A 72089-nucleotide genomic window follows, 5' to 3' on the forward strand; every position below is an offset into this window, starting at 1 on the left:
CTGATGTGGAGCTAATGTCTCATGATGACCTGCCATATTTTGATTTAGCAAGCCATGGTGCGTGGCTAGAGTCACAAAGGCACTGGCTTTTTCAGGCTAATTCCAACACCACATTGGGCTTCTCGCTGATCTCGCAGCAGATAAACGGGGATAAAACAACCGGTAGAATTAAAGCAGCTAAAACTGATGGGATTATCTAGGAGGTAAAGAACTCTAAGCAGAGAAGAGGGGCAGAGAAGGAGCATCTGGGAGTACATTTTCTGCAGCATTGCCTTCTTAAATAGACCATGCCCTGAACTCCTGAAGCAATTGGTGTGCATAGCAGTTGGTTATACAGCCAAAGGCCAGAGTGGAAGGAAGCTGGAGATTAGAACTGATGGGGAAACAATATCAACAGAAATTGGAAGCAGGGACGTGATGGAATTCATGAAGGCTACTGGGCATGGTTCAGAAGTTCTACTGAGTTCAGTGGGTCTTACTTCAATGGGAATTAAGTCCAGGGTTCTTGAACTATTATGCAGGTCACATAAATATGTGGATCTTTAGGGTGGCCAGAATCAAAAGAGGACAGGGCTCCTGCACTTTTGATAATTACGTGGAAATGAAACATACAGGGCAATGCTATACAGTAAGTCAGAAACGTACGTGAGGGTTACACTCTAGGGATCACACCTAAAGCCCAAATTGTGTATGGTCAGAACACATTGGGTTCAACAATGGGTGGGACTGCCCAAGTTATTTCCCCCTGATGTCTTTCCCCTTTCAATTTTTGAAAATATTGGAAAGCCCATAAAGCTGAATGCACACAAGTTAAATGTGTGCAAATTGCGGATTTACTGTACAGGTCTACTCAGAAGTAAGGCTCCACCTGCACTATAGACTTAAAGCAACATCACACCACTTTAAACCATCATAGCTTCTACCAAAGAATCCTTAGTTTGTGAAGGGTGTTAAGAGTAGTTCTGAAAAGACCCTTTTCCCCTGACATATTTCCGGACAGAAATTGAAATATTCATTGCTATATGTTGTGTAAAAAAAGCTCAACAACTTTGGGTTTTTCTAAAACAAAACACTCAACCATTTCTGTGGTTTCCATTTCCTACCTCACAGAGCTATAATAATTCCTGACTCTCAAAAAAGTTCTTCCTGCTGTTTAGTTGGAACCTCATTTCTTGTAACTTGAATCCACTGGTTTCAGGTCCCAGCCTCCGGAGCAGAAGAAAAGAAGTTTGACCATCCTTCATGTGAAGATGGTTATCCTATCTCCTCTCAGACTCCTCTTTTCCAGGCCAAACTCCCTCAACCATTCCTCGTAAGACTTGCTTTCCAGACCCTTTATCATCTTGGTCTCTCTCAGTAAAGAGCTGGTGTTGGTTGTTTGGCTGGAGGGAGGGAAGACTTGATCTTCTCTGGCTCAGGTTAAAACTTGGTCATACAAGAATGCGGGATGGAGGGAAAGACTGTAATCCTTGTTTCTTAAGCAAGCATTATGGATCACCAAGGTCATATCCCAAGCCAAGGAATTATGGCACTTGACATATCTACCGTATTTTTCGGCCCATAGGGCGCACCTAGTTTTTTTGGGGGGGGAATTAAAGAAAAAAAATTATTTTCCCCCCAGGTGCAGTGCTGGGACGGGGGAAGCCCGAGCTTCCCCTAACCCCAGCCCCCAGAACAGGCAGCTCTCCACAAGCTGTGGGAGAGCTGCACGAAGCCCGAAGCCTGCGACTTCGCGCAGCTCTCCCACGGCTTGCGGATAGCTTCCTGAAGCCTGGAGAACGAGAGGGGTCTGTGCACACCGACCCCTCTCGCTCTCCAGGCTTCAGCGAAAGCCTGCATTCGCCCCATAGGACACACACACATTTCCCCTTCATTTTTGGAGGGGGAAAAGTGCATCCTATAGGGCGGAAAATACGGGAATTATTAAGCAGACTACAAATATTTATTTTTGTACCTCTGATTTCCTTTTCGCTGCCCTTTCCTGTCCTGCGGTGTATTCCTTTAAAATGTTGTTTACAGAGCTACCTGCTTTATTGAAGATTAAAAATGCAAAATGTAGCCTGAAGTGCTTGGGTTCCCAATCCCTTTCTGAGCTACAAGTTGGGACCATCCAGCATCTAGTCACCTTTTGCAACACTTTGGTATTTATAAACTATTCATACGGATATCCCACAGTTACATCTCCGCCCTATCGTGTTCTCTGAATATACTGCTCTGCCTTGAGCCTGAAATGCAGCAACTATGTCTTCTCTTCTCTTTTCTTTTGTCATTTGTTTTAAAATGTTTAAAACTCCCAGAAAGACACTTCCGGACCTGCAGCTCCGTACTGCAGATCATAAAACCAACACAAATAATTTAGCTTGAATTTGTAAGTCTGTACCTGCTAGCGATCCATATTTCATGGCAATGTACATTTTTTATGAAATAAAGAACAGCATTCCATTCCAGAACAGAACGAAATGAAGAGAGACTATAAATGAAGAGAGTACGTTTCTGAGCACAATTCAAAGCCCTAAATGGCCTCGGCCCAGTATAACTGAAGAAGCGTCTCCACCCACATTGTTCATCCCAGACACTGAGGCCCAGCTCTGAGGGCCTTCTGGCGGTTCCCTCCCTGTGAGAAGTGAGGTTACAGGGAACGAGGCAGAGGGCCTTCTCGGTGGTGGCGCCTGCCCTGTGGAACGCCCTCCCATCAGATGTCAAGGAAATAAACAACTACCTGGCTTTTAGAAGACATCTGAAGGCAGCCCTGTTTAGGGAAGTTTTTAATGTTTGATGTTTTAGTTTGTTTTTAATATTCTGTTGGGAGCCACCCAGAGTGGCTGGGGAATGGGCGGGGTATAAATAATAAATTATTACTATTATTTTCTCTCTTTTTTAAGTGCAGCTCCTGACTTTTCCTATTCAAAGTTCTTTGACTTCTGTTATGGATGAACCTTTCCCATACAGACCAGGTGAAAGGTACCAGCATCCTACTTGTGTCCACTCTGAAGAAGCTCAGGTATGGCTTGTTCTGGCTTTGTTCTTTGGCTTGTCCTGCCAAAGGTGTTAAAAGCTTCCCATCTGGATTCTGCCTCCATAGGAAGGCTGTAGCTCCTTGGCGGAGCTTCTGTTTTGCGTGCAGAACTTCTCCAGTTCAATTCCTGGTATCTCCAAGCAGAGCTGCTGAGAGATACATGATGTTGGGTTGATCTAACACATATTCCAGTCTGAGGCCCACATCTGCTTCTGGGCAACCTACCAGAGACCGCATTCCAGCAACAGGCAGGACAAGAGACAAAAAAACAACAGACATGGTCAGAGGCAAGAGCTGGCAGAGAGCAATGAATGTGAATTTTACCCTTGTACAGTAGGACAGTTTCTCTATCCTCCATCTAGGCAACCATAAGGCATTGTCCGATCTCAAGGACATAGTCCAGCCAGACAAAAACACTCAAAGAAAGTGCAAAGTGCATGACCCCTTCCATAGCTGTCAACTTACAGGTTTGAAAATAAGGGACCAGCAGCCTCGAAAATAAGGGATCAGCAGCCAAAATAAGGGATCAACAATTATTTTGATAAAATACATATTTTGTTGCGTGCAAATGGCTTTAGATACCTATTAGGTCCATAAATTACCATATAGCATATATTCAACACACAAAAACAACAACAATTTGTTGTTGACAAAGCACAGCTGGACATAGAAAGGGCCCCATTACCTTCAGTAGCTTATTTAAGGGACATCATCAATAAGGGACAGCAGCGGGACATGGAGCTGGGATAAGGGACTGTCCCGCCAAATAAGGGACGCTTGACAGCTATGACCCCTTCCCATGATTCCTCCCCTTCAAACTACTGGCAGCTGTGTACTGTAGTGTTTTTAAGGTACTGCTTGCATAATATGGCACCGAACTATATATTTGTGGGGAAAACTAAGAAATAAAGAGTATATGTTTTACGAAGAGAGAGTGCAAAGAAGCAGGATCAGTGAGGGATGTGACCTGCTTGGGGGAGAGTCAGGAGGACCAGACAGAGATCTATAGAGGAACCCTTTGGTCTGAGATTCCTCCTCTATCAATGCAGTCTAGAGGCTTTCTTCTGCAAGCCAGCTCTGTGTGCATTTATCTATATGCAGTGTATATTTCCAGAATGGCAATTAGAAAACCCCTTCTTCTGTGTGTGTGTGTGTGTGTGTGTGCGCGCGCACACACACACACCATATATATCATATGGTTACCGAATGACAATTGGAGGACTTGTTCCTCATTTGTAAGCCTCTTTCATCCAGATAATTGTATACATCGCCTAGGAAAGGATTTGCTATCTCCCTGCAGAAAGGCACACAAGTGAATCCCTTTCGCCTTCTTCTTCTCCTTTTTTTCCTGGATCACAGCCACTGCTGCTGATTCCTTTCGAGAACAGGCATACGATTCAGAAAGGAAGGACCCCAGTCTGTGAATATAAGTGGTGTTTTGTTTACTCCTCTCCACGTCCTCTCTCCCCGCCTCCCCCAATTTTCATACTCAGTTCAAAAGAGGATATTATCACTGTTAGAGAGTCTGCGCAAATGAGATTTGGAAGGGAATTAAATTGGCCACACGCAACAACAAAAGAAAAAGAAAAATGGAAAGTAGGCGCTTGCCTCTTACTTAAACTACCTTTTGCATTTGGGACAGGGGGACTTTGGCAAGGCAATATAAGGTGGCAACTGAGCTGCAGATGTCATTGGCAGACCCCTCCAGGGGAGGAGGGGGAAACCTTCTCCTTTCATAAGAGTTGCACAAATGTGCAGTCAGCCATCTCCTAAAAGGAATAAGGGCGGAATTATCCAAGAAGTTGGCAGACTGCCATGTTGTTAGAAGGATTAATATACTGTATGCAAAGATACTGTATTCGTATTTTGATTCCAAAACAACTTCCTTTTTTAAAAAAAATAAAAATAAAATATTATTATTTTTAATGGCAGCCGAAGTCGGACCTCATTAGAAGAAAAAGGTTGGCATTTCACCCTTCGGAAGAAAGACAAATTGTGGAAGCCGTCCCTAGAAGAAAGACAAATTGCGGGAGCTGTCCAAAGTGTCAGCTAATGGGGCCCCTTCTGCAAGGAGGATATGGTTAGTGTAAACTTTTTAATTGGCTACACCAAGGCAAGATCAAACCCTCTAAACGTTTTTGCTCCTCGTGATCGATGAGCTCGTGGAACCGCCACCAGAAGGCTTATTCTGCAGGCGGGACAGGGGGCAGGGGAAACAAATAGCTTGATTTGCCTCCATGTTGATTTGACATTTGAGCGGCAAGAGTCGTTTTCCGCAGTCGCCTCACACAGCCCAGACTTCAGACAAATCCCCCTTGATTTGCTGAGCTACCCGATCCTTGTCAGGATTCTTTCTCCTACAGCGCCCTCTGCTGAAAGGAAAGTGGCATGGAAAGGCCAGTAAAATAAAATAACCCCAGCTATTCTCCCTCAGAGCCTAATAAAGATATTGGATTTGAAATTAGGGCTTTAACTGTATTGATTAGGATTCGTATTAGATCACTTCGGTCAAGTTCAGGCAGGCAATCCTGCTGCCAACTGGCCTTTCATGTCAAAATTCAGCCAAGGACTTTGACTATCACGGCCATGATGTGTTTTAACATTGCATTTTTTTATATTCTTGTTACCTGCCCTGGGATCTTAGAATGAAGGGTGGGTAAGAAATCAACTTTTTGTCATTATTATTAATTTAATGATCAGACTTAACTCCACCATACCTAGTTAGAAAAAAAGACACGTATTCACTACCATTATATTTTATTCTGTTTCCGTAATTTTAACTTATGCAGTCAAAACACAATTTTGTCTTTTCTCTTGTTTTTGTCGACTTCCCGCCCCTTTCTCCATGGAGTTGTTGTTTCTCTCCTTCTGCTACATCCAATCTTCTATCAAATCATAACTACAGTACAATATTATTATCAAATTAATTCTGTTGCCCATAGCTCAAATCCTACTCATGAGTTAATCATACTATAATATTTCTTTAAATAGTCCAGAAAAGGCACCCATTCTTCCATAATACACTCTTCGTTAGATTCTCTTAATTTTGCTGTTGATTTCGCCAATTCTGCATAGTCCATCATCTTGACTTATCCATTCTTCCTTCATTGGAACGTCTCCTTCCTCCCATTTCTGCACATATAGAATCCTAGCTGCTGTTGTTACATACATAAACAGCTTTAAAATTTGGGGTGGGGATTCCTACCCCTATAATCCCCTAACAAAAACATTTCGAGCTTTTTATATACAGTGGTACCAACTTAATTCGTTCCGGAGGTCTGTTCTTAACCTGAAACTGTTCTTAACCTGAAGCACCACTTTACATAGCTGTCAACGTTTCCCCTTTTTAAAGGGAAATTCCCTTATTCTGAATAGGATCCCTCGCAAGTAAAGGGAAAAGTTGACAGCTATGCACTTTAGCTAATGGGGCCTCCTGCTGCCGCTGTGCCACCGCTGCATGATTTCTGTTCTCATCCTGAAGCAAAGTTCTTAACCAGAGGTACTATTTCTGGGTTAGCGGAGTCTGTAACCTGAAGCGTATGTAACCTGAAGCGTATGTAACCCAAGGTACCACTGTATATACAATCACTTTAAACATCTTTTTTTATCTCATTGTGTATCATTTCCCAAAATGCCCTTGCTTTCTTGCAAGTCCACCACATGTGAAAAAAGGGAAAGGAATTAGAGAACCTGTTTGCACTTCCGACAATACTACAAATCATAAATAGCAAACTGATGAGAAAAATACCCCCAAAAGGTTGCTGGCAGAGCCATCTTTAGCATATGCGCCACAGGGGTGCAAAGATCTGCCCAATGCCCCAAATTGCCCCACACTCCTTGGCCATCATCCTGAGCTCCTGCGGTGGGGAAGAGGCTGCCTCGTGGCTCGCCAGGCACCGAAAGGAGCTGCAGGAGGACTGCAGAGAGGTGGAGGAGGACGAAGGGGGAAGGTGAGGGCAGCAAATCTCTAGGGTGCCACCACATCGGCTATGAGATCTTTGCCGACTTCACAGAGAGTTGCTGCCCAGCAGAGGCAGAGATGCTCCTTCCCCTTGCTGCTACTGCTGCTGCCACCACTGCTTTCCTTCACCTTCCCTGTCATCCTGGTCCTCTTCTCTGCAGTCCTCCTGCAGCTCCTCTCAGTGCTTGGCTGGCCACAAGGCAGCTGGCACCCCCCAGAATTTGGTGCCTGGGTGCCCCGCACCCCTTGCACCCCCAGGTAAAGACAGCCCTGGTTGCTGGGTCAATGGCCATTGTCTGGTGGACCACCCAGTGTTTTCCTGGTTTCTTGCTGTTGTTTAGTCGTTTAGTCATGTCCTACTCTTTGTGACCCCATGGATCAGAGCACTCCAGGCACTCCTGTCTTCTACTGCCTCCCACAGTTTGGTCAAACTCATGCTAGTAGCTTCAAGAACACTGTCCAACCATCTCGTCCTCTGTCGCCCCCTTCTCCTTGTGCCCTCCATCTTTCCCAACATCAGGGTCTTTTCCAGGGAGTCTTCTCTTCTCATGAGGTGGCCAAAGTATTGGAACCTCAGCTTCAGGATCTGTCCTTCCAGTGAGCACTCAGGGCTGATTTCCTTCACAATCGATAGGTTTGATCTTCTTGCAGTCTATGGAGTCTCCTCCAGCACCAGAATTCAAAAGCATCAATTCTTTGGTCATCAGCCTTCTTTATAGTCCAGCTCTCACTTCCATACATCACTACTGGGAAAACCATAGCTTTTCCTGGTTTCTAGGTTCTTGCAAAGGATACTGTTGAATACCTGTACCTTGAACAACTCCAAGAAGACTCCATGTTCTGCAGCAAGAATGCAGACACAAGATCAGCTAGCACCGATGAGTCGTGCCTTAACCATGAAAAGATAGAGAATATGCACTTACTCTAACTTTTTAAAGCACATCAGTGGATGGAAATCCTTGGCACAGGGGAGATTAAACAGATTGTGCCAGAAGACTGCAGCTAAGAAGACTTCTCTCCACTGTGCCCATCCACCTATGGGTCAAGTTTGGTAGCCCCATCACAAGCCACTTGAGGAAATGGAGTCTTCATAAATCAAATTATTTTTTTTAGCAAAGAAGAATGCACAGAAGAACAGAAGTAGAATGTAGGAAAGGGCTGTCAGTCGTGGAGCTAATTGGAATTGATGTCTAAATGGTGTGCTGTTAGTCAGTTTAAAAACTCTATTGGAGTAGCTCTTGTTTCAGGCTTCGGCATCAGTTGTGTCTCAATTAATTTGAGTCACAGGAAGTAACAATGGAGGCCGGCAGCCAAGCCAATTATTTACAGCAGGCAGACAAAGATCTTCTGTGCAAAGGCATGCAGGGAAACAGAAATTTACAGTAGGTGAGTCATGAGCCTTTTCCTGTGAAATGTAGATTTACTGTGCAGAACCTTTAAAAGGGCCATGCATGGCGGTGCATGCTGATCTAAGGCCAAAAATACATACTGGATGAGGTCATTTCAAGGCTGTTAGCTTACTATGGAGTATTGCACATGAAAGATATTCCATTTGCCTGCTAATGCAACACACATGTTAGTTAATGTCTCTCATCTTTATAGTTTTCAGGATTATGTAAGACACACAGCAAATATTCTTGGTGGGGGCTCAGTTCTACCACCAGATAGCTTGGTATGGTTGCTGCTCATGACCAGGAAAGTTAGTGGTGGGTGAAACCAACCACAGATCTCTTGCCATTCAAATCTGTCTCTGGAAACTGTTGAAAGAAAGAAAGAAAGAAAGAAAGAAAGAAAGAAAGAAAGAGCCGACTGGTTATAGATGATATAGATATAGATATAGATATAGATATAGATATAGATATAGATATAGATATAGATATAGATATAGATACAGATACAGATACAGATACAGATACAGATACAGATACAGATACAGATGACATAGATATATAGATATCCCTCCTAGACCAGTGGCTTCCAAGTGTCAGGCTGCTGCCACCAACTCCCGGCTGCTTGCCCAGGAATGTACAAAGACAAGGGAATGCTTCTTACCGTCCTATTTTTATTCAGTATTTACAGAGAGAGGCTATAGAACTCAGCCCCTTGGATAATGACATTGCCCCAAGTAAATCTCCACACACACCCCATCTCGCCTACTTCCTCATTCGTCATCCCTATGGGTGCTGCTATGTGCCCTTCTCCCATACCTTAAACAGCCTTCTCCCATACCTTAAAGACCCATTCCAATGCAAGGCTACCTACAAGCACAGATAGCTGAATACTCAACTCGGTGTAATACAGTCATACCTCGGGTTACAGATGCTTCGGGTTGCGCGATTTCAGGTTGCACACCACGCCGAACCCGGAAGCACCAGAACTGGTTACTTCTGGGTTTCGGTGCTTTGTGCATGCGCAGAACCGCTAAATCGCGCTTTGGGCATGCGCAGAAGCGCTGGATCATGACTCACGCGTGCGCAGACGCAGCGCTGCGGGTTGTGAACGCTGTGGGTTGTGAATGTGCTTCCTGCATGGATCACGTTCACAACCCGAGCGTCCACTGTAAATGCATTTTTCAAAATCACCTCCCTATCTTTCGGAGTATCTGCAGACTCAACCTATCACCAGCCATTTCCAAATCCTGAGGTCCTGAAGGGACGTCGTTGGGTCCCATGCCTCGGGCACTTTATTCCCTCAGATTTCACCAGTAGTGCTTACGGCGCTGGGACTGTTGTGCGTGCCATGTTTGGCATGGGAAGAAGGTGGAATGGGAGTGGAACTGGACAGAATGGGGGCAGGGCCAGGGAGGAATGGGGCAGGTGGGCTTCCACATGCTCTACCAATGCGCTATGGCCCAGAAAAGAACCCGTACATAAATGGGGGTGGGGTGGGTTGCCTGTACAATAGAACAATTTACATCAATTGTCCCACCCATTTCTGCCTGTAGCTTCACCCACTAATGCCGTGCAGTCCTCAAAAGGGTGCCCAGAAATGAATGTAGTCGCCAGGGTGCAAAAGGTTTCTCATCCCTGCTCAGGTCAATGCCACGTAAGCGGAGCACATGTGGCAAGAGAAAGGTGAGGCCCGCCAGCGTCAGAAGAACCAATGAGAGGAACCCAGTGACCACAATATGCTCCTCTCCAGCAACCCTCACCCTCATACTTCCACACTGAGTCGTGGTTTGGTTTAAAATTGCACAAGAGCTGTGTTGTGTTTAATAGGGCTTTTTGCTGTGTTAATATCCATAACAGCCTCTGTGTGAAGCAGCTCTTGCTTGTTATATTCCATTCAAAGAAGGAAGTAGGATGCCACACAGTCACGAATCTTAACGATCTTTATTTTCTGCCCTCTCTTTAGATTCAAAATATGCTACTTTTGTCCAGCAGGGGGCACTATGCTACCTATTTTACTGCTGCTTGTATCGCACATAGCAACTTTTGTCATGACGTTTGGGGAAAGAACTATGTGTTTTTTAAGTTTCCTGATAGACAATATTGATAATCAGTATGACTCTTTTTTTTAACTACATACATGAAGCTATGTGCCAAATTTGTTCCCAGCTCAGAGGTAAGAGGCCATAACAATTCCAAAGTCTGTTGTGTTCATTATTCCAAATGTCTATACCACGCCTGGTTGTTTTAAGAATGTGCCAGTGTGATTTAAATTGTATGTTGTATTTTTATGCAGTGAACTGACCTGAGATCTACAGATGGAGGGCTGTAAATATAATGAATAATAATAATAACAACAACAACAACAACAACAACAACAACAACAACAACAATAATAATAGCTTCACAACCTGGTCCGAAGTTTGGCCCTGCTGTTAGCCAAAGTGAAGCCACTACCTCTGGCAGAAATAGCGATGAGGCAGAAAATTGATTCCGTTCGCATTTACATGCAAACTTGCCTAACTTTCAGTGTTCGAAACAAGATGAGGACTGAAGCAAAGCTGCAAGTTGCACTTCTCCAGGCAAGTACCATTTACAAAAATGCATACGCTGAAGTAAGGTGACACTAGTAAAAAAAAAAAAGGACATGCAGAAATGCATTGTATTGTGGGCATCTGCTTTGCATATTAAACAAAATTGCATTCAAATATGTATATTAGGAGAATTTTGCAGTAAAATGCTGGTGGGTTTTCATGAGGACTTCTTTTAAAAATGCAAACTGTGCCAGAATGTGTAGAAGACCTAAACTTAAGAGTAGAAAAATGAGAAACTGAGATGAACCAAAATGGACAGACTCCCCGCCAATTACCTCTGTTGTCCCTAATCTGGTCTGCTGCCTCAGGTGTGGCAGACAATGCTGTCCTGTCACCAAAGGTGAAGCAAGATTCAACTGCCAATTCACTTGACTTCTGCATGATGCCTTCCTTCACCTCAAGCGTCAAAATATTATTGGCCTGCCCTAAAATCTCACTTTAAGTATTCTGCAAGGGGAATGGATTTTATATGGAACTATACAAGTTCTATAGGTATAGATATTGGTATAAGGCATTTTGTTTTGGTCAGTACTCCCAAACCTCAGTGTAACTCCACCCCCTCCCACAAACAAACAAACACCCCTAATTCCACACATTCCAGTGCCCTTTCTTTCTTTCCTTTTGCTCCTCACTAACCAAACACCCAGACGTCTCCTCTCCCACTTATTTCCTTACCCCCCTGAGCTCTGTGCCTGATCAGGAGTCATCAGCTCTCACGGAACTGGCATCCAGTAAAGTGTGCAGATGTTCCCGTCGGGATGATTTGCATGAGAACAAAACTTCAAATGTCGCATGGAAAAACCACGCAAAAGTCACAATTCAAAGCCTCACTGCCTCATCTGAGAAATACATGAGGCAACGTCGTCCAGGAGTGCGGCTGTTTTTATCCCATTGGCATTTGTGTTTGGCAATGCTTTGTTTAATGATTTTATTCAATGTTCCTAACAAAATAAAATAAAAGCACATCATAAATCGGAGGGTGTTTTTTTGTTTTGTTTTTAAAGCTTTGGAATACTTTTTTTTAAGCCTCATGGTTCTGGTCTGAATTTCAAGAAAACATTGCTGAAGATCTTAACATAGGGTTACCAGACATCCCCAGTTCCCAGGGACAATCCCCGGATTTGCAAATCTGACCCCAGATTTGCAAATCTGTCCCCGGGAAACGTGGCAGTAGCAGCCTCAGCAGCCCCGAGGCCGGCCTGGTAGCACAGTTGGCTCTGGCTGGCTTCAGGAGCTGCTTGCTGCCCCCGCCACTGCTGAAGGGGAACCAGGGACGTCCGGTGGTACAGATCTCCTGCCCCCTTCCCCCTTTGTTTTGACAGATCGGGGGAGGCTCGGGAGTCACGGGCGGGCAGGCGCCGCCCAGGAGGGGCAGAAGGCGCATGGTTTCTCTGCCAGGCAAGGTGCAAAGCCCTTCTTTTGCACCCTGTGAAACATAAATGTGCAGAGTTTATTTAAAAAACAACAACTGGGCAACAGCCGCCCACCTCTGACTCCCAAGCCTCTCCTGATCAGTCAAAACAAAGGAGGAAGGGGGCAGGAGATCGGGGGAGCACCGTTGCCCAGTTTTTTTAAAAAAACTGCGCATTTATGTTTCACAGGGTTCGAAAGAAGGGCTTTGCGCCTTTATACAATATGCATATGTACTTGGGCCCAGGGTCTTTTGCCTCACCATCTCCACTACTGATTCCCTGTTGCTAAGTTAAAGGTAAAGGGACCCCTGACCATTAGGTCCAGTCGTGGCCGTCTCTGGGGTTGCGGTGCTCATCTCGCTTTACTGGCCGAGGGAGCCGCCATACAGCTTCCGGGTCATGTGGCCAGCATGGCTAAGCCACTTCTGGTGAACCAGAGCAGCGCACGGAAACGCCGTTTACCTTTCCGCCGGAGCAGTACCTATTTATCTACTTGCACTTTGACGTGCTTTCGAACTGCTAGGTTGGCAGCAGCTGGGATCGAGCAACGGGAGCTCACCCTGTCGCAGGGATTCGAACCACCGACCTTCTGATCGGCAAGTCCTAGGTTCTGTGGTTTAACCCACAGCACCACCCACATCCCACCCACGTCCCTGTTGCTACTCAGCTTCAAAACAAAAAAAGGGGGGGTCCCCAGATTTATTGAAAAAAATCTGGTAACCATATCTTAACAGTGATCTCAGTTCTCCAAGTGGCAGGACTTACCGCCGCCAAAATGGCACCCCCACACACCTGCATGGGGAAACGTCAAGGGTTGCCGAAGTAAAACAACAACAACAACAATTAGAGAGAGAACACCTATGGGAGCAAAAACCAAAAAAGGAATAAAAAGCAGCCTGTCTTACCATGCTCAGTAAGGCATGGAAAGCTGTGGTTCATTACAGGGAAAATAGAACGGAGTATCTTGAATGATGAACTGAGGAACTCCTCGCTGAACCATGAGGCAAGGTGAGGTGACTGCCTCAGGTGGCAGGATCCACAGGGGCAGAAGACTAGGCCTTCAAGGAATGCATCGCCTGCTTCAGTGGTGGTAGCGACAGTTGAAGTGCTTTACTTGGAGGCCAGATTTAAAAATTAACCGCCACAGTGGCCTGTTGGCAAATAGGAAGCACTGCTGGTCTTCTTCCACACTTGCTCTCGATGTAGATTTTTATACTCCCCCCCCCCTTTGTTCCTGATACAGATCTTCACTCAATCCTTCTTCTCTGGCTTGGTGAGGCACCATTTTGTTGTTTACCTCAAGTGTCAAAAATGCCTGTTATCATAGTCATTTCTCTTGTAACTTCACATGGACTTGAAGGTTGTCCTCAGATAATAAACTGGGCTCAGAACTTGTAGGAAAGTTGTGACACTGTGTACAAAACTGCAATCTGAGTAAGATCCTCAGAGTTAGCTGAAATAGCTAACTAATAACATTTATTGAGGCATAAGCTTTCCTGGACTAGAGTTTAGTTAATCAAATGCATGAAGTATTATCCGTGCTTGACAGGAGTTTTTCTCTCAGGATCCCAGTTCCATTCCTATCAAAACTGAGCAAACAGGAACAATAACAATTGATAGCTTATATGCAGAAGTTGGCAGACATCCTGAAGGAATTACTTTAAAGGTATTTCAAGAAAACTAGGCATTGAAATATTTCAGCATACAATTTTTTTAAAAAAATAAATATTCCAGCTCAATGAATAAAATGTTTGCACAACTCTACTCTGCTTCATCTGGCTTGCTTGGCAGTAAACTGATGGGAATCACATCAATGCAAACATGAAAGAGAATATACCACTTCTTACTTTGCTGCAAATAAAGAAAATTGACAGTTTTAATATCAAGCAGGCAACATTATAATGTCTGCACCCATGGGGGGAAACTACTTTCCCCTCTGTCAGAAAAAAGCAGAGTCCAAGAGTACATGATTATACCTGTGCAAGAAAGTGGAAAAATTTCAGGATATGATAACAGAATTGTAATTGGTCATTAGGTTTTTATGAATAGGTGGCAATCAAATGACATGCCCTAAAGTAATCATCCTGTACAAGATAGCAAACCTAACTTAGCTGCCCAAATTGAGGTTAGAAGAACACATGGATTTCCACAGACCTGGATTGGCATCTACTTATATGTGCTTTATGTATACACATCCTCTCTCTGTGTCTCTGTCTGCCTCTCTCATTCTGTGAGAGGTGCTCCCTTAACCAATTGGGATGAGGATGACTTTGAAGCTATCAAAAAAGAACTGTCAAGATAGCACTCATTGCAGTATTGTTTGTGCTTCTATAATTCATACAGGTTCGTAGCTTTGATTGGAATTTTGATGGAACAGGTGCCCTGATTATTGTCATCTGGACAAACAAATTTCAGGTGGCTAGCTGAGTTCTGGGCAAGCTTCCATCCATGTTTACCATTTTGTTTTTGTTGCTGTTTGCTCAATTGCCTTCATAGCATAGTTTTTCTGTCTTTTCATAGACCCAGTGAAATTATCCTGTTTTGCTCTCCATATTTCCTCAGGTCATTTAACATGCTTGGCTATATTTCCTTTTGTGTTGCTGCATGAAAGATTGATGTGAGGAAGGGCGGGGGGGAGCATGTAACAGACAAGTCGTTGCCAGATAAAAGATTTTGGCAGAGAAAAAGTCAACTGACATATCTTAGCCATCTTTAAAACATTCTTGAGATTCCGGATCAAATTTGTTTTTTTGTTTTTTTTCTTTTTAGAGTGAGGGGTTGTTTCTTATTTTTGCATCCCAACATTTGATTTATTGATAATACATGGATGTACAATGGTTTAGTTGAGTCCGGTTGCAGCATTATAAACTACAGCAAAAGAATTAAAAAGCAAAATATTCAGGGGGCTGAATTGAAAGAGCATAGGAATATATGAAAACATGAAGCTTCCTTATATCACACCAGGCAATTGCTCCACTATGTCTCTTAAGCCTTCCCAAATTAGTCTATTTTATTGTCTCTGTTCTTAATTCTGGATAGGGTTTAGGCTTTAACACTGATTTATTATCTCTATAGGGTTTTATGTTCTGTTTCTGTACACCATGTATTCTCTGAATGTAAGGATGTTTATAAATTCTGAACCAAATAGACAAAATATTGTCTACACTAACTGGCATTGGCTTCCCAGGATTTCAGTATCAATTGCTGCACCAGCAGGGTTCCACTAGTACAATGGGACTTCTGTTTCCTCTCCGCCCTTCATACACCTTCCAAGTCTGCACTGGTCCCCAGCCCTCCAGAGATGACTTTGTGCAAAGGTTCTGGAGGTGACAGAAGGCTGTTGAACCAGTGGAATTACAGCATCTTTCTTAGCCTGAAGATGCCAAGCTTGGAACCGGGGACTCTCCACATGCAAAGCAGAGGCTTTACCACTGAGCTACGGCTCTTCTTCATGTTCTCTAATTTTTTGAGACAGCAAAGGGAGATGGGGAAACAAGGATTTCAATGTGGGGCTCATCTTTTTCTCCACTTACCTACCCTTTGTCACCAAGAATGACAGGCCCAGGGAGACAAAAAGAAAGCAATGGGGTGTGTTCTGTTACAAAAACAATAAAGTTAGTTTTCCTTCAGATTATTTATTTAAAAAAAACAAACCAAGGGCACAAACCCTTTTTTGACAAATGCTACCCTCTCACAACCCCTTTGAGAGTACTGGATAATGTCTTTCTGATCCCCAAAATTGGCAGTCTCCCTCCCAGGCTTGTGTGTATAGGTTGCTGTTTTAATAATGCTTTACGCAGACTTTCCAACCTGATGTCCTCCAGATGTTTTGGACTATGACACCCATCATCCCTGATTATTGGCCATAATGGCTGAGGCTGATGGGAGTTGTAGTCCAAAACGTCCTCACGGCATTAAGTTGAGGAAGGTTGCTTTAATAGAATCATTCTATAAAGAGGGTCTCTTAGTAAAGTGAGACTGACTTATAGCATGGGATGGCTAACCTGTAGCCCCCCAGATGTACTACAGTGTGTATCACCCCTAACCACTGAACATGTTGTTTGGGAGTGATGGGAGTTGGAGTCCAGCAACACAGGTTTTGAAGCAAGATTCGTTTTAACATTTTCTCTTGAAGACTCCCCGCCCCCCCCCCAAAAAAAAGCTGATCTCACAAATCCAGTTTAAAAGCTTCAAAAGTAAATGCATGGGACACTTTGGCCTCTGTCCATGGTGCTGATTAGCTGTGTGCTTTGTATATCTCCAGCATATAAGAAGCAGAAAAGACGAATAGTGTTGTTTGCACCTACTGGAAAACAAATTAGGTATATTACATAAACATATTACATCCAATTGCACAGGCACTTCTGGGGAACCTCAGCTGCATATCTTTTATCTGAATTAAGCCATAATATGAATATGGTATTTTTAAAAATTACAAAAGGAATTGAAATGGTTGAGTAGCTTTGGGAAGATTAGTCCTTGGGTGTTTGTAGTAGTCACATTTCAGATATATTGTAGCTGCAATCCTATACCTATTTACCATTTTATTTAGTGGGACTACTTCTAAGTAGGCATGTAGAGGATTGTGCTGTAAATAGGCAGAATCCAGACTAAGTTAATTGCACCCAAGTCCTGCCAAAATCAATGCAAAATGTTAGTTATGGTTTAACTCATCTCACTGGTGTTAATGGGAACTAAGTGTGAACAAATTGGACTGGACCCAGCCCAATGTATCCAGTCTTCACTTGCATCTTGGTCACTGCACTTCTTTTCTCCTCTTTTGTGATTTCATTGTTGTGTGCCTATCGTATCCCTTTTTGTAACATAAACTTGTGGTATCTTGAAAGGCCAGATATTGTAATCTGATGTACAAGCTTTTGTTTTTAACAGAAAAGGCAAGAATAAAGCAAAAAAGGGAAATTCACAAAATCAGTACAGTTTTCCTCAAAGGTCTAGGGTAGGTCTAGACCCATGGACTAGATCCCAAAGCAATGTTATCTACACCCTGTCAACACTACTAAATACTAATCAAGGTGTGGTTGAAAAAACTGCTGATGGAAAAGGACATTGTTTTCAAAGTTGTTCAAGACAGGCATAGTCCACACATGCTCCAGACATCCAATATTTGCAAATAGCTTTTCCATCAGCAGTGTTGATCTCAAACCATCTGACAGTAGCCCATCATCAAAATGTATAAATAAAATATCCATATCAACATAATATCAAGAAAACAAAAACAAGTCATGTGACTGCAATTTGTTTTAATATTGAATTTTAAGTTGTTGTACCCCACCATGACACCTGATGGTGAAAGGTGGGTTAAAAATGGAATTCATTCGTTCATAACAACAAGTTCAATAAATACATGAAAAATAATTGAACAATATAAAGATTATAAATACAAAAAAAGGTAGAGTGTTAATACATGTAAATGTAGAGGGGCAAGACTAACATTCACAGAATGAGGAGTGACTACCGTATTATAGATCTAGAGCACATGTGACCTAGATGCAGAAAACAAAATGGTAGTGCAATTGGCTACCTAAACGACCCTGGCCAATTACACTGAGTGCTTTCAGGAAAGGGCAAAAGAAAAAAAATTCATGGGGTATGAAACTAAAATAGATTATTGGGGGGGGCTAATCCTGCTTCTAAATGGATGAGCAGTGCAGAGACCAAGTTGAAGAAAGGGTTTCTTCTGGGACAGGAGTGGAGAAACTGTGGTCCTCCTGGTATAGCTGGATCTCAGCTCCCATCATCCATGACACTTGACCACACTGGCTGGAGCTGATGGGATCTGAAGGGCAACAACAACAGCTGGGTAACCAAAGGTTCCCTAACCCTATGGAGCATGAGTAACAGAAAGGAGAGGGCCCTTGTGAGACTCTGGTTGTGAGGGGTTTCTGTCAGTAAAAACTGATAGAATTAGCCCCCATGCTGAATATAGGCAGCCCTGGCATGAGTAAAGAATGGAAAAAGAAGCATGATTTGACTTTGACTTTGTGAGGCTTCCTTGAACATTAGCTGAAAGGATTTCAGGTTCTTGTAGGTTTTATGTCGTCTATTTGAATCGCACAAGGCCTCTCATGTTTTCTCATTAGGTCTAACAACTGTGTCGCTTGCCTAGCTCCAGTGTATACATAATAAATTATGAACCACTTTTGAAATATGGTTTTGTAAAAAGCTTTCTAGGCTGGGGGGTGGAAGAGAGGAAGCATAGAGTCTCTGTGTAATTTGTTTAAAGTTATAAAAGCAGAGGCTGCGACAACCTCCTAATAAATCTGTAGAAGCACCACTGTACTAAAAAGCAGCTTTGTGAAAATAGACTAATTTATGGCCTTTCTGTCTCACTTCTTTATGGGCACTTCCGTCTACAGCGTCAAAAATGAATACAAGTGGAGAAGACCTAGAAAAGCTGAGTGAACCAGGTCCAAATTAAATATTGAAGATCCATATTATGAATCCACATGTTTCTCCTCCCTGTAGAAACTAAATAAGCAAATCTGTTCTCTCTATACAGTGGGGCCTTGGTTTACGAAACTTAATCCATTCTGGAAGTCCGTTCTTAAACCAAAGCGTTCTTAAACCAAGGCATGCTTTCCCAATACAGCGGGGGACTCAATTTATAAATGGAACACACTCAACAGGCAGCGAAACATGTTCTTATTCCAAGGCAAAGTTCACAAACCAAAACACCTACTTCCGGGTTTCCAGCGTTCTTAATCCAAGTTGTTCATAAACTAAGCTGTTCTTAAACCAAGGTACCACTGTATATGGTTCTTTATTCTCCTCTGTCCAGCACACAGGTATATGTATGCAAGCCCTCTGAAGTATTATCCAGATATGCTTTGGGCATGGTCAGCGAACAGTACTGGATAACAGGTATGAAAAAAAATATAAAGATGTGCCAAACAAAGTTTGGGCTGTTGGCCTTAGGCTTTCTGTGAAGTGAGGAGTGGCATGTCCGTGAGGTAACTGGGCTCCCATGATGAGGCCCTGTGCATCACAGCTGTCATGTAAGGAGATGAGGCCTTTGAGCAAGGCAAACATCATACGCTAAAATGGTAAAATGGCTGCGCCATCCATTTGTCCCACAATGATGATGATCAAATGGTGAGGGGAGAGGGAAGGCCATCATAAAATCCTTCACAAACCCTCCTTGCAATTTTAGCCCAAACATATCTTTCTGTTAGCATCAATTTAGGGCCAGTCACAAAAGGTGAAGGGAAGGGGCTGGTCCCCTTCTAATTCCAGTTCTGTCCTTCCTTCAGCTGGCTGGGTGGACTGTTTGCTTAACACTACAAGGAGCCTCTCATCTCGCCCTACTCCAATTGGACTGAATGTGGAAAGGATAACGTTTCCACTCCACAACCCAAGATGGCCAAGCACAACTCTTTTTAATCTCTCATTTAGGACAAAACAAAATGGCTATAGCTCCTCTCACCATTTGCAATGCTTTCTCCTGCTCCTTCCCTCATCCGCTGCATAGCACACCCTGAAATCTGTAGACCATAGCAGGTGAGGAAAGGATCCAATGACAGGACCACGGAGTGAATAGGGAAGAAGAGCTGCAGTAGAGCTCATCTACTACTTTAGTGAACGAGTAAACAGTGAAAGGGTGTGTCCAGGATCCAGATTGTGAGATGTCAACCCTAGAACAGGGGTTTCACCCTTCAGATAAGTGACAGGTGAACCTGTAGCAGAGGTTAGGAGACTTGGCTAATTATTGTTAGTACCCTAGCTCCTTCTTAACTATGCTTTTGGGGAGTTTGTGGCTTAGTTCTAAAGTGTGCAGAGCATACTAACAAAGATCAGTCTCTCTGCACAGCCAATCACCATGGCTAAAGTAAGGCATCTCAGTCTTATTATTGTATTTGTTATCAAGTATAGCCTACTTTTCCTCCAGAAGGAGATCAGAGCAACATACGCTAAAAATACTAAAACAATATAAAACAAGGAATGGCAAACTATATGTAATCAAATTGAAAACAGGGCTTTCGGTTAGCATGGACTTTCCCATTAAAGCCAGGTTTACGAACTTTTTGGGTGGCAGATGCTTAATTTAAGAAATGCTTTACAGCAGAATTATCAGAAAGCATACATACATACAGAACTAAGGCCGCAGACTAAAACTGCGGCTTCCAGGATGTCATTCATCTTGAGTGTCCCAGTACAATTTCTTTAAGCAACTACAGAGTCCCCAAAGAAATTATCCGGCCATTGATTAGACAAACCACCTGCCTGGAATTGAGGGGGGAGGGGAAGAGGAAGGCATGGAAATGGAAAATCTTTCTGAAAGAAATCAGCAGTCACTGATTGCTTTGAGGGAAGATGTGGATGGGCTCGTGTGCTCTTGGAGTCCCAGGGAGTCTATATATCATAGTGATGAGGTTCTTGGTCATAAACTCACAGAGAGCAAATGAGACAGTTTAGTTGCTTCTTTCATTTGGGTAATAGTCTTCTACTCCATATGAAAGCACACTAGAGTACTTTGCTTAAGCCTGTTTTGTGTAGGATAACTTATCAGAATACTTGCAAGGGAGGGGGTGAACCCAAAACACCTGCCACATACCTTCATTGTGTATATTTTCACTCTTTTTCCATGTTACATAGACTTATTTTAAAATGAAAAATGTTGGTCTACTCCCCTGGAAAGATATCTGTTCCATCACTTAAGGGTGCATAACAGCCTGCACCATAAAGGAATTGAAGTTTGCAAGGGATGTTCTTCCAAGGGCACTTATTCAGATGTCAGTTCTGTTCAAAGAAGTCAATAAGCTGAATGTGCTGAATGTCTCACCTGAAAGATCCTATTTAAAAAGCCACATAGACTTTTGTTAATATGGCAGGTAAGGAACAGGGCGACATACAGGATTTTGCAGAATTTGTCATTTGAATTTTTAAGCTAGTTTTGTAAGCCGCTGTGAGAACGCCTGTGTGCAATACAAGTGCACAATTTTAATAAGGGAAAACAAATGTCTGTGAAATGTAAACCAAGAAGCTGTAATCAAGAAGCTATATATACTTTTGTCATTTCATATCTATACAGCCAGTCCTGTGCATGCAAACTTGAACAGGTTTCACTGATTTCAGTGGAAACTTATATCCACAAAAATGCCCTTAGGATTTCAGGCTAGTATGGCAATAAAGAAAACAAGTGCAATACAACTTCTTGCAGTATTATTCTTGTTTGTCCTGTTTATCTCGAGCCAAGTGCCTGGATAATGTGCCCTTGCACCTGAAAACTGCCATTGTCCAGGCAGCCTGGATCCGAGCCCTCTTAAGAGCTGACTAGGTACAATTCAACCGCGTGAGACATGGGCTTCCTCTGCCCATCCTCCACACAATCTTCATGATTGCCCACCCCTCCCACTGTAGACCTTCCTCTTCCTGCCTATAGCCTGATCAGCCGTGTCCCTTGCACAAGCAAGGACTGCAGGCAGGAAAATGAAGGGTTAGAAATCAGAAGCCTGAGCCATGGACAGATATTCATATATAAGGATCTAACTTTTGGGAAATAACTGGTGGATGCCAGTTAATTCTGAAATCCCACTTGTGTGGGAAACTACAAAAGTAAAAAAAAAGAAAAGCTGACTGCCTGAATTAAATAATGTGGGGATCGACTCACTCTTTAGCCAAAAGAGACCCCAGTAGAGTTTAAAACAGAAATACGTGCAACGTTTGCAAAGTGTGGGAAATATAGGTTGTTAGACCTGTAAATATCCCAGTGTTAAGCACTGATAATGTGCTTCCCCACCTCTACCCATCTCAAAGTGAATAGACTACAACCTTAAGTAAGTTTAAATGCTTTACTTACAGTAATCAGTGGTCTCACCCATGCATCATTGAATGCTACAGCAGAAACAACATTGGTAAGGTATTCTTGGTTATGAAATACAGAAGTTTGGAGCCTCAGCCTCAGGCATCTGCTAAGTTACATGGTTCAAAGAGGGAGGGGGGAGAGAGAGAGGAACAGGAAACAACTTTTGCTTCCTCCCTCCCCAAAGGTGAGAAGTCACAACCAATCTGAGTCTTCTCTACCAATACAGAACTTTGTGATCCTTAACCCCTTTCTTACTGCTGAATATGTACTGTTATGTTTGGCTGTGTTAATCTCCCACACTAACAACCCAGAGAAAGATGCCCAAACAATCTGGGATAGTAGAAGCACTCATTTTATGATGGGGTCACTAATACTTAGCTCCATCTGGAGCTATTTACTATCTTAAAGCAGGGATGGGGAACCTGTGTCCCTCCAGATGTTGTTAGACTGCCAAATCTCATTTAACCAACTTTCATTTCAGAAGATGACCATGGGCAAATGGCCCACAATGGTCCCCACATGGAAGCTGGTGAACAGTGCTCACCTGCATCACCAATAAGTACAAAATTTAAAAGGGCTCTTTAACCTCATACATATTTACTCAAAACTAAGTCCTGCTATGCTCAACGGGACTTGCTCCCAGGTTCTGCACCTACACTCCTGCACAGCTGCTATCTCGTACACTGGGAGTAAATATTCAAGCTTTGACTGGGTCTTCTTGGTAAATGAAATAGATTCTTTGAGAATGAAAGGAAATTATAGGAGATGGTTTGCCACAGATTTTGCAATTTTATGGCAAAACACTGTGACAGCCAAGTTACTGGGACAATAAAGAATCCCCACAGTGATGTTAAAATTCCTGAATTCAGCAAAAGTAATATGAACACTCTTTCCTTTTTGTGGAGGCAAATCAGGATAAAAATCTAATAAACCTAATCATTTTACTTAAGCCGCTTGAATGTTTTCGAACAATGTTACAAACACACAAATACACACACACAGAGAGAGAGAGAGAGAGAGAGAGAGAGAGAGAGAGAGAGGAACTGCTGACAAAGTCTCCCTTTCCTGATTGCTCAGTCTTGGACCCTAAAACTCACCCCTTGGCATTTTGTCTCATGTTCCAGTCCCACACTCATTGTCTTTTTCCACTCTTCTCTTCATTCTCTCCCCCACGTAGCAGATCACGCTCTGTTGAGTCATCTCTGCCCCACAGCCCCCATTTGCCCTGTGACGTGTTTGTCCCAGCTCTGACGGATGCAGTCTCTGCACCCCACTCCTTTATAACGGAATCGCCTCTTTTAATCCAATAACCACACACAGGCCCCCAAATGAGCATAGGTTCAATAAGAGCGGGAGAAGAAGGGAAACAGCATCTGTGGCAGTGGGCTGGGTAGTGGGTTAATCCAGGCCAAGGGCCTTCTGTTTTGCTGTTCCTGATCACCTCCTGAAAGAATTGCTTCTCCCTTGAGAGTGGAGCCCTAGGTAATTCTCCCACTGAGAATGGCTGATGCTCTGGCTGCCTCCATAGCTGTAGTCTCACAGAACCATTGGGAACAGGGTGAAATAGAAGGGAAGGCACCAGTTCCCCAAAAGTGAGGAAATTCAGCCTCTTAGGGAAAGGAAGATGTCTGGCTTCCCTTCTGTGCTACACAGGACCCTGGATGTGTACAGACTAGCCTGAAATTCTCGTAGGACTGGAGCTCTTTGCAATTGTGCCTGTCCCTTTAAAGAAAGGGAAAGCTGCTTCTCACACTCTGCCTCTGTGGGTGAACACAAGGTGCTGGGACTGAGCTGCTTGATGCCAGATCAAGGGAAAGTAGAGGCAGAGCTCAGAGGAAGAAGGGAGAAGAGGATATCTGCTGGAAAAAGAGGTGAATTGGGGGTGAGGATAAGTGAAACAAAAGAGGGGGAGTTGGGAGGAGGTGATAGTTGTGCCGGGAACAATGCCTGTTTTTGCAAGGGTTGTGAGTAATCCAATAAATCTAACTTGTTACTGACGCTAGTCTGGGAGTTTAGAAATTGGCTGTGTAAACTCAAATGTCACCTCCGGCAACCTGCTTTTGCTCAAACTTTAGAAGCTGATCAACAATTTCTAAGGAAATAGTCACTAATGATGGGGTGGAGGGAAAGGAATTACCAAGCCCTGCTTGTATGCCCCTGCTTATGTCAGCTAATTGGATCATACTTTACTCTGATTCTTACGGAGACTTAAATATTTATGTCACACAGAAAACCTTTCATGGACATTCTTGTTTTGATCAAAAACACACTTTTCGATTCCATGTTAAATGTAGGTTAGCTGTGAAAGCAAAAGTAAATTCTGAAGGAATGGGGGGAGACAGACTAAGGTACATTAACTGTTGATAATAGTTCTACTCTTTTCTGTCATTTGTTCATGTGAGCTATTGATTTTGTTGGATTCTATTCACACTTTAAATCTTCTAGTGATGAGTTTCTTTTAACGGCAAACTTGAGGCAGACCTTTTCAAGGGACAGAAATGTCATTCTTATGAAAATGAGAGCTACGCTTGCAAAAGTGGCAGAAATGACTTCATTTCTGACCTTCATTCTTTGAGCAATATTTTAATTGTTTTGTGATACTGGTTTTTGGTTAAGGAAGCGTTGGCTCTTTTTTAACCAAAAAAGTAAATGTGCCTACCACTGTATACTATTTTAAGCTGCTTTTTTCATATTCTTGAGGTTTATGGAGAATTCTTTGATTTTGAACTGACATTTCGGTTTTATCATCTATAAGAAAGATTTAAATAAAGTGACTTTGTTTCAACCAAGTTTCTAGCCGACACTTTGATTTTTAGATTGAAATATTTGTTTGGAGATGTTACAATGTTTAGGAAATGTGTGTGGATTATCTGAAACATAAAACAGGTTACATCTGAAGTAGCATAATCATATCAGGATGAACTGTAGGATAAGACAATCATGTTATTTTCTGATATGGACTCAGGGTTGTTGGGGTTTTTTTGCCATGTACACCTGATATGCATAATATGTTATTACCTTTTATCTAGCTCTCATGTTAATGAAATAGCAACCCAGAGAAGTGTCAAGAGGCTTCAACATGGCTTTTCATGTGGCGGGACTGATTGCTATCATTGTGTTCTACCTGGCTATCCTCTTTGTTGGAATATGGGCTGCATGGAAAACCAAAAACAGCGGTGGTGATGTAGATCGTAGGGAAGCTATTATAGTTGGCGGAAGAGATATTGGCTTGCTGGTTGGTGCATTTACCATGACGGGTATGTTCCTCTCTTTCTACCTGTTATTCAAGTGTCTACATCCTTCCTCTGACATGAATTTAAATGTAAAGGCACAACTTCACAGTGCTGCTTAGCTGCCAGTAAAATTGCATGCCACATAAATAGTTCTGACAGGAAGGCTTCAACCAGTTGCTTCTGAGTAGTCACACTGAGAACTGTACTCTTGTGTGTTTTCTTTTCACCTCTGGAAAATGCACCCCACTGGGCTTACTGAATAATGCAGTATGAACAGGTCGATATAACCATGATTTATAGAATATTCCCCCCTTGTTGTTTGTTATAAAAACTAGCTAATGAATGAGTCGCATCTCCTGTTACCTTCACAATATCCAACAGGAGCCAGAGCAGTTTATCAATGCAGCATGCATCATATGTATATAGCTTCTGAATATTGCAAGGAATAGGACAATCATGTTGCATATAGGGAAGGATCAAAATATCATGCGACAGATGCCATTGTAGGTGCACCAAGTTAAATCTAAACCAAACGTAGCCATCAACTACAGTAGCGCTTCACAAAGAATTTCACTGGGCCAGCCTTATTATAATTTAACCACATACTGTAATTTGGGATTTCACATGCTGATCTTCAAAGCAACTTAGGCAACATATTTTCAGTTAAGCCAATGTAGCTAAGTAGTTCTTGCAGTTCAATCTGGTACATGTTTCCTCAGAAGTAAGTCTGACTCTGTGTCATGGGACTTAGTCCCAAGTGAGTCACACCATAGGATTGCAGCCTTCATGTTGCATAGAAGAAAAAGATGGGTCAATATACACGTCTACTTTCCTATACACAATGTCAGGCCACGTTGACTCCATGATGACATCATCAGAGAGGGCAAAGGAGCCGAACGGTGAGTCATCATGCACCAAAATGTTTAAAATGTTTGTGGCTGGGCCTTCAGTTACAAGAATTGCCAAGAATTGCCAAAGATTGGTGCAAAATGGCATGAGATCTGAAATGTCCCCACTCTACTTGTTATAAAGGGCTTTGCTTCAGAAACAAGATAATTCATTCAAAAGAAAAACCATTTCAGTTCCAAATTTGATTATTCTTTCGGTGTTTTCTTCCCTTCTTTGTTCAGTCAATTTCAGGTTTATGATTAAACTTGTCCAGCACTAATTTGCAAATAAGTGCATAACTTTGTTGAACGAATGAGTTCCTGTTGATTTCGTTGGAATTTTCATTCAAATACAGGCTAGGCTGGGGTTCAGATTGTAACTGGGGAGGGGAAATAGTATATCAGTTAAAGCAAGAAAAAGTCTGCCTTCTTCCACCATTTTGATTAAAGAATTGGAGCCTTTATTCTCCTTTTACTTCAGGGTGTAATTATTGCTCATGATTTGAAAGGCTGCCTATTGTGAACAAAAATTCCAGAGTAGCGGCCACATTAGTCTGTGGAAGCAAAAACAACGAGTCTTGAAGGCTAATCAATTTATTGTGGCATTAGCATTGATGAAGTGGAGAGTCACAAGACTCTTTGTCTAAAAGGTTAGATTCTGGAGTCATGCACCCGGGGTCCTCAGCCTTTTTAGGTCAAGGGACACATTTTAAAATCTAGGAAACAGTTGTGAACACCACAAAATACCCATTTCACAGAAGAAAAAGTGGTGATACTTTGAACAACAACACCTCAAATAGGCAAAGCATACACACACATGCCTCACAAATGAAAGAAACACAGACCAGAAAAACAGACCATGCTTCCACAACTAAAAACCTCCCCTGGATAACTTAAATTTTTTAAAATTTGGGAGGGAATAGGACCTTGGTGTATGCCATGGGAATTTCTAAGGTTTCCAGGGTGTCTACAGCTGCCACATTAGAGAACCCACTCATACACCATGTAAAGAAAAGAGAACATTTGGTAGGGTTATAATTCCCAATTCTGCTAGCATTTATACTTTTGCAGTGTAAGTAATTATGCACTGATTTTTAGTGTGCAAATTGTAAAATACCGGCCAGGGGGATGTTTGCTGATCTTTGTTTTGTCAGCCAGGAATAAAAGGTTCTAACATTTCAAAGGAAACTAGATGCAGTTCTGTCAACAGAACTGATTGCCAGCCGTGAAAACGATGAGAATTTTGCAGGCAGTTTCGTCAGGAGAAACACCAGCTGTCTACTGTGATTAGTGATGTTAATAAATATTTAGAAAGTGGCAAAATGTGTTCAATGATACCTATAAGACAAATAAGACTGCAAAACATCTAAATTCTAGAAAAGAATTCAAAGCTAAATGTGTCTGTTCACAAAATGCAAACAAATCCTACTGGCAGGACTAAGAAGAAACAACACATTTAAACAGATTTAGATGCAAGGAATAACAAAACACATTTAACTAGCACTGCATATATAATCGTTTTTCCTAGTATTAAAAAATCTCATCTCCAAAATAAACGAACTTCCTGAGTTTGGAATTGATTGCATTCCAATAATATACAGATGCATACTTTTGTCTACAATTCAGCTACACATTCTGTCTATGCACCCAAGATAGTCATCAAGCTTGTTCTTAGATTGTTGTATTCTATTTGCCCCACAAGCCAGAAGCTGATCCACAATAGACCCCATGGACTCTAATCAATAACAATACAATCCTATGTGTTTACTCTGAAGTAAGTTTCACAGGGTTATATCCAACTAATATATTCAGAGTAGACCTTTGAGATGAATGCACCTAAATTAGTCATGTCCTTTAATGTCAGTGGGTAGGGCTCTGCGGAGGAGACTGGCATTGGGGACAACTCTCTGTGTTAAACGGGACTTAAAGAGGCAAAAGATTGCAGTCTGTTTCCTTCTCTCCTTAATTACATACCCTTTTGCATAGTTACATGTATTCTTCCCTTTAGTTGACTGAATTTGTAACTTTATTTCAACATAAGATTCCCTAGTTTTAAAATATCCTGAATTAAGATTACCAGGGGTGGGGAAAGACCGCCTTGATATTAAAATCAAAACTCTGCCATTTGTCGCCCTAGGAAAAGCTCTTAAAACCAGATGAAAGACAGCTCCAGATTCAGATACCTTTTTCTATTTGCTACGTTTATATCCCAAACACCAACTGTGGGTGTAAGAAATGGGCTCTTAAAGAAGGCTGGGGGGGTTGGGGGGGACATTAAAAAAAACTGTTTTGTTTTATATTTGCTGAACTGGGCTTCTTGTGAGGAAGAGTGAGGTAGAATTGTAAATAACTACTACAACAATATACAATGACTCTCTATATGGCATAATGATAACAGCTGCATGCCTCTGGCAATATCTATCTGTAACCGTGTTGCATAGGAGACAGACTGTGGCTTGTAGAAAACCTGGGCTCTAGAGTCTCTGAGGCAAGCATGCAGTTCAGCCCTGCTTAAGGGAGATGGAATAATCTTAGTGCATGGATTGTGGGAGGGATGAGTAAATTTGTCTGAAAGTGACTTGGGAGTCCTTCACACTGACAGGAATGTTTTGGCAAAGTATTGAAATTGGCTGTAAAGCGGGTCTGGTATTTGATAATCCTACTGTTGAATAGATAACAATAAAGTTGTGGGGTGAATTCTGAGGTTAGTCATACTCAGAGTGAAGACACTGAAATCAATCTACTCATGTAACAAATCCACTAATTTGAAGCGGTCTAATCTGAGTATTACTTAATAAGGCATCACCCTAAGTGATGGTGTTCTTTAGTGGATTTAAAAAAAAACAACCCCAAACACCTCAGATGTGAAGTGAATACTGATAAAATGAAATCAACCTGAAGAGTCAGCAGTTCTGAGCTTCGGTAATAGGCAAAATCACTCAGCAGATCATGTCTGTGCTTCACATAATAAAGAAGATTAAGAACCTCCCCATATATCTATCACACATACAAAAGATTTTTAGCGGCATTGACCATCTGTGCCATCCCATTGCATTTTCTTGACAGGCAACCATGCTAAGTACACAACAAGCTTCTCTGCCATGACCACAAGCAGAGCAGATAGCAACATGAGTTTTGCTATTATTTTCCCCTTGCAACTCTTCCATTGTGGGGAGATTGGTAGCATGTACGGAATTAGTATTGGGATACATGCTTCACACAACCTCTGCTTATGTCTGTTATCCATCACTAAACCACCAGAAACATGGTACTGGATGAATGCTTTATTGTATCCCTTTCAGTCTGTGGAGATTTTATCCTGCAGTGAGTCAGGAACTAGGTGGTGGTGTGCAGTCTGATGATAGACCAGCAATTGCCTTCAGCGAGATCACAGGAAGAATATCACATTATATTATGATGTTATACTACGTCAAGCTTTGCTTCTAGCTTACATCACTCTACACTCTGCTCTCAACTCTGGCTTTGTCTTTCTAACTACCCACAAGTTGGGGGAGGGCACCCCACCCATTTGCCATCTCACACAGATCCACTTCCTTTGTTCCCCCTAATGGCCCATCACCAAGGCAATCACCTCATCAGGAAGCTAGCCTGGCTATTCCAAGAACTAGAAGGAGACCCAGGCAATGGATCTCAGCATACAGTCTACTCCTCCCCCACCAAACTCATAACAATAACATATCTGTTCTGTCTGTGAGCTGCCTAAGAGCACTCAACACACACACACCCCATTTGATGGAGACGCCACTGAGAATCAACTCATTAGCTGCTCAGGAGAGAGCTACATCACAGATGCTACCATTTCCTCTGTGTGTGCAAGCAAAACATATGAATAAAGCCAAAGCTTAATTCAGCCATGCATCTGAAATAAAATAGCAAATGACGTCTGGATTAACACATGGGTGGGTGTACTAGATTATTACAGTTTACTTCTCTCTCTCTCTTAGTTATCTCTAGTTCTGTAGAGTAGCTACTGCTGCAGTCCCAAGCCACTTACCTGCGAGTAAGCCTTGCTGAATTCAATAGAACTGATGTCTTAGTAGATGTGGCTGAGTCTGTGCTGTAAATCTACTATACAGTCTTTAGCCGAGATGCGATTTTTCTTCCTCTCTACGATTCTGTGTTTGATGCACAAATAAAGGGTGTTGTTTCTCTTTTTCCTAAGACATGCTTTAACGCTTATCTCCATTTCTTCAGCCACCTGGGTTGGAGGTGGTTACATAAACGGGACAGCGGAGGCTGTGTATGTTCCAGGCTATGGACTGGCCTGGGCCCAGGCACCCATCGGATATGCACTTAGCCTTGTCGTAGGTAAGCTGGAGTTATGACCCAAGCCAATGTCAAGTTTAATTGAAACAGTATAGTTAAAGCTTAAGCTAAGATGAATTGTTTCACTGAGCCCACCAGCTAGAAGACCGACTGTCTCCTTGTTCCTCTTTTCATTAAGACATATTTCTGGGAAATGGGCAGGAGGGACTCGGCACTTGAGACATGACATGGGACTTATGTTTAACTGGCCTGCAGTAAGAGATGGGGCCTCTCCAGACATCAGTTTACTTGTGCATTCTTGATGATTTCCTGCTCGTGATGATATTGGGACAGTAAGACTCATTCCCACTTTTAACACTGTTTGGGGCAGCCACACTTCTTCAACCTGAATCAGTGCATAATCTCATAACTTCCTGTTGAAATCCTGTAACTTGTCATGCCACAAATGTTTTGGTTTATTTTTGACCGGTTTTTGTTGCACTATAATAATAATAATAATAATAAATTTTATTTATATCCCGCCCTCCCCAGCCGAAGCCGGGCTCAGGGCGGCTAACAACAATAAAACAGTACAAAGGTACAACATAAACAACATTCTAAAATCATTCATTATAAAAATTAATTAATTCAAGCCACTAGCAACCATTGGGCCAGAGCTCTGCGAAGATTGCCGAGGGAGGGAGTCAGGCTGTGCCCTGGCCAAAGGCCTGGTGGAACAGCTCTGTCTTGCAGGCCCTGCGGAAGGATGTCAAGTCCCGCAGGGCCCTGGTCTCTTGTGACAGAGTGTTCCACCAGATCGGAGCCACAGCCGAAAAAGCCCTGGCTCTAGTTGAGGCCAGCCTAACTTCTCTGTGGCCTGGGACCTTCAAGATGTTTTTATTTGAAGACCGTAGGTTTCTCTGTGGGGCATACCAGGAGAGGCGGTCCCGTAGGTACGAGGGTCCTAGGCCATATAGGGCTTTAAAGGTTAAAACCAGCACCTTAAACCTGATCCTGTACTCCACCGGGAGCCAGTGCAGCTGGTATAGCACTGGGTGAATGTGATCTCGCAGCGAAGACCTCGTAAGGAGTCTCGCTGCAGCATTCTGCACCCGCTGGAGTTTCTGGGTCAGTCTCAAGGGCAGCCCCACGTAGAGCGAGTTACAATAATCCAGTCTGGAGGTGACCGTCGCGTGGATCACAGTGGCTAGGTCAGGGCGAGAGAGGTAAGGAGCCAACTGCTTAGCTTGGCGGAGATGGAAAAATGCCGCCTTTGTTATAGCTGCAATCTGCGCCTCCATGGAAAGGGAGGTGTCGAAGATTACACCCAAACTCTTAACGGACGGTGCTGGCACTAATTGCGCCCCCGCAAGAGATGGGAGTTGCCCCCCCAATCCCATATCGCCCCGTCCCAGCCACAGGACCTCTGTCTTCGAAGGATTTAACTTCAACCGGCTCCCACGTAACCATCCAGCCACAGCTTCCAAACATCTGGTCAGTGTGTCTGGGGCCGAGTCAGGATGGCCATCCATCAACAGATAGAGTTGGGTGTCATCGGCATACTGATGACAACCCAGCCCAAAACTCCGAACAAGCTGGGCGAGGGGGCGCATAAAGATGTTGAAAAGCATTGGGGAGAGTATCGCGCCCTGAGGTACTCCACACACCAAGGAGTGGCGCAATATGACAGCAATAATGTGATAACAAGACCCTTGCAATGTGTTCTTAAACAAGACTGCTGTTATATTGCAGGTATATTCTGCAACTTTGTTCTTGTCTTCTTTAAGAAGACATTGCAGGGGTCTTGGAGAGGAAGGGAGCTTTAATACAACTGTCATAGGTATTCTCTGCAATGTGTACTTTTTTTCACTACACCTTTGTGATGATGAGTAAGGCTGCCAGCAACAAAAGCCAATCCCATGACCAGATTGCCATTTCTTTGGCAGTAATTAGTAATGGTGCATTGGACAGTTTATGATGGGTAGAGGGAAAGCCCTAGTCTGTGCTTAGACACCAGTTATGTTACTCACAAGCTTAGTAATGTAACAGCATATTAAAACTGCTAAGCACCATCATCATTATTTGGTTGCCTCCACCAAACTAAGGAATTCATGAGAATCCAAAATCTTTTCAGTGCTTTCAGCACTTCACAAAGTTAACATTTTTGCTTGCATCCTGAGACAGAATGCAATTGGGCATAATCTGAATTTGAATGGTGCAATGATTTACTTCATTCAGGTCTGTATCAATGGCCCTTAAGGAAGGAACTGTTCCAGAGTCTTGAATATGGGAGGGATTTTCCTTCTTCTCATCTAGATGAAAAGTAATTTGCCATCAATACATTCACTTCCCCCTGTGTGAACACGATGTTTTCTCTCAGAGACAAGAACAGGAATCATCTGCCTATGTATGGTTGTGAAACATGCCCATATGTTCAAGGTGGTACTTACAATCAAAAGCTCATGGTCCCCTTTGCTGAATCACCGCCACTTACCAGAATGGGGCTGGGGGTGGGGCAAGGCAGTGGGGAGATCAGTGTGGGGCAAATGCACTGGCTTGGCTCCACCAGTCCATTTGCACCCCACTGACCTTCCTGCCAGTTCACTCCTTTCTCTCTCCTCCCAGCAGTGACTCAGCTGTCAGGAGGTCAGGTGAGCACTGCAACCCCAAGGCACCACTACTGGTCCGCTGAATATCTGAGGTCTTCTATTAAATGGAAAAAATATATTAAAATAGTGCAGAACCACAGATTTTGATTGATTACTGGAGATGGGGCTTACATGGAACCACGCAAACATGAGATCACTTGCTATTATTCATGTCTATTGTCTTTCTCATGTTTGTTGCTTCAGGTGGTTTGTTTTTTGCAAAGCCCATGCGTTCCAAAGGCTATGTGACAATGCTGGACCCCTTTCAGCAAATTTATGGAAAACGAATGGGAGGGCTTATCTTCATACCTGCCGTAATGGGAGAAATGTTCTGGGCTGCAGCCATCTTTTCCGCATTAGGTAAGGAATACTATGTCATAGCATGGAGCCGAGAAATCCAACCAGTGGCTCAAGGACAACTATTGAAAAGCCATCAATACAAATGCTAACAATCCATGTGGTATAGAGCAGTGGTCTTCAGCTTTTTGTCTCTAGATGTTGTTGGAATACAACTCCCTCATCCCTGATGTTTGGCTAAGCTGGCTGGGCAGAATGGGAGCTGAAGTATAGTAATATCTGGAACTCAAGCCTGAAGTACACTGGCATAGAGAAATGTATAGCTAAACCCAAATGCTCACCATAAAATCATGTGACCCTAGTCATGTGGTGATACTTACCGTATTTATCAGAAAACTGACTGCAAACAAGAACCATTATTATTTATAGTAACATTTGAGAAGATTCATCATGAAAGGCTTTAGCTACCCAACTTGTTTCAATATTAAAGAGATTACATTGCAATTGAAAATGCTCTTGTTGATTTTAAGCAATTCAGCCTTTGTAGTGAAGAGCTCAAAACACAGCAATGATATCTTTCATTACTAGTGTTTGGCTATTGTACTTTGATTACCATAGAAGATTTCATGGGAATTTATTTTTTTTCATAATTCTGCTGCATGCAATGAACTGGGACTGATCAAATAATGCAGAATACATACAGTGGTACCTCGGGTTACAGACACTTTGGGTTACAGACTCCACTAACCCGGAAATAGTACCTCAGGTTAAGAACTTTACGTCAGGATGAGAACAGAAATCGTGTGGCAGCAGGTTAAGAACGGTTTCAGGTTAAGAACGGACCTCCGGAACGAATTAAGTTCATAACCAGAGGTACCACTGTATATCTTTTAATCTGAAGTAATGATGTGCAATGCAATCCTATACAGATCTACTCCAAAATAAGACCCAATGAGTTAAGTAGAACTTACTACCAGGTAAGTATGTGTAGGATTGCAGCCTTAAAAATCTAGGATCCAGTTTGGTTGGTGGAGCAGCTAGTGGCATGTCCCACATATGAAAGAGTTAACATGGGATATGACTACTACATACCTAAAGCATTGTCTGTGCACACATAAACCTGTGTATGTGCTATGTCTGCCTTTCATATTTTGTATAAAGAGTGTGGGAGAGTGTGTTTTTATCATGTGTGTTTGCACTTCTCTAACATGTGAAAAAGATCTTTTTCAACCGGTAGTAATGAAACTGCATGATGCTTTCCATTGAAACTTCATGTACAAAATTATTGTCTAGAGTTTTTAGTATGAAATCACTGAATTTCAGTCCCTGGTGGAATTTTGTATCTGAATGTTTTTCATTCTGTTGCAAGAACCAAGTTTGATAGCTCTTCTAGCATGGGGGGGGAAACCCTTCAGATGGATTACTGTAAGTGACCTTTGCAACTTTTGCTACTTTAAAAAGCACACACACACAAACCCCCATCAACTGCACATATAAAGTTGTTTGGTGTTGCACTCTTTTAAAAATAAAATAATCAGCCTTCTTTCCAACTGTGCTCTGATTAGCTGGAAATCAATGGGGAACTTTTTAACCATAATTTTATTGCAAGTGCTCAAGAGTCTGAGAATAACTGCATGCTGAGGTGATGGAAGCTGAGTGGCTTAAACAACTTTCAGGGAATTTAAAACGTGTTCTTTTTATTTTAAAAAAACACACAGCTCAAACTTAATAAAGGTTTTCTGTGGCTTCACAATGAGAAAGCGAGCACTGCGAATGCCTTTCAACCTGGTAGGCTCATAAAAGGGCAGCTTGCAGACTAGGAGCTAGGTGGAATTTATCAGTTATGAGCGCTAAGGCAACACAATGCATGGCTGAAATCAACTCTGAGATAGGACCTTGGAGAGCAACATACTCAAGTATAAGCTTGTTGGTCCTTCCAATCCACTTAGTGCATGAATGCTCAGAAAGACTATTGCAGATTTAAAACCACAGATAAAACTGACAGATCACCTCAAATGCAACATTTTAAGCGGAGTCAGGTAACCCCACTATTCAGCGGCAAGCCATCAAATGCATAACAATTAAGTGCAGTGAAATTGAGCCATAGCATGAATGACTGTATAGTGCCAAAGAAAGTGAACAGCAAGTTGTCATCTGAAGCCTCTCCATCAAAGAGAGGCTATAGGAAGTGTAGCTGCCATATAACATTATTGAATGTCATAGGAAAAGATCTCTTCTGGGTGGCTAGATTTTTTAAAAAATTCTAAATCTAGTTATCAGATCACAACTCAATAGATCCTGTGGGTGGGTGGGTGGGTGGGTAGGTTCTATTTCTGATGGAATGATCTCCCCTCCCACCCCAAATGCACTGCTCTGAGAGCTGACCACACACACACACACACACACACACACACACCTGATGGGGGTGAGGAAAAGGGGGGGAAGCAGAGGGACTAACTCCCTCTAGCACAACTATTTAGTTTAATCTGGCCCAGACTTTTGACTTACAACCCCAAAGCAGATCAGAGCCTACCCCTCTAGGTATGCCTTTAGCATTTTATCTCAGAGACTGGCGCTGCCTTTAAAGTTTGAGTAAAATATGTCAGCATACGTTGAACACTTTTGCCTCATAATGACTTTGTGCAAGTTTGGAGAGTTTCGTTGTCACAGAGCTCAGGGTTCGCCAGATCTTCCTTCTTCCTTTTTTTCTGTGTTTTCTTCTCACAACTCTACAGGCAGGTATCCCTTTTTCAAACAAGATAGTTTGTGGTGATAGTGCCTGGTGCAGTTCTCCTGCTTGGCCTACAGAATTTCCACGCCAGCGCTGAATGCTTCTAATCATGGCCAGTGGAGACTTTGACAGTGGTAGTTTTGAGAAAATACCACGTGGATATATTTTCAAGAAGCAACCACTTTTTTTTTTATTAAGAAATCATGTACCCCAGACCTCTGAAAAGACATAGTTGCAGAATGAACAAAATTGCAGAATGCACAAAAAGTATACATTTCCTACAAAAGATTAGACTATTTCTGAATCTGTCTTAAAAGATTCCAGCAAGCAATAGTGTTGTTTTGGAAACTGGGGGAAACTGAAACACATTAGAAAAGGGCGTGCATTTCTAAAATAGGTTTGTTTCCCTCCCTTAACCCCAACCTCTGCTGCAGGTGCCACCATAAGTGTGATCATAGATGTCAATATCAATATATCAGTTGCTATTTCTGCCCTAATTGCAACTCTGTACACACTGGTGGGTGGACTTTACTCAGTAGCCTATACTGATGTGCTTCAGCTCTTCTGCATTTTCTTTGGACTGGTAAGTTTCTGTATAATATTTATGTGTCTGAAACGATGGTTGTCTTGCAAGTGCTTTATTTAAGCCTGAATTGTGAGAGATGTGCTGCACAACTCTGTGGGTGGGTGGGTGGAAGGAGGGAATAATGTTCTCATCCGTCAAACTGTACAGGTGTAATCACGATTATAGTATCTGTAGTATGTGCAGAAGGAACATGCCTTGTTCCTATGCAACATTTACAGTTTTAACTGACTCCTATTGGTTAAGAAAGAACCAGAACCAAAGATGCTTTGTGCCCACCTCTTTACAACAACAGGATAACCTTACCCCAATAGCAAAGCTTCCAGTTTGAATACTAGCACTGTTCCCACAATGTTTCTTAAACTTGGGCCCTCAGCTGTTATTGAACTACAACTCCCACCATCCCTGACCACTGGTCTTCCAAGCTAGGAATGATGGGAGTTGTAGTCCAACAACAGCTGGAGTCTCAAGTTTGAGAAACACCGGACTCTTTGTGATTCCCCTGTGAGCCTTAAGGCTGGACTTGTGTGTGGTGCAGCCCATGAAAAGTAGTGGTAGACACAATTGTCCTTTGACAAGAGTGATTACTAGACCACTGCTCTGTTCCTACACAGAGCCAGTGTGGTGTAGTGGTTAAGAGCGGTAGTCTCGTAATCTGGGGAACCGGGTTCGCGTCTCCGCTCCTCCACATGCAGCTGCTGGGTGACCTTGGGCTAGTCACACTTCTTTGAAGTCTCTCAGCCCCACTCACCTCACAGAGTGTTTGTTGTGGGGGAGGAAGGGAAAGGAGAATGTTAGCAGCTTTGAGACTCCTGAAGGGGAGTGAAAGGCGGGATATCAAATCCAAACTCTTCTGCTTCTACACTGGATCCCTATTATGCTTCAGCCTCAAATCAAGAGACTGGCTTTGACCTTATATATTTTTGACCATTTATATTTTACAGACATTATATCCAAAATTAACCAGAGCAACATCTTAACTTTGTGTTTAATGCATGTGGGAAGGGTGCACAGAGAAATAATAATAATAATAATAATAATAATAATAATAATAATAATAATAATAAATTTTATTTATATCCCGCCCTCCCCAGCCGAAGCCAGGCTCAGGGCGGCTAACAACAATAAAACAGTACAAAAGTACAACATAAACAACATTCTAAAATCATTCATTGTAAAAATTAATTAATTCAAGCCACTAGCAACCATTGGGCCAGAGCTCTGCGAAGATTGCTGAGGGAGGGAGTCAGGCTGTGCCCTGGCCAAAGGCCTGGTGGAACAGCTCTGTCTTGCAGGCCCTGCGGAAAGATGTCAAGTCCTGCAGGGCCCTTGTCTCTTGTGACAGAGCGTTCCACCAGATCGGAGCCACAGCCGAAAAAGCCCTGGCTCTAGTTGAGGCCAGCCTAACTTCTCTGTGGCCTGGGACCTTCAGGATGTTTTTATTTGAAGACCGTAGGTTTCTCTGTGGGGTATACCAGGAGAGGCGGTCCCGTAGGTACGAGGTTCCTAGGCCATATAGGGCTTTAAAGGTTAAAACCAGCACCTTAAACCTGATCCTGTACTCCACCGGGAGCCAGTGCAGCTGTCAACATTCACCCGTTGGAAACTTAGCAGAATCAGAACCCAAGTATCTTCCAGAGATATCGCATTGCCATTTGATTTTGGCTTGATGTTTTTTCAAAGGGGAAAATTATTGTTTTTATTTTGTTGGGTCTATCATTTTTAAAGTTTGTTTAGTTCATTTATAACTTGTGTATGTGTTTTGGTTGTAAAATACTGCATAGTATGTCTTCACTTCAGAAAAGAATATCCTACACAATACATTCACAGGTCTTTATCAATCTCATTCAACGTAGGACAGGTATTATACCTGCCCTATAAGCTCAGCTTAGAAAATATCCTGTCTGCAATATACTCATTTTATGTTTCCGTTTGAATCTGTTGTTACCTATGTTCTGTGCCAAATTTTATTTCTGGTTGAAAGAAATCCTGGTACTCAGAAAAAGTAATGCCTGTATTTTCTTAGTTAACTGTTAAAAAGGAAAAGGAAAAAGAGGGAGAGATTAATTAGTCAAATATTGCTGCTATTTCTTCATTATTTCTTTAGTTCCCAATTTTGAATGATAGCTTCTCTTTTATTTTAGTGGATCAGTGTTCCATTTGCCATGTCCCATCCTGCAGTGACAGATATTGGATACACAGCTGTACACACTGTCTTTCAAGAGCCTTGGCTTGGAAGCATTAAAAAACCTGACATCTACAAGTGGATTGACAATTTCCTCTTATTGGTGAGCACTCCTGTGACAAACCATGGCCTGCCACTCACAGTCTTACTCTACAAACTCTACAGTTGCAAACCAACTAAGCAAGAGATGCTCAATAACTGCTTTTTAATTATCTAACCATATGTTGAAGCAAACCACACCCCACTTAACAATAATCATGCATTAATGTAGCAGCTTTGAAAAAGTAGACAGACACCTCTGTTGCAGGTGACTTAGGAAACTCTTATTATGATTGGACTGGCTGGATACTGAGGTACATTAGATGACTGAATCTGTAATTAAAGGGAGTTGGAAGGTGGGATACCAATAGTCAGGAGGAGGAAAATGGTGGCACTTGATAGATTTTTTTAGAAGAAGAAGAAGAAGATTGGGTTAGAGAATAAGTTAAAGAAGCTTAACAGTGATTAATGCAAAATGATTTCCAGTTCCAGTTTCCATAGCATCTTGTATGAAGGAGGCACGCAGGATTATTATTATTATTATTATTATTATTATTATTATTATTATTATTATTATTTTATTTATACCCCGCCCTCCCCAGCCCTCCCCAGGGCAGCTAACAACCAATAATAAAAACAAATTGATTAAAATACAATTTAAAAAACAAGATTAAAATACAACATTAAAATATTAGGATGCAGCCTCTTCACAGGAGGAGAAAGGAAATAGTAAGAGGGGGAGGAATCAAACTGATTCTAAGCCAAAGGCCAGGCAGAACAACTCTGTCTTACAGGCCCTGCGGAAAGAAGTCAGATCCTGCAGGGCCCTGGTCTCATGAGGCAGAGCGTTCCACCAAGCTGGAGCCAGAGTTGGAAAAGCCCTGGCTCTGGTTGAAGCTAATCTAACTTCCTCTGAAAAATATATGTGATGAACAAACAACAAACTCTGTGAAAGGTTGAGGAGTATTGTAAAAAAGAAAATAAGATTGGGAAGGTATACAAAGAGGCAGTATTAAATCTAGGAAATGAGTAACTAAAATTTAATTACGGATGATTGGCAGATAAGCTGAAGGAAGTCCATAATATATAATTTGTGATAAACTTTTGGTATACATCATATGTATAATGTAGAAAACTAATAAAAACTTTTATTTAAAAAAAGAAGCTAATCTAACTTCCTTAGGGCCCGGGACCTCTAGGGTGTTGCTATTTATGGACCTTAAGGTCCTCCTTGGGACATACTGAGAGAGGCGGTCCCGTAGGTACGAGAGTCCTAGGCCGTGAAGGGCTTTAAAGGTCAAAACCAGCACCTTAAATCTGACCCTGTACTCCACCGGGAGCCAGTGCAGCTAGAAAAGCACTGGGTGAATATGCTCCCATGGCAGAGACCCCGTGAGGAGCCTCGCTGCAGCATTCAGCACCCGCTGGAGGATAGAATGGAAAAAGAATGAGGGAGCAAGGAAAGTAGACTGGTAGATAATTTGAACAAGACTGGAAATGAGCAGGGTTTGGGGGGGTGCTGTGTTCGAGAAGAGAGTTTCTACACACCATAACAGGGTACACTATGTTTCTTGAGGCTTGCCACATCTCCCTTTTACAAGGGATCTCCTCTCTGGGATTACGCTTTGTTCAGAAAGAAGAGAGCACAAGTGTTCCTGATGTTAAAAGACTGAGGAGGTGACCTTTCCTGCTGTGATTTTAGCAAGTGTGGGGTGCTGAAAATTTGCATCAATGTTCTCCTCTGATACTGCTCTCTCGACACTTGGGCCAAGGAGCAATGGTACCTGAGTAAATCTAGCTTCATGGGAGCAAACACCTTCTTGCCTCAATCCCACATGTTGCCATCAGAAGAAAACCCTTCCAATATTTGTTTTTAAATACATTTTCAAGCTGAAGGTGCAGCTATTTCATGATTACAGGTTTAAATACTGAGTGAAATCATTCTGAAATAGTAAAATAGCCGCTTGGCATGTATTCAAATGAACTCAAATTATCTTCTGTTAGCCCAGAAATGATGGAGGGTTTCCTTATTTTTCCTTGCAGACGTTAGGAGGAATCCCGTGGCAAGCATATTTCCAGCGAGTTCTCTCTTCCTCTTCTGCTACATACGCACAAGTGTTATCCTTTCTGGCAGCTTTTGGATGTCTTGTGATGGCAGTGCCTGCCGTACTCATTGGTGCCATTGGCGCATCAACAGGTACACTGAGTGTCCAGATTGCCGTTACTTACAGCAGTGGGTACAAAGGGAATGACCTTACTGCAGGGATGGCGAAGAAATCCAATTCAGTTCTCATTGAAAAGGAAATCTGTAGAATTTGAACTTTCTGAAGCAGTATGCAAAATGAAACATAACTATCCATAGAAATTTGCACGTATCCCAATTTTGCAATACAGTATTCGGACAATGATCAGGACCACAGTGAGTGGTGAAAGGGATTAGCACTCTCCCTTCTGTTGAAGATGTTTTTTTGACCCACCAGGGAAGCTGGTACTGGCATCAATAGCAGCTTCCTTTCTGGCACAAACAGCAGCTTTGTAGGTGAGGGGGGAATTTCCATCGGGACCATGACACGGAGGGGAAGGTCCTCTGCGCTGCAGTCTGGATTTGATTCCCCTTGAAGTTCCTTTTTTAAAGCACAGAGAGATGCATAGAACATTTATATTATCACACGTTAAATGTGTGGATGTCCCCAAGCTGAGCCACCTACCAAGCAAAGGCTGAATCGAGGTTTTCTAAGGGTCAAATTGTTTATTAAATGTGACCATACATGTAGCAACTAGTTTGAGCCTTAGAAAATCTGTATTCAGCACTTACTCACACTTGGGGTGGGGATATGGGGATTGTTTGTTATATGTATTTTTAGAAACTGGAAAATAAAGTAGTAAAATATATATATATATATATATATGGGTGATCTTAGGAAGTTTTTCTTCTCCCCATCCCATCCCAAAATCAGATACATGATAGATGATAGATAGATAGATAGATAGATAGATAGATAGATAGATAGATGATAGATAGATAGACAGATAGATGATAGATTATAAATATAGATAGATATGGACACACACACACACACACACACACACACCATACTTGGAAATACTACTCTTATAAAAGAAGGGTTAATGCAGAGGTAGATAACATCAGACTCAGGGCCAAGACGTAGTCCTCCAGGCCGATTTATCTGGTCCTCAGTTGTTTCACTGCCTCATTGCTCCTGCCAAAGCTACACCTCTCCTTGCTTTTGCCTCACACCCTCCTTGAGAGTTTTTGCCTAGCTGGAAGGTGTCCTTGAACAGTGACAATGTGTTCTGCTTGTCTGGAAGGAGAGGTGAATTGGTGTAAAAACCTGAATTTTAGGTGAGTGCGATGTAGCCTGTTGTCAAAGGTAAGAATCACATCCATCGATCCACCCAACTTTTGTCTCTGGCCACAACCACCACTGGCAGTGGACACCCCTGAAAAAGTTTCTCCAAAGTGAAATGCTCCAAATGGGGTTCCAAACGCTTCCCTCAGTGCAGAAGTCAAAGCTTCATTCGTGCTGATCTGGTCATAATACTCGTGTGCTTGCATTACAGATTGGAACCAGACAGAGTATGGTGATTCAGACCCCAAAGACAACTATGAAGCTGACATGATTTTACCCATCGTCCTCCAGTACCTTTGCCCAGTGTATATCTCCTTCTTTGGCCTCGGGGCAGTGTCTGCTGCTGTCATGTCATCTGCCGACTCTTCCATCTTATCAGCGAGTTCCATGTTTGCCCGGAACATCTATCAGCTTTCTTTTCGGCAAAGTGTAAGATTCACTATTGCAACCACAGTTTCGTTCTGCGATAGGATTAGCCATGCTGCCAATAGTGACTGGTGGCACAATGAACACAGAAAGAAAAATGAGCACTTAATTGTTTCTGAGCTGCACAAAATATAGAGATATGAGCAGGGGGGTTTTCCCCCAGCTTGAAGTCACTGGAACTTGGTTCCAGCACCTCTCAGGTGGGTGCCATTGCCATTCCAAGAGAATGTGGGAGGTGCTGATTGTGACCTCTTTTTCTAGAAAAATAGCCCTGGATATAAGGAACCTACAACTGTAGCTCCTGATGCCCTGAAACTCTGGGCTGTGTGCAAATGCCCTCCTGTTTCTACCCACAAGGAACAAGGGAAGGCAATTCAATACCTTGAGCACACATTAAATTGGTACACAAAGAAGCCCAGATTTTCTTGGTATACTCAGTGATTGTATATTCTGAGCAATGATCCTCTGCCTCGGTTCAAGCTACTTGTTGAAGATGATTCACAATCCTCCCCTGTCATTTTGCTGTGGCGCTGCACTGAGCTAAGTCATAGTTTGGCTTAGTGCGTCTTCCAAATCAGGGATCACTGTTTAGGTCTCTCCAGATTAACCTCAAACTGCAACCAATGTTTGTTCTATTGTATACAGCTCATGGTCTGTGATATTTCAAGACCTGTTCTTGACTTCAGTAATATTAAGTACCATGTCCTACAACGGGATTTCCTCTCCAAAGCTCTGTAGTCATTGGAGATTTGAAGAGTGAACCTTGATAAATATCAGAATCCTTTCAGGTCAGTTTGGTTATGGATGTCTCAGATTCAAGAGTTTTTTTCCGCTAATCACGTTAAATCTATATAATTCTGTCCTTTATGGATATTCCTGTAAGAAAACTCACTGGTAGAAAACAATGTTTTGTTCCTTTCTTTTACAGGCGTCAGACACAGAAATAGTCTGGGTCATGCGAATTACCATTTTTGTGTTTGGAGCAGCAGCAACAGCAATGGCCCTACTAGCTCAGTCGGTTTATGGGCTCTGGTACCTCAGCTCTGACCTGGTTTACATCATCATCTTCCCCCAGCTCTTGTGTGTCCTCTTCATCAAAGGAACCAACACCTACGGCGCCGTTGCAGGGTATCTGTTTGGTGTCATACTACGAATTACTGGAGGAGAACCGTATTTGCACTTGCAACCCTTGATTTTCTATCCTGGTTGGGATCAAGAACAGCAAATTCAGAGATTCCCTTTTAAAACATTAGCCATGCTTACCTCTTTCTTCACTAACATTGGAGTATCCTATCTGGCAAAATATTTGTTTGAAAGCAGCACTTTGCCACCCAAATTTGACTTCTTGGATGCCGTTGTTGCGAAGCATAGTAAGGAGAACATGGACAAGGCCACTCTTGTGAAAAGTGACAATATTGTTTTAAACGAGTTGGCCCCTGTGAACCCTCGGCACAGTTTGACTCTAAGCAGCACCTTCACAAACAAAGAGGCCTTCAGTGATATCGATTCAAGTCCCGATGTATCCGCAGCAGAAGATAATTGACAACGGCCCAACGGAGGAGAGAGATCGCTTTCACATCCCCCACAATGCAACAGGGTATGCAACAAAGGGAGATCAGAGGCGTTTTAGTTGAGGGAGAAAGAATGGACAGGGAACAAGCAAACAAAAACCACTGCACAACCCTCTTCAGCTCATTTCTAGGAATAGTCTGTGGAATAAATTGTTGTGTTTTACGATAAAATGCGCTGGAATAGAATAAGTTGCTCTACTAGCATTCGAATGAAGCCAAGTAACTTAGTATTTGGGAGGGGAATGTTTGAAAATAAAAAGATTAAGTAACTTTTTTATTTTAAAATTACTTTTATTCAGGTACCTGAAAGAATCAACTATAGCCATAATGAATGTTCAGCATCTGGTTCGGAGCTACTACAGATGAACAGAACCTCCCATGCAATTCATTTGTTGCTTGGTTGTACCATTTCAGTGTGTAGGACAGTACTGAATGTTTCAATTAAACTTGGAAATGAACTGTGAATTGGAAGGGCAATTGGAGAGGCATCACTCCATTGAGTTTGGGTCCATCTGGTTTAATAATAATAATACTAATAATTTTATTATTTGTACCCCACCCATCTGATTGGTTTATTCAGCACCTCAACTGCTAGGCAGTCCTCCCCTGCCAATCCTCCATCCCAAGCAATGAAAACCTTAATTTTGCAAAGGGAACATGAGCAACCAACATCAGGGAGGGTTCACTACATAAGGAAGGAAGCTTGTGGTGCCTCCTTCTAACTGAAACTGGTGTTAAGGAGTGTTGTTTCCCGCTGGGAATTAGGGAGTTTGTCATTTTCTCCCTTCAAATTGAATTGGGAGGTGGGGGGACAACGACTAAAATGCTATGCATCTCAGCCAGTATTTGCTGATGAAGATCATGGGTTTCAATTTGTGAAGCAGAGAAAACTACAAATCCCCTGATCCCCTGAGGAAAACTATATTTCCTGGCTGCTACTTCTAGCTAAAAGCACCCCTGACCACGGGCCGTGATGGCTAAGGAATGGGAATACAGTGCAAGGCTTAGATCTCTTTCCCTAGCCCACTGATATTCCATTTAGGAGAACAAAACTACATGGAGAGATCCATTCACAGATCTCTTACATAGCACATGATTTGATCCTAAGTCGATCCGATAATGGGATAATGAACTGTGATAATAGTTTCGTTTCAAAATTAAATGATGCAAATTTCCATCCAAAAGTATTTCATTTTTTAAAAACATTTATTAATATCTCGGGAGTTCCAGAAGTTCACTCTGAGAACTACTTCACCCTGTCCTTTATGAAATGGGGGACGGGGACAAATAATGAATTGCTGTAAATGTGCTTTCCCGAGTGTCAAAGCAAAACTATGGATAAGTTGCGGCATTTTTAAGTAATCAGATTTTTTGCAGCTTGGTACATTTCTAGTGTAGCAGGTTCCCACATTTCTACCCAGGTTTATCATGGCTCAGCAATCAGGACTCATCTTCCTGTATCGTATCAGGGAGTATCTTAACAAGAAGAAGAAAGTAGGGATGTTTTGAGCCTATCACACACTATTTCAAGTCAGGACAGCTGGCACAAGGTAGACGAGAAGGAAGCAATATTTTGCAATGGTTTCCATATGTTTTCTGTGAAGGCACCCTCACAACATCGATGGCCAAAGGTTCAGAGGGCCTCCCTAGCTGCATAGCCTTTCCTATGGCCATCTCTTAAAATGATTGTACGAGCATACAGTGTTGCACAACAGGATGGCCTATAGCTTTTCACAAATGAAAACCTTGCCATAGCACTGTTCAGAACACCACAAAAACCTGGCACATGATCTGTAATCATTCTGCTGTATATGCCAGATGGGAAACCTTTGAGCCGATTGGCTGGGTGCACATTTTTGTCACCTGTATCCAGAGATATATAGAAAGAAATGTACAACCAAAGACTGAATGGTAATTCTTGTGCTGAGTTTTTCAGGTGCTGGGAATTTCCAGAGCTGGGAACTGGCTGCTCTTTATGACCTTTTCATATCTTCATGCAAAACATTGAATGCATACACTTAAAAATGGTGGGCCCATCTGGGTCCCACTGCCGAACAAGCTGGGGCTAGAAGTCTCCAAGAAACACTGGCCTGACAGCAGAATCCACATCTGAAGTCAAATCCATTCTGAGGGTTGGGCAGGCAGCAATCTGCATAGTGAGACAGTTCAGAGGATAGAGAATCCACAGGACCAACGGTCCAGATGGAAAGCAGGAAGCAGCTAGGTAGGGCTAGGAACCCCAGGCTGCTGCTGAGAGCTCCATTTAAGAATGCCAAAGCCAGCTTCATTTCACCACTGCCATCTCCCCCATTTCCTCGATGACTGATCAGCTGAAGGTGGAGTCACTCCGCCTTCTCCTCTTCAGGCTGCTGTTCAACAGGCAAAGCTGACTCCTGGACTCCTGGCCCAGTCCATGAAGGAAGGATTCCCGTAGGCCCAACAGAGACCTCGTTGCTCCCCTGCCTTTGTACCTGCAGGCAGGGAGGAGGGGTGAGAAACAGGGTCTCTTGCCATTACAAAAACCCTCCATTTATGTGGGCACTGTGCCTGTGTGGGACTGGATTACGCTCTGTCTTATTTTTATTTGTTCTTTGTTCTTTCTGTACATGAGTGAGGGGGAGCCTCCCTACCACGGCTTCTGATAACTAGCAATGGTTATTGAAACTGTAGGTCTGTCGCAAGGAGCTCCAGCACTGCAGTAGCCCATTGATGTTGTTGCAAGAGCAACATGACGCAAGGGCTCAGCCAAGTGAGTTTTTTTAGGGTAGGAAAGGCTCAGATGTGGACAGGAGAGCCAAGCCCTGTAAAGCCCACAGAGTGGGTCCTCCATCACTCCATCCTGTGCCCATTGGAACGGGCACCCATTGGGTGACCAAGAACAGGTGGAACCAGAGCCAATAGCAGCCAGACCCAGCTAATGCTAGTTTCATCCCCTTGCTGCACTGAACAAGGGAAGCATGGAGACTTTGAGGGTGGAAGCTGATAGGCATGTTCTGGACTGGTTGTTTGAAAGAGGGGCAGGTGGGAGTTGCCTGGGGACAAACTGAGGTTGGTGGGGCAGTGCCCCATTTGCCCAAACTGATCAAGTTTCACTGCTATTAACAGTGGCACAGCTTTGCACAAACTAGAAGCTTCAGGACTTCTTTTTCTGCAATGCTAAGAGAAGGGGATGGGACTAGATTCTAAGCCTGTCCACAGATGAGCCCATGTCAACAGTACAATATTATTTTATCTCTTTTTGCCCTCAAGGGCTGGTGATAGATGTACATTACTAACCTTATGAGAGCCTCAAATGAATGTAAACGTTAACAGTGTTAATCATATACACAGCAACAATAAGATCTTAGCCTTTTATTTTCATAGAGTACAGCCATTTAATCTTTGAAATGTATCTAAAATATTTTAAATAGTATAATGAAAATGGTCAAGATCACCTGTCTACCCTTCAAGTTGATTTGACTGAGTAAAATGTGCAACTCATCAGTATATAATTGTAAGTCTGCTATTTAAACAGGGTAGTATCTGTGGCTATTATTTGTTAATAGATGTATATTTTTGTCTGTGTCAGAAATATATTAAAAATGGTTGGATCTAATAAGAACCATACTGTAGACGTGTAAGTTTTCTCTCTGCATGTGCAATGTATTTCAATAGTGCCCAAGAGGTTCAGAGGGGAAATGTCAAATATTGTCTAGTTTTGGCTTTGTTTTTGTCCAGCTATTTAAAAAATATATACATTTATTTTATTATTAAGCAATGTGTGTTGTGTCTGATATATAACGAAACATTTTGCTCTTGAAATATCTGCAGAGTTTTAAAGAAAATAACACCTGGGATTCCTGGTCATTTATGGCTATCAGACAGATTTCTAGATAAAATGCCATTTTAGCTTCCCAACAACTCTGTGAGGTAATCTAGGACGTTTGTGAGAATGTAAGTCTGAGGCCAACAGTGAGGCTGGCTAAGTGTCTACAATTCAATCTAATGTGGAAATAAAACCATTTCCTATCTCTGCTTCCTGGCAAAGGTAAAAGAAAAAAGAAAAGAAAGTGAACCAATGTAATGTATAAAGACTTCTTAAGCTAGAAAATACAGTTGTTTACTTTGACAAGCAGTTGGTAACACAACACAGAAACAAGACATCTTCCTTTAGAGTTCATGAGGTTATCTTTTCATTCAATAACCATAAACCAACCTTACTCTTCACCCTATTTTTGCCTCAGTGAATACAATTTCCTTTCTCTTTCCCTCACTAATTAGTAGAGACGTTACCTCTCTCATAGATGCCAAATATGTCAGAAGGAAGTGGGTAGCCTGCAGTTAAGGGGTTTGTTCTGTATTTTCAATTAAGGATCTCCACATTAATTTGAAATAATAGGCAGAGAAAGCATGGCAGCTTTGGCTAATACGCTGCCGTTCTCACCTGCCATGCCTGCACTGTAATGAGGGGAATCAAGTCAGCAAGACTGACACAAGAGGACCACTGACATGAATAATGGAACTTGTAACAAGCTGTTCATGACAGCCAATGACTTTCTCTGGTCTTTGTCTCATGACTTTATCTCCTGTACATTCCTGTTCTGCCCAATACTCACCCCAATTAGTATCTCTCTGATAGAATATTCATTTCAGGAAAGGCTGAAAACTGGTATCAAGACTAGATTAAGATGGTAGAGATGATGGGGTCCTGGGCTTAAGCTTGTGATGGAGCCTCATCAGGTCTGGGCCAAGATATTTTGCCGCCTGAGGCAAAAGCAATATGGTTTCCCCTCCCCATTCCACATATAGAAGGCCACTGGACTGGCAGCTGGATCTTACTTCAACACTGGCAATGGGACTGCATTCTTCCACTGCACCTTAAGCACCAGGATAGTTTAGAGGCCAGACCAAGCTATGTGACTTTCATATTCAACTCTGTCCTCCAACAGAGGTCAATGACAGCTATCTCAGTAACTATAGCTAAGGAGCTACCACTGCTGCCTGAGGTGGGCACCACACTCCATAGAGTCAGTCCTGAACCTCACACATCTCTACTCCATAAGCTATGGTTTTGTAAAATTAATATACATACTCCCCATGTCACACGTACACCAACACACAAACATGCCTTTTCTGCTGAGCTTTGCGAAGATTTGAATAGGCTGTGTGCAAAGTAATAGGCCTCCAGTTGGCCCAATCCTCTCTCAACATGTCATGGTGAGCTTCCTTGGGGAGAAGTGGCAGTGCTTCGAGAAGTGCTAAGCAGCTGAGTCTGGTACCCTTTGAGCACTGGTACACTGTGAGCCAGTGTGGTGTAGTGGTTAAGAGTCTCGTAATCTGGTGAACCGGGTTCGATTCCCCACTCCTCCACATGCAGCTGCTGGGTGACCTTGGGCTAGTCACACTTCTCTGAAGTCTCTCAGCCCCACTCACCTCACAGAGTGTTTGTTGTGGGGGAGGAAGGGAAAGGAGAATGTTAGCCGCTTTGAGACTCCTTCGGGTAGTGATAAAGCGGGATATCAAATCCAAACTCCTCCTCCTCCTTTTCATTCCCTACTATGTCCCATTGCCACTCTAGGTGTGCCATATCCATAGAGGTTCTGCCATACAGGTTGGACTCGAGGGATGCCCATCAAATTTGCAAATGACACCATGCTAGATGTTGCAGAAGACAGAATCAGGATTCAAAATGACCATAGCAAATTAGAGAACTAGGCCCAAACTAACAGAATGAATATCAATAGGGACAAATGTAAGGTTCTGCACTTAAGCAGGAAGAACCAGCTGCACTGATATAAGATGGGTGGCACTTGCTAATGGTACATGTGAAAAGGATCTAGGGGTCAACATGAGTCAACAGTGTGACGCAGTAGCAAAAGAAAAAGAAAAAAAGAGGTTGCTATTCTAGATTGCATCAACAGAAGGATATTGACAAGATGGAATATGTGTAGAGGATAGCAAGCAAGATTAGAAAGGGTCTGGAAACCTAGGAATGGCAGATAAAGATGATGGACTTTCCAGAGCTAGCCGACCTGACTGGAAGAGTCAGAAGGAGGAGGAGTACCGGAAGGAATGGATGAAATTTAAAGACTATTTAGTTAAATATGCTAAAATACCAGATAGGTTTAGGATTTAAACAGGTGATGATAGAGAATAAAATGTTTAAAGTCAAAATGAAAAGAAAGAACGATGTTAACTGATTAAGTTAATTTTATGAGAGATTTAGTTTTGGAAAACTGTTACAATGATATACACTGAAATTCAGCCAGGGGGATTAGAGGAAGTCACCTAACAATGTTATGAAGATTGGATTAAGTATACATAAGATGTTTGTTTGTTTGTTTGTTTGTTTGTTTGTTTGTTTGTTTTTAAAATTTTGGAAAATCAATAAAAAAAATTGAAAATAAATAAAGGGTCTGGAAACCTAGCCTTATGAGGAACCGTTGAAGGAGCTGGGTATGTTTAGCCAGGAAAAGAGGAGAGTTAGAGGAGAAATGATAGCCATCTTCAAATAGTTCAGGGGCAGTCATATGGGAAGATGGAGCAAGTTGTTTTCTCCTGCTCTGGAGGGTAGGACCTGAGGCTTCAAGTTACAAGAAAGGAGCTTCTAACTAAAACTTTTTGACAGTAAGAGCTGTTTGACTCCCTCAGGAGGTGGTGCACTCTCCTTCATTGGAGGTTTTTAAGTAGAGGTTAAACCTGTCATGGATGCTTTAGCTGAAATTCTGTATTGCAGGGGGTTGGACTAAATGACCCTCAGGGTCCTTTCCAACTCTCCAGATCTGTGATTCTATGAAATCCATAGCAAGGGGAGGGGGGTTGCAGCCCAGCTCGCTTTCAATTACAATATTTCTTTATTAAATGCCCTACAATGCAAACGCAATGTAAATTTGTCAGCGCAGCTCAGAGAGTAATGGCATGCCGGTTGCATTATGACAGAGGATGTCATAAAACCAATATTCAGAAAACACTCGAGTCAATACAGAAGACCTGACAGCTGAAGTCTAGCCTACAATATCAGGAGTCTGGTGAACGTGTATTTTTCCCGAGCGGCATAATGAAGATAAACAGGTGAGCCTGACTGCTTGATGGATTCCAGAGATGGTGGGGTTGATAAATAGCAGTTATCCAATTAGCAGAGGTAGGTACAGAGTGTAATTTGATATTGAAAAATTAAAGCCGATTTAGAAATACATTATTCTTGATCATACACTGAAACAGATCTATCTTACGGCATGGGGAGGCCTCTTCCACTCAGCTACACTTGGCAGAACGAGGCAACAGACATGGAGACCGTGAAGTATGGGGTCCACATTCCTTTGGTGCAATCTTTCAAGGGCCACATGCCAGAGGTGAAAGGTCAGAGGCAAAAGTGGGTGGGGCAATTAATTTAAATTTTGCCTTTGTGCAAGATGCTAGTTTCTAGATGCACCCAAACAACTCTGAGCAAGAGAGTTCAAGGACCCAGATGTTCAGTGGGGCTTGTTCCATAGCCAGGTGACTGGGAATAGGACCACAGCTCATAATATATTAGCAGTTCACTTACACCTTGTTTTTGTTTGCCAATAGATCTGCCTTTCCCAAATCACTGCACATCATTTTTAAAATTATTATTTTGCAATTACAATACAAGCAGTTTAACCGGATGTAACATGACTTTGATTCAAGATGACGAGGTCATGCCAGGCTCTGACAATGGAACGTTTTAGTCTCAGACACTGATGCTGACATGAATCCAGCCCTGCTGTTTGACAGCATGAGGATGATTGGACTCTTCATGTACAAAACCATTCCGTGGGGCTGGAGATCTCACACTAGAAGACAGGCAGGGGCTTGTTCTTAATAATCCCAAATGCTGGAAAACAATTTATCAGCAATTGACAAGAGAACACGTTTGACTGTTCATATTAGAAGCCAGAGCTATGAAGCCCCAAGGCAAGGTCTGGCAACCAAACAATCCTCAAGAAAAAAATACAAAATAATAATAATGAGGAGGAGGAGGTTTGGAAAATTATCCTAAAAGGCTCAAGAACACCCACCCCACTTCAACTTGAGATTTGACTGACTTCTCTCAGTCTCCTTCTTTCTGTTTACCTCCCCCCCCCCTCTTATTTCTCTTTCTTCCTTTCCTGCAAGTAATAATCATAGTGCTGGTGGTGCAAGTCACTTTTGGTCAAGTTGATACCCAGTTACGGGTCACAAGTGACCACCTACCCAAGTGAGATTCAGTGGCTTAAAGAGCTTCAGATTAATTCATCACACCAACAGGCTCTCTACTGTTCCACTATAGGCAGCTAAAAAGTTTGACATCATTCCCACAATGCTTTTACTTCCTCAAGTTAAAGTGGATGGCTTAAGGTCACTTTCCTTAAAGCCTTAAGCTTCTTATGCATTAGCCGCTGTTCTTTCGGTGTTTAAGAGATTGGGGAAGATTTTGCAGTTTAGTTGTTTCTTACAGAAATCAAGTGACTCCAAGCAAGGAAAATGAGGTATAAATCACAGCCATCAATTCTGATCCATTTGCAATCAAAGCTTCAAATGCAAGGTCAATGCCGAGAAGGACATGGAAGATTTCGCAGGATGAAGATCTCCCTCCCAGTCCATAAAAGCAACACTGACGCCTCAATAAATCATGTATTGTGTAACATGATTTCATTTTGGATATTATTTTCTACCCACTTCTACTGGGTTAATAATTGTTTTCCATGCAGTATCATATAGCATTTTTGGGGGGTGGGAATGGCTAGTTATTGTGGGTTTAGATGTGTTTGGGGTTTAGATGTTGCCCTGTTGTATTCCGTTACATTTGCATGTTCATTTTAAAGTGGGTGGGGTGATGTGAATTGGTTTTATTCACACTTAGATACACTGCGGGTGTATGGGGTGTTAAGGGAGGGGCGGTACCTCTGGTGGAAGACATGTCATGCTCCTTCTAGGGTAGTTTGTCCACCTTTGGTCTCCACCTTGCACTCAGTTCTCACTTGTGGCTCCTAGGAGCTGTCAGCATGCGACAGGGGCCACATCCTAGGAAATGGCTGTGATTGGCCAGCGAAACCAGGTGAAGGTAGCCAATGGGTCTCAAACCTTTGGTGAGTTGGGGACTTCCCTGAATCTGGATTGAGCAGATAAGACCAATAGTGGATTAAACAGTCAAGAAGACCGAAATGAGGGGCAGGTGAGGCTTGTCAACCTGAGAAGGTAGCCCATCTAGGAGAAGGAATTTGTAAGGCTATCTTGTTGTTGTTGTTTAGTCCAACTCTTCATAACCCCATGGACCAGAGCACGCCGGGCACTCCTGTCTTCCACTGCCTCCCACAGTTTGGTCAAACTCATGCTAGTAGCTTCGAGAACACTATCCAACCATCTTGTCCTCTGTCATCCCCTTCTCCTTGTGCCCTCCATCTTTTCCAACATCAGGGTCTTTTCCAGGGAGTCTTCTCTTCTCATGAGGTGGCCAAAGTATTGGAGTCTCAGCTTCAGGATCTGTCCTTCCAGTGAACACTCAGGGCTGATTTCCTTCAGAATGGATAGGTTTGATCTTCTTGCAGTCCAAGTTGATGGGCATTGTCATTTAAATGGTGTGTGCACGCCACATCACATGATCAATTATACAGGGCGGGGCTCACCTCAATATTTTATTCAAATTGGCACCCCTGGGCTGACTACACTTTTAGCTGGAGACTTGCAGCAACTCCTTAACCAAACCTGCTAACCACTCTACGTACCTTCTGTAAACAAACACTCCTGTGAATATTGTTCTATTCCAGGGAGGATCCTTGTACTTTCAGATACCCTTATGCATCATTTCTTACATTCGGTGAAGAGCAATGTGTATTTACCTTCACAAGCAGCTCTGATATCAATGAAGAAACAAAAGCTGATCTCCAACAGCATTTTGTTAACTGCTCAGCCTCACAAAGTCTTGTTTTATAACATGTCGGGAGCTGGTGGGGAGTCTGAGAAAAGAAGCGCCCCCATTTTCACTGCTTGCAAACTGTAAATACAGGCGAGCAAAAAGTCAGACAAATGTCTGTCTGGAGGGTGCTTTTAAGATGCAGGAGCCTTAATAAGCTCATCACTTATAAAAGCTGAAAACCTGCCTAGGGGTACACAAGTGAATGACAAAGGCATCATGTGGCTGCATTTCTCTTCATGGGTAACCTTCCAAGACTCAAGGCACAGCTCATTTTGTGATTGCAGCCAAGCAAAATAACCTGTGCTAAGGCAAGACAGAGTGAGAGAGATACTTCCATGAGCCAGAAACACATTTTGGTTCTGCAGTGGTCTTAGCAGGAATGCAAACCTGTGACCAGGGATGTATTGCTGATGTTAAGACACCCCTTGCATACATTTCTCTTTCCTGGAGTAGCAATGCAGCCCCAAATAATGCTGCATATATTCTATTGAGGATTTAGCACGCATTTGATTCCCTTCTGTGAAGCAGTCGAGCTTCAGGAACCGGAGCTCAAAATACTGGTAACTCCCTCACCTCCTCCTCTGCACACTGAATAAACACAGTTGCTGTTCTTCCACGCATCTATTAAATTAATCTTGATATATTAGCCGAAAGGCATACATCTCAACGGAGGGGTTTGTTCTGATTTCTTTGGCATATATTTCTACCTTGGTGCATGAAATGAGAAAGGGGATTTCACACAAAGGTACAACATCTGATCCCCCAAACAGATCACCTTTCCCCTCTTTGCTAAATGAATAATTTGCTAATTAGCACGGGTGGCGCTGTGGGTTAAACGACAGAGCCTAGGGCTTGCCAATCAGAAGGTCGGCGGTTTGAAAGCACAAAGTACAAGTAGATAAATAGGTACCGCTCCAGCAGTAAGGTAAATGGTGTTTCCATGCGCTGCTCTGGTTCGCCAGAAGCGTCTTAGTCATGCTGGCCACATGACCTGGAAGCCGTATGCCGGCTCCCTCGGCCACTAAAGCAAGATGAGCGCCGCAACCCCAGTTTTGTCCGCGACTGGACCTAATGGTTAGGTGTCCCTTTACCTTTACCTTAATGATAAGAAAGGAAGCCTACAGGATTCATGTTTTCCTTTCTTATTTAACTTGAAAAATTATTATCCCACAGAATCATAGAATTTTCCCCAATATAATACATTTTTGCATGAATTTTACTAATATCTGCATATATATGCACACTTTGCCCTAGTATATGCACTCTTCTACACATTAGGGAAGTTTTTAATATGTAACGCTGTACTGTTTTTAACACTGATTGGGAGCCGCCCAGAGTGGCTGGGGAAACTCAGCCAGATGGGCGGGGTATAAATAATAAATTATTATTATTATTATTATTATTATTATTATTATTATTATTATTATTATTATTATTACTTGGCTGGTGGGCTGCAAATTCCATAAAAGTGCATAACTTGCTGGAACCCTCTGAGTTGTTTCCTGTGTGCATAATAAATTGGAATAAAGTGTGTCTCTTTTAATTCATTCCTTGAGTAGGAGCACCTTGTGGGTTAATTTTTCCATGATTGCCGGGAACCAAGCTTGGCCTAAGCAGGCCTCAGCAGATACCTCCCACAAGATACCTGTCGATACAGAAAACAGCAATGCATATATATGATCAAACTGTGAGTGACACATTACTGGGACTTCATAAAAAAGACTGGTGCTGTGGGTTCGAGAGGCTGAAAATATTTTGCAGTGCAGTGTAGCATGTTTTCTTCACAATATCTATTCTTTGCGCCAAAACCACAAATGAATGATTGAATACACTTCTAGGTAGCAGAGCATTTTCATTAGCTAGCTAAAAGGTCCTCCTGACTGATTGGCAATTTGTGTCGCCAAACATTGCACAGCAGCTGACCTGCCGAGTGGCAGGCTTTTAGGCTCCAATGACTAATGTGCATTTTCATTAGCGCTAATGGCATTGAGAACTAGCCAAGATTTTCTGGCTGGGCTTCGTCAAAGGTTCGTGCTTTCTCCTGCCCTTTTCATAATACAGTCACATCCATATGGTGGAATTCCAGCTCCTAGCATGAGTCACGGGAATATGATGCAGCACATCTCATTGAAACAGAAGGTCTAGTTCAACATCAGGATGTGAGGTCTCAAGAGAAGATATTGGTCTCTGAATTATGAAGTGCTGGGGATTTCCCCCCCCCCCTTCTTGTCATTACCTTCTTTCAAATATTGTAAGTTTAAAAAGCCAAATATAGTCCCAGAGGATTAATATTATCATGTTTGTTTGTTTTTTAATATAAAATTTGTCCATCCATTGAATAGTTCTGTTCAAATTAGGACTCCGGGTCCTTGCTGGTCACTCTTAAAAAAAGGGGGGGAGCTTATTCAGTATTATTTCAGTAACTGTGTAATAGAATCTGAGGGTAGTAAATATCCTGGATTTATCTGTACAAAGGAAACAACTGTGTGGTCCTGTGTAAATATTATGTTATAGTTTATTTACATACTGTACTGCGTTTTGGTCCAAAGGGACCAAAAAGGAGAATTATTCAACAAATATTTCCAATTCAAAATGACATGTACTAATAAAAAAAATATTAGCTACATCTCCTGAAGGTCCGTCTTCTACATTAAAGATGGAGGAGCCCTGACCTCTTTTTCATCGGGTTACCATAGGCAGGGGTGGCCCATAGCATTTTGCCGCCTGAGGTGAAAGGGGAATGTGCCATTCCCTGCCCTTCCCTGCCCTGTTCCACCCCTCCCCAGCCTCACTGCCACACGTCCACCGCTGCCAGAATGCCCTCCTTCTCGCCAAATGCAGTGAAAGATGGGGCATTCCTCAAGGGATTGCTGCTTATCTTCTCTGCCCCAGGGCCGCAAATACGAGCAACAACACTGTGTGCAGAAACCCCCTGGCTCTCACTGGACTCAGCGAGAGCCAGGGCTTTTGACAAGGCATAGCTACCCCTCTTCTCCAATGCCACACACCAGAACTCCTCCCTCTCGCCAGCGAGTGGGGAGTGTTCCAGCAGTGGCGGAAGCTGTGGGCCCGGCAGTTCTGCCACCTGAGGCGAGTGTTTCACCCCACCTCATTGGCGGACCAGCTCTGACCACAGGTCTATGAGTGCAAGAGAGGGGAAAGCAAAAGATTGGTGATTCAGAAAAAAGAGAGGAAAGAGTAGAGAGAGAACTGAAGGACCCTTAGGGTGCAGGACACCTCTCTCTGGGACAGGGCTGGATTTAGGTTTGATGAGGCGCTTAGCTACTGAAGGTAATGGGGCCCTTTATATGTCCAGCTGTCCTTTGCCAACAGCAAATTGTCACTGGTTTTTTTTTGTGTTGAATATATGCTATATGTTAATTTATGGACCTAATAGGTACCTAAAGCCATTTGCACATAACAAAATATGTATTTTATCAAAGTAATTGTTGAACTGAAATACAATTAAGAAGGTACCACTGTATATAGAAATGAGCAAACCAGTGATATTTTAGGGAGCAGGCTAGCAGGCAGAGCCCATTACTTACATCATAGGAGCCTACACAACACAAAACACTGTTGCTGTATGTGGGTTTTGTTTTATTTGTTTTTTATCCTATATTTTGGCAATGTAGATCCAGGTATTTTCCTTTTTAAAAAATTGGGGGGGGGGAGTCCAAGAGAGTGGGGCCCTCAGCTATAGCTTGTTTAATTTATACGTAATTCCGGCATTGCTCTGGGATCTGGTAGGCCTACCTGCTTATTTGCAAACAAAGCAAATATAATATGTTTCTGTAATATCTCCAGTGCTCTCATTTGCAAAGGAAAGTAAACATGGGTTGTGCTACCCATGGAACTTCCCACTGCCGGGGAGTGTGCAACAGTAATTCCCCAATACCGTGATGTGTGGATCTCTTTATTGCTGTGTAGTATTGCTACTGCTACTGCTGTTACTATTATCAACATCATCCATACTCTTTATCTAGCAAGGACCAAAATCAGGTAACAAAACATGTCCAAATATACACATCACATATTTTCATGCATGTTTTAGATCAGGTTTGGGCAGTGCTTTTTTTCTAGAAAAAGAGGTGCCGGAACTCACAATGAAGGCCTCCCTTGTTCTCTTATAACAGCAGCAGCGCCCACCTGAGAGGTGCCAGAGCTGAGTTCCAGTGAGTTCTGGCTGAGAAAAAAATCCCTGGGTGCAGAGAGCATCTCTCCCTCCAGATGTTGTTGAACCACAGTCTAACAGCCTTAGCAAGCATGGTCAATGGTCAGGACTGGTGGGCGTTGTAGTTCAAGCAATGTCTGGATGTCCCAACATTGTTTCTAATGCAGTTCTATGTACCTGAATTCTTTTTAATTCTTTCCCGACTTTGCAAAACAGAAAACAAAGTACGCAAGGCAATCAGAGCTGATTATGTAGGTCTGTGCAATCATGCTTGGATTAACCACATGAACATCAATCTGAAGTATTTAGAGGATGAGTGGCAATTGTGACTGGGTGTTATTGCTCACTGCAGTCCATGCCCCAAAATGCCTCAGCAGGCCATTTGCAGGGATGGCTTTGTTGTTGTTTTGCTTTCCAAACCGCTGCTCATGATGATAATGACAACCACCACCTCTAGAGGAAAATCAAAAACTCTCGAGTTTTGCTCTCTGCAGAAATGATTTATTGACTGTTCATCAAGTCACTGCTGCATCCCATGATTTATTTCTAGTTCTGCAGTTATTTTCTCCTCAGAAAGTAGACGGTGGGAAATATGAAATGAGTGCTATGCAAACACAGTGCTCTCCTCTGATGACTAATCTTTGGTTTGGTACCAAATGTCATGACAGGTTATCTTATGTATATTTATTGCCAGGAGAAAGCCAGTTGTTTTGACAGAAAGGAAGCAAAGGTTTTGAATTTTTATAAAATGCGAATAACACCAGCACCAGACACGGCTGCTGTCAGCTTCTCCTTTCAATTCACATCTAGTGGGACTGAAAAGACAAAAGGATAAAAGAGTGCAATAAAACATCAAGAACAACATATAAAACCAGAGGTTTGCTCAAAACCTAGTGCAGATTTCGGAGAATCTTGTTTTGTACAGGATATACCATGAACATTAGGTCCCTAGGAGTTCAACATTTCTCTCAGTAGCCTAGAAGAAGCTGGTTAGTCTGTCACACAGAGCATCAGCAGTTCCCTTGTCTTCTACACTGACATGAAATTTATTGGAAAGTCATCCTATTCAGAGAGACTGCTGACATGATAAATGGAATAGCTTCTTTTTTTTTCTTTTTTTCTTTTTGCTTCCCCCCCCCAACTCACTGAGTATGTTTTAGATCCTTTTGTGAAAAACACAAGAAATTCTCCAAACGTCCCAGAAAAATTATTTCCCCCACCTTATAGGTGTTGTTATAGGACGTGGGTAGGCAAACTAAGGCCCAGGGGCCACATCCAGCCTAATCACCTTCTAAATCCGGCCCACAGACAGTCTGGGAATCAGAGTGTTTTTACATGAGTAGAATGTGTGCTTTTATTTAAAATGCATCTCTGGGTTATTTGTGTGGTGTAGAAATTCGTTCATTTCCCCCCGCAAAATATAGTCCAGTCCCCCACAAGGTCTGAGGGACAGTGGACCGCCCCTGCTGAAAAAGTTTGCTGACCCCTGTTATAGGATGTGGGGGGTTTGTTTGGATTAAGCCTGTGATTTTCTGTCTGTAAGACTGAAGAAGGAAATGCTAAAGTGGTCAACCCAGTTTCTTTGTTGTGTTAATAGCCCTAGTCAGGCTTGTAGGCACCCCTTTTACATGTCTAAAGTGTTGGTCAAGAACAGATGAGTTGCCATGGCAGCAACTGGATAGTGATGTGCTTTTAGAAGGGCATAGGCCTCCCTCACAACTTAGGGGTAGAAGAACAATAGGACAGGGGAACTGATTTGTGCAGGATCCCTAAGGCCATTCAGCTTGGTCATGTGACCAGGCAATTCAGTGTAAGTTTTGCCCACAAAAAGGTGGTGTAACTGAAGCTATACGGTTGAAGTTGATGGGAAATGCCTCATCCTCAGAAATTGGGCCCAGGCTCACCTGGCAGGCTCCCCACAATTGCAATCATTCTGAGTTTGCTCCATTGTGTCCATGCCTCCGTGCAGGAACCCTAGCAACCTCCCATCTCCTTGTAGAGCAGCAATAGTCCCACCACCAACATCTCCTACTGTTTCAGTCCTCTTCTACAAAACTAATTCAATTTAGCTGTTGATCCAGACGATGTTTTGCTGGTGTGGTCCACTCAAATATATTTGTATCCATTCCATGTATTCTGTTCTGTAATACATATAAACTCTTGCTTTTCCTCATCACTGGAATGTATGATTTATTACTTATGTAATCATTAGCTTATGTAAAAATAACAATAAATATATTTTATTAAAGAGGCAGCGAGTTGTAATCATTGGTGGCCCTATTCAGAATAAATTTAGAGAAGCCATCCCAGTTTCTGATTTGATCCTGAAATGTCCCGCTTTTCCTTAGGATGTCCCTATTTTTATTGGAGAATTGTTGAAGAGTATGGAGTTATCCGACCCCAAGCCGTCTGAAGGCTTGTACAGGGAAGTTTTCTTAATATTTCATGTTTTATTATGTTTTTATATATGTTGGAAGCTTCCCAGAGTGGTTGGGGCAACCCAGTAAGATGGGTGGGGTATAAATAGTAAAATTATCATCATGGATAGGACGTCCCTATTTTCATCGGAGAAATGTTGGAGGGTATATGTTTCAAGTTGATGTATAATATAATATGTACAATATAATATAATACAATATAAATGTACAATATAATAAAATAGCTTTGAAAACCATCAAAAACATCATGGAAAATAACAAATGAGTTTTTAAACATGCAAAGTTGACACCCATGACAGGCTGGATACAACCCAATGTCTTTCTGGTGTATAAAGTTCCTAAGCCTAAGATCTTGTGCTATCATTGCTGACCTTTGTAAATATCCATGTACAGGCACATGTGATGAAGTCTGTGTGTTGATGGGATGCAAATAAGCAATTGAGATAAGAATTCAAGCCAGGTCAAAAGTAGACCAGTAGCTCTGCATTTTGGCCTGGAAGGTAATTTACAAGTCCTTCTTGTTTACAGGCAGCAAATCATGAGATTTATCAAGTCCCTGGCTGGAAGGCAGTAATCGTGGAGTTACAAGCTGTGCAGGCTTTATTTAAGCCTCTGCATTTCCAGCAACTGACTGCCAGTTCCATGGCTTCCTAAACAAATAACTGACACAGAGTCTAATCTGCTAAATGGCTAATAGATAGGCCTTTTGGGGAATGGACTCAGTTGACTTTATGGAGAAAAGACATGACGTTACAGGAGATAGAAACCAACACCCTTGCGCACAAAATAAGGGTCTGATATGCTACGAGTGATTTATTTATTTATTAGAAGCTCTGAGAAACCCATTGTGATTTGTTTTGTTTGTTGGGATAATTGCATCCAGATTGATATGGGCACCGTCCCCCATCTTAAATCACTGCCATTTGTTCAAAGGGCTCATCATTAAATTCTGTGCTGTTATAATTGTATGAAAATGTGCCCTAAACAGGAGAAGAAAAAGTAGTCCTTGCTTAATGCTAGGCTCCATCCTTAGAAGTTAGCTATTAGTCATATGTGCATTTCTCTTCCCAAAGGATGAATAATCAGTTATATTTGCCCTGGGCAAAAAGAAAAGATATACTCAGTGTTCTGAGACCATAGTAATAATTCACAGGAGGAGCTGTTTTTCACTAACACCGAACAAGTGATGATTAAAAACATAAAAAAGGTCTTCTGGCAGAGGGTTTTTTATTTTGTACTAAGAATCTCAGATTGTTCAGCCAAAAAAATCCACATTGAGACTGGAATAAATTATGTAAACTGGATACATAACCATACATTTTCTTCATTAGCATGACTTCCATGAAGCATCTCCCAACTCTTCTTTGGTCTTACCAAAGTATTTCTATTACAGTTTGCTGGGTTTTTATTAGTATTTCTAGGTGGGACATTTGATATGTATTACATTTTTCTGGCAAATGTGTATCATTAAGGCTGTTTAATACCCTGCAATTCTTTATGTATATGTTTGTACATTTGTTTTGTTCCTATGATCTTTGGTTCTTGCAACATGATAAAATCTTAAATCTTGAATTGCACTGAGTAAAATGTGACATTTTTTGGACCAAATTGCCTTGTGATAACTACAGAGTGGGTTATTTGGGATAAAGGGAGAATGTAAACTTTCAAGGCCTAGAACACATTGTGTGTAGGTTTAAGAGCTGTGATGAATGAAGAACCCCTACTGGATCTCATTACCCACTGTTTGTTTACAACACTTGCCTGCGAGCGCTCCAATTGGAGAACAGCCTTTACCACAGGTGTCATGGGCTTTGAAGACACTTGAACTCAGGAAGAAAGGGAGAAACATGCTAAGAGGAAGGCACGCTTGGCAAATCCACACCGTGATCAACTCCCACCCGGAAACCAATGTCCCCACTGTGGAAGGATGTATGGATCCAGAATTGGCCTCCACAGTCACTTACGGACTCATTGTTAAAACTGTGTTTATGGAAGACAATCTTACTCGGCTATGAGTGATCGCCAAAGAAGAAGAAGACAAGGCTTATAAGCAGAACCTCCAGGAGGATTATACGCTAGGTCTTCTTAAAATTACCTTTTATTTTATCATTGATGGTAATACACAACAAATATACATATACCATTTTCACAACAAACTTCCTCTATAATATAAAAAAATTCAATTTCGGATCAGACCAAGTAGTAGATCGCAAAAGAACAAAAAACATCTTCACAGGATTTGTTCAGACAGTATAGCCCATATCATCTGAAATAAGACACAGTCAGTTTCTCACTTTCTAGTTGCAAATGCAACTGCATGCACACCCAACACACATCAACACCTTGTGCCTAATCCCCTAAGCAGTTATTGCATACTAAATATTGTGCAACTCAATTAGTAGAACCTGTCTAACAAAATGCACATTGCAACCATCAACAATCAACCAGCTATAATAAATATCTGGTCTTTGGTGCTGACCTTTAAAGCCCTAAACGGCCTCGGTCCTGTATACCTGAAGGAGCGTCTCCACCCCCATCGTTCAGCCCGGACACTGAGGTCCAGCACCGAGGGCTTTCTGGTGGTTCCCTCACTGCAAAAAGTAAGGTTACAGGGAACCAGGCAGAGGGCCTTCTCGGTAGTGGTGCCCGCCCTGTGGAATCCCTACCATCAGATGTCAAGGAAATCAGCAGCTATCCTATTTTTAAAAGACATCTGAAGGCAGCCCTGTTTTGGGAAGTTTTTAATATTTAATGCTGTATTGTTTTTAACAATCAATTGGAAGCTGCCCAATAATAATAAATTATTATTATTATTATTATTATTATATGCTCAGAACATTTCTCTGAATCTTTTTCAGCTCACCTGTGCCTTTCTTGAACCACAGTGGGCCAGAATACCAAAGGAAGTCATACTAGCAGTGCTGAATTGAATGAAATCAGTACAAATGCTACACATCTGACTCCTTGGGAATGTTTTTATACAGATGTGCTCAATCATGAAAATACAGTGAAATGTACTAGAGCACAAATACTTCTGGAAACCACTTTTAACCGCCCCCTGTCATCATTATTGCTGTCCTCCTAACGGTGCAATCAAGTTAGGATTGTTGGGAGCCAATGAAAATGGGAGCAATCCATGCAGGGCCCTGTTAGTGTCATGGTGTGCTTTCTTGTGAAGATTACCAAAGCCATCGTGATCTAAAGAGTTAGTTGTTTACTTTGTCCATTTTTAAACCCAGCTGCAGCTTTCCTTGCACGCTGTGAGGGCAGAGAATATGAAAAGTGTTTTTACGCTTCAAGCCACAGCAGTAGTTCTCTCACTCAGGGTCCGAGTAGTTTGTTTCATCAACGTAAGTGTTCTATTTTTCAACAACAGAAAGCACCCCCCCAAAAAAAAAATCAAACAAAGCTACTACTGAATAAATTAGCTAGTTGTGATCCCAAGTCATGCATGCTGGAGGGACGGGAACTATCTGCTGTTGGTGAATTCTATCAAAGTTCAGCATTATTTCACCTCAGACTTTCTGTATATGCAATTGTGACTGATGGGGATTGGAGTCCAATGTCAAGGACTGGGCAGAGGAGGAATGGTGGAGACCACCTCCCCAGCCTGACCCTTCCAGAAAACAGGAAGACAGTTTAGATTTACAACAGAGGTTTGATGGATGTTGCAGCTCAGAGGCAGAAGAGGGGGAAAGTTGGGAAATAATGGGAGAGGAGGAGAAGGAAGAGGAGGCACCGGGAAGAGGCGACAGCTGACCGACACAGTGTCTTTAAAAAGCATCTCCCAGAACCCGGCGAGCCTTAGAAGTAGGAGAGCAAAGAGCTCAAAGATAGAGGGCACCTATCAGCACCCATAGGGATGATGAATGAGGAGGTAGGAGAGACAGAGAGTGGAGATTCACTCAGGACAACGCCATTATCCAAGAGGCTGGGTTTTATAGCCTCTCTCTGTAAATACTGAATAAAAAGCAGACGGTAAGAACATTCCTTGTCTTTGTACATGCCTTAGCAACAGGCCGCGGTAGTCGCTGGCAGCAGCCTGACATCCAACAACATCTGGAGAGTCACAGTGTCCTTATCCCCTGGCTTACCTGGCAGCCAGACAGTGTGCCAAGACCAAGTCCAAAATCCAAGGGTCAGTCATATTGGTGTTTTGCAACTTTGACCTGTTGCAGGACCTTAGCCAGACCTTAGCAGAGCATACGCAGAGTTCCAGAAAGCAATCAGTTGCAGGCAGGATGGATAAAGCAGGAACCAGACGCTGCTAGTAGTAACTTGGTTACTTAGATGTGTTTATTATTTACAGCAGACTCTACAAGTTACTATATACGGGAACAGATACACGGATCTTAACTAGTTCTCTCTTAACAAACTCCAGACGACTCTCAGAACACCACACTGACCAACAAACTATCCAGTCATTAAGGTCATAAGTCATCATGCCTGTGTGAGACTTCAACCAATGGTAAAGCTGTATCCAGGGTCCCATATCTCCAAGCAGATAACTCCTCTCTGCTCAGTCATCTTGGCTGTCGGCCAACTCTTAATTGACTCTGTGTGAAGCTGCACAGAATGGCACGTAGTCAAAAATCCCAGCAAATCAGCACCCGCAAAGTCCACAGCCCGAGATCCAAAGTTAAAGACCGAAAGTCCTGAAATGAGGTTCAGGGTCAATCCTAGTTCAAAGGCAGTCCAGTGTCAAGCCCAAAGTAGAAACTCATAGAGGTCCAGGAATATCCAAGACAAGGTCCCTCAACATGGGCAGCTGAGCAGACACATCACCTTGGCTCTGCTGCCTTCTTGTACTGTGCCTGCTGATTGCAGCATCTGCGCTTGATGAGGCAGGTGACCTTCACCTGCTTACCCCAGCTAAGGAGTCACATGCCTCTTTCCCTACCTGGTCAGTTAGTGTACTGGCCTGCAGGCCCTGGCCTGCCTCTGCTTCCTGAAGCGCCCTGCTTGCTGTTCCCTACATCTCAAGACTCGCCATGTTCGTGGGGATGGGGGCCCTTCCGGTTCTGGCAAGGGGTCCCACTGTTTGACTTCCTGTGAACTGGCCCCTGTGCCCTCATCGTCCTCTGTCACCCTGTGAGTACTACCTACACCAACTTCTCCTTCCCCATCCCCAGCTTACCCCAGGGTGTGCCAATCCCAACTAAACCCCTCGTCAGGAATCATTTCCTCCTCTTCCTCCTCCCTGAAGTCCTGCCAGTTCATGACTCACAGCTTCTCCCACCGCTGTATATACCCTTCCTCACACATCTGTGGTACCAGACATTAATAAAGGAGGAATGAGGAACTTAGCACAGGACAGATTCGGGGGACAGTACATCTAACTCCACCCTTAAAAGTGACGAAATGAGCACCACCTCTAAATTGTATCATTCCTACTTCATCATTCGTCATGTGTGTGTGTTTGTTCGTTTGTTTTTGTGTGTGTGTGTGTGTATTAAGGGTCTATTAAAACAGAAGATGCTACTTTCTACCCCTTTTGTTGTAAGTCTAGTTTCCTATCCAATGAGAGCCACTTGGAAAATAAATTCTGAGTGTCAGATGTCGGCTGCTCCACAGTGATTTTCTGAACGCAAGCCCTTGCCATTGTAAAATTGCCCTTCCAGCTAAATCGGCTGACATCCTATCGGTATTCAAAACAAAACAAAACAAAAGTCAGAGAATATGTTTCTGTGTAAGCAAGAAAAAAAGAAGACAAAAGAAAAGCCCTTCTGCCATTCTTCCATCTCATGCAGCAAAAAACAAAAAAACACACGATTGCAACTGTCCAAGCCATATGTCAAGGAATGAAAAGAAAGGAGGTCACGAATGCAGCTGTCTGCGTCACTCTCAGTTCAGCTAGACAGAAGGCATTAAGAATATTTATGGGCTTTTGGGGCAGAGTCGTCCGTAATGCAATTGCAACTCATTTAATTTATAAAACAGGAATGAAAAAATGCTTGCCTAGACATGACTGCTTAAGCCATATTCCGATTTACCCCATTTGTATCAATACAGGAAGTCAAAGAGGCAAATTGGATTTATGGCGAAATGAAAGATAAACCAATTATGTCAGGAGAAATCCCAGCTGCATTGCATACAGCTCAAGCTCAGCCACGTTGTTTGTATGTCAGAATATGTGACTGTGTAGTTTTGCTATTCAGTGTGTCTTTTTTTCCCCTGGGTATCATTCACCATGTTCCAGGAAGGTTTCTGTGACTAAAACATGTGATTCATATAAATATGCCATTTTTAATTGGTTTTAAATAAATATAAAAATAAGAACCATTAAACACTTATCTAGCAGTACATCTGATGGTGTTTGTTTTATCCATGGACTCAAGATGTAAACTTACACATTCAGCGTTCAAACATATTACTTAATGTAACCTCTCCACTGAGAATATTGGGTGGTTCTCAGCTACCCACAAGAACTTGGCTCTCTTCTTCTCTAGTTTGGATAGCACGGAAGCAAGCAGATACAATGTCAATTTTTTCCTACCTTGATATGGCTTTTTCCAGTGAAGCTTCATACCCCTTTTCTGCCACCACTACTGAATTACGTAATTTGGTGTCCATGTCTTATTAAAGAAGCCAAGGACCAGTCCAGAAAGTCAAATGAGCAAGACCATGGCAAGGTTGCTGAAGCAACAGGGGAGCTGTCCAGCTAAGGGTCAAACTAAAGGTAAAGGGACCCCTGACCATTAGGTCCAGTCGTGACCGACTCTGGGGTTGCAGCGCTCATCTCGCTTTATTGGCTGAGGGAGCCGGCATACAGCTTCCAGTCATGTGGCCAGCATGACTAAGCCGCTTCTGGTGAACCAGAGCAGCGCACGGAAACGCTGTTTACCTTCCCGCCGGAGCGGTACCTATTTATCTACTTGCACTCTGACGTGCTTTCGAACTGCTAGGTTGGCAGGAGCAGGAACTGAGCAACGGGAGTTCACCCCGTTGCGGGGATTCGAACCGCCGACCTTCTGATCGGCAAGCCCTCGGCACTGTGGTTTAACCCATAGCGCCACCCACGTCCCTAAGGGTCAAAATAGATGGGACAATAAGCACATAAACATATCCAGTGCTTTTCTTCTAGAAAAAAGAGGTGCTGGAACTCACCCTGAACATCTCCCTGGTTCTCTTATAATGGTGCCCAATCGAGAGGTGCCGGAATTGAATTCCGGCTGAGCAAAAAAAGCCCTGAATGTATCTGATATATTTCTGTTTTCTTTTAAACAATAAAAGCCAGGTGGTGAAGCACATCAAGACTGCAGCACACAGGGAGGAATATTTCACCCTTTCCTCTCCTGCCACAGTCCTGGGAGCTTCCGCTGTCATCATGGGGGGAGGAGGAATACAGCAGAGGGGTAGGGTATTAAACCCCTCTCCCTACATACCACAGTCCTACTTTGTAGTGTCTGATTTGCGCTTAAAATTTACTCTCCACTTTAACCATTTTTCATGGGGGCGTTGTTCATAAAAGGTACAAATTAAATATCCTAAGTTGTTTTCCCCACAACTGCTTCTCTGCCTTCTAAGAAGAGCCCTGGTGGGTCAGGTGGAATACCAGTATTGTCCTTCATCCTGGTGTCCACAAGAAGGACACAAGTGTACTAGCACTCTCCAGGGCTTGATTTATCTTATATTAATCCTACACACTTTACAAGGAGGAGCAGTTCATTGGAATTAGCAAACAGAAGGGAGGGCTTTTCTATTCGCCTGAGAACTGAGCCTGGAACTGAGGCTGTTGCTTCTTGGTTACACTGATCATAAATTCATACTCCAACCGTATTGTCAGATAGCTTAATCAGCACCCACAGGAGGAGCAGGTTTTCCTTCTATGCCACCTCTGCATTGCTGTATTAACAAACAATGCAGCATTTGTAAAGGGCATGCAATTATTAGAGGCCTGAACTGTGTAACAGCCTATTAGTCACATCTGCCAAAGCTTTATTTTACACACAACCACCATTTCTGGAAATGTACAGGTATTTCAACTCCTAAGGGAGAGGGAAAGAACTGTGCCAGCAGGCATCTTAAGTTAGCAAATAATAGTGTCACTGAGTGGTTATAAATTTAATGTGAACCTACCCTAGAAATCCATTTAGTTCTGTCATTATTCTCCCTTTTGAAGTTCTGTTACACAGAAGCAGAAAAATCCATTATACACGGTGAAATGTTAAAGACAAGTGTGGCACTCAGAACAGCTGGGCAGCATATTTTGGAAAATGTGCTTCCCTTCTTACCTTTGGTGTCACAATCCAGCACTCTCTACTGCTCACGTATCTGGCTATCCACGGTATTGCTTGCTACGCACTCCCAACACTGAATATCAGACAGAATTTAGTACTCTGAGAGCTGGGAATGGGGAGTGATAGTCTATTATTCACATCCCTGTCTCATTCATATCTAAAGTAAACTGGCCTGCTCCCTGCTGTACTAATTTTCTACTTGTGGCAATTTTTTCAACTACAGTAGGGGTGGAAAAACTGTCCGGATGTTGTTGGACTCCATCCCTAGTCAGCCTAGGCAATGATCAGGGATGATGGGAATTGCAGTCCATCAATATCTGGAGGGCCGCAGGTTCCCCACCTTCACAAACATTCTGAAATTTGATTGCCCATCTAAAGTGATTTGGTCCATTCTGCCATGCCAGAACGACACCACCTTATTCCTATTGTAATTTGCTGTGTGTGTAGATCAGTCTCTCCCTCCTTCCCTGGTGCCAATTTGTCTTATGGCAAGGGGCCAAAGCTTCCTAAGCAATGTACAGTCTGTTATGTCCTGAAGTTCTCACCCTAGGCCAGCAGGGGGATACTATAGATAGTTCAGGTCCACATATGCAAATAAGGGATTGAAAGTGACGTTCAGTGATTGGATAGTTACAGAAAGTTGTTACAATTACGTTGTTCTGGAGCTCTATATAAGCAGGCTGGCTGAACCCTTCAGTTCAGTTCTGTTCTGGCCTGTGAATAAACAAGAGCTGTTTGAAGAATCGCTGTGTTGTCTGATATGTTCACCCACAACTTAACACAGTCGTACGTTGGATCCCGAACGCCTTGGTACTAGGATGTTTTGACTCCCAAATGCTGCAAAACCAGAAGTGAGTGTTCCGGTTTGTGAACGTTCTTTGGAACCTGAACATCTGGCAGGGTTTCTGCACATTTTAGAAGTTGAACGGACTTCTGGAACGGATTCCGTTCGACTTCCAAGGTATGACTGCAGTAGTACTTCGTTTTGGTAAAAAGTAAATAATGAAATTTCAAGCTCTCCCCCTTCCCCACAAAAAAACCCCAATATACACAAGATGAAACTGAAAATACTCAGAACCAACTGCAGCAATCATCCTTTAGATTAAAATGCTGTTTGCTTTAACAAGATTTTTATTTGAGAAATGTTGCATAATCGTATCTTTCTTCTAAAAATAAAAGAAGGTCATGAACTCTCTTAAGATATTTTATTCTCTTTAAAGTTGTGCTTAATATTCCAGTGTACAAGCAAGTGTACAAGTGTACAAGCAAAAGTGAGTCACGTGGAGTACCGTGGGGCTTACTCCCAGGTAAGTGGGAATAGGATGCAGACTGACTCTGTGTAGGATGGTCAGGGATGGAAGTCAAACAACATTTGGAGGGAACCACATTCTCCTCCGCTGTTTCAGGCAATAGCATTAGCAGAGAGATTTCTGGCAGGCAATTTTATGCAGTCTTTTACCCCACTATGTCATCTTCCTTGTGTGCATACACAACCCTATGTTTACTGATGCAACAAGAATTGTTGGGAGATGACACTCATAAGGAAGAAACAGCATGGAACGAGATTGTTTAATCATGTCTGCCAGTTCTTCCCTATAAATCACACCTGGGCATTTTTAGCACAGCCAGACTTGCTTCCAACCTACGCCACAGGCTATTGGTGGGGCCTTTCCAGAGAAGAACCAATGAGCAGGCAAAGGATAAGATACCCCCTCCCCTTTGACCTGGCAAATCTTCCTTATAAACGCCCCCCCCCCCCCGCCAGCTCTGACATTAGGGTCACAGAACCAACAGGAAGTTAGGAAAACAATTTGTCTTGAATCAAATATTTCTATACTTAAAAGTGAAATGGCTGTTTCTAAAATTGGGGGGGGGGAGGCAATAACACATGTTTTCTGTCAAGCCTAGATGCATAGATGGGTTCAACCACACTAGAAAATTTATCAACATGTTCTCTGCTACTTTAAAATCCGAAGCAGACAATCTTGGCCATTCAAAGTTATCGCTCTACCTGCTGCATGTTTCTCTTGCTTTCTTTTCTACCATATTGTAATTATTTGAGTTCATCTGAACCTGTTGTTTACTTCTTGGCTGACGTTCGAGTGATCTGGATTATTTTTCTCTTCACTGAGGCATTATTCAGAATGAAAAGAAAAAACCTGAACAGCACTGCAACAAGGGACTTTATTTATTTATAGTGGCACTCTTTACTATATAGTCAATAAAAGGTGATAATTGCTTGCTTGAGGTGAATTAATTGCTTTTTTTCTTCTTCTTGGGAAAGTAATAGTTCTCACTGTGGCAAGCCAACATGTTGCTACCCAAATGACCGCTTCATCATGTAATGGAATAAGCAGCAGGAAGAGATGAAGATCACTGCTAGTAAGGAATCTGTAGCTCTTCAAAGGGTTTTTAAAAATAAAAAGGGGGGAAAACTCATAACCCAAGGGGGGAATCTTTCTTTCTATTTAGTTTCCAACAGAAAGTTAAGCCTTTGTGAAGGATTGGTTATCAAAGTCATATTAAAAGTGTTACTTGTGCAACTTGGAACTTCCATACTTAAAAATATTGCCTGTCTTATCTCTTAAATCCTATTATATAATCAGTGTCATCTTGCGTATCCCATTGCTGTCCCAAATCTGCACATGGCTGCCACAGAGTGCATCCATTAATTACTGACCAATCTCGTTCTCTCTTGGAAATGCACCTGAGCTGTGTTCCAAAAGCATGGAAAGGGGTATAACAGTCTGTTGGACTGGCTCTTAGTAGAGGGTTTCAAGGACTGATTCACACATCTCTACATTATCCAACAGGACGTCACTCTGTGACTTACCATGTGGCTTTTCTCTGTGTGAATTGCCTCTGCTGGATGGAAATGTATTTGCAGCAAAGCGAGCCGCGACTGAAGCCC

At 42.6% G+C, this 72089-nt stretch overlaps 1 protein-coding gene across 8 annotated transcripts; it reads left to right on the top strand.

Moving 5' to 3' along the window:
- Positions 1-13521: 13521 nt before the first annotated feature.
- Positions 13522-48184, top strand: SLC5A7 (solute carrier family 5 member 7). 8 transcript variants are annotated; one of them, XM_082218690.1, is made up of 11 exons: positions 13522-13644; positions 19171-19253; positions 20985-21220; positions 25224-25451; positions 30530-30643; positions 33433-33588; positions 36691-36839; positions 38984-39127; positions 41107-41260; positions 42646-42863; positions 43789-48184. In XM_082218690.1, exons 4-11 carry the CDS (start codon positions 25274-25276, stop codon positions 44401-44403), a joined length of 1728 nt encoding a protein of 575 aa, XP_082074816.1. In that variant the 5' UTR covers positions 13522-13644; positions 19171-19253; positions 20985-21220; positions 25224-25273; the 3' UTR covers positions 44404-48184. The 8 variants fall into 8 exon arrangements, with proteins under 8 accessions (XP_082074816.1, XP_082074814.1, XP_082074811.1 ...); XM_082218688.1 differs by lacking the exon at positions 20985-21220; XM_082218685.1 differs by lacking the exons at positions 19171-19253; positions 20985-21220 and adding an exon at positions 23372-24065 and having other exon boundaries at positions 13539-13644.
- Positions 48185-72089: the final 23905 nt, after the last annotated feature.

The sequence above is a fragment of the Podarcis vaucheri genome (genome assembly GCF_965113315.1).
Source record: "Podarcis vaucheri genome assembly, chromosome: 4".
Classification (NCBI taxonomy): domain Eukaryota; kingdom Metazoa; phylum Chordata; class Lepidosauria; order Squamata; family Lacertidae; genus Podarcis; species Podarcis vaucheri.

What these genes read in the sequence shown, in the direction of transcription:
- SLC5A7 (XM_082218690.1), top strand. Translation starts at nt 25,274, where the DNA reads ATGGCTTTTCATGTGGCGGGACTGATTGCTATCATTGTGTTCTACCTG. An exon ending in TCTGCATTTTCTTTGGACTG is followed by an intron (nt 36,840 to 38,983) that starts GTAAGTTTCTGT and finishes CTTTTATTTTAG; the next exon opens with TGGATCAGTGTTCCATTTGC. An exon ending in AGCTTTCTTTTCGGCAAAGT is followed by an intron (nt 42,864 to 43,788) that starts GTAAGATTCACT and finishes TTTCTTTTACAG; the next exon opens with GCGTCAGACACAGAAATAGT.